Below are 72,089 nucleotides of genomic sequence, written 5' to 3'. Positions count from 1 at the left end.
CTTTCCCAGTCCGAGGAGCCATGGGTGCGTGGCTACCTCAATCGCTGGCAGAATCCGTCAGTGGGCATTTCCGGAATTTACGCCAACATAAGAGTTCCTTGACGGAAACTCTCCTTCTGGATTCTCTGTGTGACAGTTTTCTCCGCGGAGTGGGCGTCCCCAGCAGAGGTCCTGAGCCCTCCCCGCTGTTCTCACTGGAAACATCTTGGAGCCATTCCTCCGATTGAGTTTCTGCAGGAACTCTCCCTCTCCCCCTACTGGTTCCTTCCTCCGCATCCGAAGCTCTCCTAGCCTCCTTGAGCCCTTCCACCACCTGACACTAGCCTGCCTAACAGGTTTGTTGTGAGGGGAAAAACGGGTCAAAGGCAAGCCATAAATGCCACCTTGAACTGCTTGGATGAAAAGTGGGCTATGAATGTAATTAAAAGCATCCCCAAATAATGATCATGGAAGGTACCCTGGGGATCATCTAGTCCAACCCCCTGCAATGCAGGAATATGCAGCTGTACCTTATGGGAATCGGGCCTGCAACCTTGGTGCTATCTGCAGCTCCCTCTAACCAGCTGAGCTGCAATGAGATTTGAGGGAGAATGGGAAGGCGGGGAAAGGGAGGGGGTGGGAAGAGAAGTTAAGCTGTTCAGGAAGGGGTTAAATTCCATGAGGATGCTGGCCGTGTGGGGGACCCCGAGCCCTCGCCCCGGAAGATTAAAAAAAAGAAGCAGAAGAAATCCTACTTACAGATTCACTACGCTGGCCATCTCTTCAGGTGAAATCCCCTCCTGTTTAAACTCAACTGCTTTAAAATGCTCACACAACACTGACTCTGAACCTTGCCTCTAACCCTATTGCTACTCCTCTCTGTCTAAAATATACAGGAAAATATGTGCACAAAATATACAGATGAAAATGAAATGATAAAGTGAAAGCATTTGTTGAAATACAGTAGAAAACTCATGCCTCCCGAGGTGAGGGGGGCCTTGCTTTGCATGCAGGAGATCCCAGGTGACCTGGCATTTTTAATGAAGTGACCTGGCATTTTTAATGAAGTGCAATATAGGCTTGCCTTACATCTTTAACAACAACAACAACAACACAGTAAATTGCACAGAAGAATTCCATGTTGCCTGTGGGAGCGGCTGGGTAGACCTCTTTGCAGCTGCATGATCCATGCATTTGATCTATAAGCAACTGGTCAATCTTCATAATTGGCTCTGGCTTCGTGTAGGAGATTGAACGCATTCTTCTATTTCTCAGCCCTGTATTCCACCCCACCCCCCTCCTCCTATACTCGGACGGTGCCGACTACTCATCTCTACAGAGTGAAATGTTTATGAGTCCTGCAGATCTAGTCTCAGACGTCAAACCTCTACCCCACAGACGGGGGAGCCTGTGACCTTCTAGAGCATACATTTCTTTGGACTGCTATATGCTGAAGTGAACAAATGTTTTGTCTGAAACCCTTGAGAGCTTCTGTGGGCCGCCCTAGAGAACACTGGGCTAGAGGGATCATGGGGATGACTTGTTCCACAACAGTAGATGGCATGCAGAAATTTAAACTGTAGCAAAGGGAGGTAAACTGTCTAGCTAGCTAGCTAGCTAGCTATGTCTTCCTGAAAGTGCATGCACTCCTCTTAGCCAAAGCCCCAATAATTGCAAGTGTGGAGCCACACAAACACTCCTGATCTCGACACTGTCTTGGGGAAAACTCCTGATGCTGGAAAATTCATGTGCTCAATTTCTGCACATTGAGACAGGAGCCAAAGAAAGCACACACAGAGTAGGGGAGCTCATAAAAAAAGGTTTCTTTGTGAGGGGGTGGGTTGAGGTTTGCTCCGATGTGAAAGCTAAAGAGCAGGCTTTCACAGAGAAAGGAGCAGAGTAAGGCACAAACTACTGGGACCCGTGCTTTCCAGGCACGCTGACAGGAGGGATGAGTCCAGTATTGCATTGTTTTGGTCGTATTTCCAGTGACAACTATTTATGACAGAGGTTTACAGAAAATTGATCTAAAACCTCTGCTTGTAAGAGGCTATGGGCATTTGAAGAAGCCCATCATAATCTTTACATGAAATGTATCTTTAGAACACCGGTGGCGTCATGTCCCCATTTGTTGCCTTAGTTTCTCCATCAATGCACCACCCACAATTTGCCATCATATTGGCATCAGGTGTTTTCCAGGCCAGTGAATGTCAGCAACCCCTTCTTCTAAAGCTGCTTCCCCAGTTTCATCCAAAATAGAAAGAAATGCCATTTGGTAGCTGTCAGGGAACTGCCATCGGAACGAGAGGAGGAGGCGAGGCTCCACGACGATGCTGGAGAGGGGCCAAGTAGGGAGAGAGGCAGGTCTCCTGTTGGGGAAGAAAATCAGCGCAACACCAGGGATGGAGGGGGGCCAATGGGGGAAGCAGAGAGCAGGCTCAGAGACTCTTCACTGGACACCAGCGGGGAGAGCACAGGTCCTCCGCTATCCACGCCCTCCCTGCGCAGAAGACTTCCGCGCAGGGAGAGTAGGAGGAGACTGGGTGTCAAACAACTTTTATGTTGGAAAAGGTTTAAGAAACACCCACTGTTGGATTCTGCCAGCGACTGAACAGCCACGAAGTGAGGGGCTGTCCAGCCAGGAAAGGTTTAACCAGGCCACCTAGTCAGGAGTGGTGGCAACTTACGCACGAGCAACCCCATATAACCATTACAGTAGCCCATTGAGAAGCTTTGGGAAGTAATGAAATACATTTCTGAAAGTTATTTATGGATGCACAAGGTCACCACATCTTTGCTTAAGGTGAATGGAAAGGAACATTTCCCCAGGCGGCACACCACTGTCCCCGAATCTCGTCCGCTGCTTGGTCATTTCAACAGAGTGTGTGTCTTAGTAAGATTTTGTACATTTTAGAAAGCTTTCTCTTGCCTACAAATGAAGTGCATGATTCTTCAAAAAATTATTAATGCCCCGTGCTTTTACTTCTGGTGTGGTAAAAAATTGCAGAATCTGGCTATCATTTAAAGCAGTGTAAGATGCTGGTTTACGTTTCCCCTCACATTTGGTGACTAGGTAGGGATATGCAGTTTTGTGTTTTTTTATTTTTTTAAGAGTTCCTAAGGAGTCCTGCTGCTTCCGAGTTTTATTTTGGGGGTTGTTGTTGTTTTTGTTTACAAAAAGGTAATCCAGTTGTAACCTTTTTCTAGGTACAATTCTGTACATTCTGGTACTACCTGTTCACTCATGGTCCCTCCAAATCCCTTTGTTTCTTTTAGCAATGTATCCTTGTGTATCTTCTACCTTTGCTTACAGAATTTCTCCTGAGGGGCGCTTTGAACATGTCCCGTAATACATGTGGATAAAAGGAATCGCCTTTGTTAATTTCAAAAGCCATTTTATTTCTTCCATGATTTTCCTCTGTTGTTAATTTATTTTGTAAAAGCAAGTGGGGTTTAGTCACCAGAGAGGTGGATTCTGTGGTTTTGCTCAATAGGTCATGGTCATTTCAAGAGCCATAGGGCCTGAGAAGGTTCCAGCTCTAATTTATGTGTAAGATTAGGAGTCCAAGAATGTGGAATCACTACTGCAGAAGGTCAGTTCTGACATACTTCCCCCCTAAATAGTGGGTGAAGTCCTTTTGGAAAGGACTCAAAGGTTTCAAAGTGTCAAGTTTTGCTGTACTGAAGGACTGTCCATATCTAATCTATTAGAACATTGAACCCTCTTCCCCACTCCAGGAAATTTGCTATCCAAAGTGGTTTTGAATTTGGATAATAAAAGGACTTCCAGGTTGGTGCCTCCGGCAATGGCGGAGCTCCTCCGATCAGGAGGAACTTGCTCCATGGAAAGCAGGGTCTGACCGCCACGGCGAAGGCGGAGACCCACTGAAATCACTAGCGGGAGAAGCTTGTGAACCTGGGATTCGGCTGGCACCTTTTGAGCCTCCCCTACTCGCGGGGAAACCCTGTTTTGGGGATCCGGAGCAACGTGGGGTGAGTGGCGCGGTGCTTCGAATTGACTGCTTCTTTCACGGAGTGAAGCCGCATTGCTGTTGCCGGAGAGCGCTGACTTTTTCCTGTGGACAATTGGACTTTAAACAACTACCCGTGAGTAGAACGGAAAATTGGATCTTTAAATACCTTAATTTGGCACCGAAGCGGGAAGGTCTTAAACAGGAAGTCCGCCTTCCGCTTTTGTAAATAGATTGAAGCAAAGACGTTACAAGCTAAAGTCTTTGAAAGCTTTTGGCAAAGGATTAAATTTCCATCGGTTAAAATTACAAAAAAACCCGTGGAAGCAGGAGAAGAAGGGGGAAATTTTGGACCTAGCGAGCCTGCAGGAGAGAGTGAAAAATCAAATTACCACTGCTCTGAACCTGGAAACGGGCTGCCAGAAAAAGTTCATTAACTGCGAACAGAACATATTTGACAGCTAGCTAAATAAGAGAAAGATACTGTTTCCATTGCCCTCTTCTGCGTTTAAATAGGAGGAAAAGTAACTGAAAATTGAAACTATCTTTATGGTTTGAGTTGTGTTTTGGAAGGATTGATACAAGTGGAGACTGTTTCCCTCTAGAGGGAGCTTTTTTTTTTTTAAAAAAAAAATCATATTTATTGAAATTTCCAAAAAGTCCAAAACATAAAAGAAAAAAGAAAAAAAGAAAGAAGCGTTTACATTTAAGGCCTTACTTTCATTAACATCTTTCCAGGACTTCCCCACCCCTCCCCCTCTTGTATTCCATTTCCATTAGATTAGTTCCACAAGTTCTTACCCCAAATTTTAAACTTATTATAATTAGCCCATTATTCAATTTAATTCATCTTATATAACCACTTTCCCTTTATATTCCACCATCTTTCAACTTAAATCCCCCCCCCCCTAAGGTCGATCCCAATTCCCTTCCACAAATTCCCCCTTTTAGTACACACAGCAAAACGAAATAATAAAAAAAAAAACTTCAGAATATAATTTTACACCCTTTGGATTCCAAATCTCCCTCCCCCCTTTCCCGGTTTCGCTCCCCAGTGTTCATCAATCTATCTGCCATCAGCCTGGAGACTCCATGTCCAAGTCTCTCTCGACTCTACTTTGCCGTCTTTTTGGTAGTCTTTAGTTTCAAACACCCAATCTTGGAGAAGCTCTATCTCAAGAAAGTCCATTTTTCTTCCATCCAGACCTCTATATTTAAGAGTAAAAACTCGAATTCTGTTTCTTAATCCTTTTAAGTCTGAATGTCCCAAATGCTCCAACTTCCAACTTAGTCCAATTCTTGTTGTTCTCTTTCCTCATTTTCCTCAGGTTTCTTTTCCTGTTCCGCTGCAAAAACATTCTAATTCAAAAACTTCTAGTTCCTCTACAGAGGCTTTATTTATTCAGGAACAAAAACTTGCGTCAAGTCCCTTCCATTCTTCAATAGATATATCTATTGTCTCCTTTAGTGTAGAGACCTCTGTAGACAAAATAATGTTTCGTTTTTGCAGCTTTCCCAGGAGATAAAAAGTCCTGTTCAATTCCATGAGTATTTTTCCACTTACAACCATTCTTGCAATGTCCCAAAACCCCCTCTAGAGGGATTATGGTAACTTAGTTTCCTTCCAGATCACACCCAAAAGTCAAGCTAACTTGTTATCCCTTGTTTTCAGCAATTTATATCCAAATTGTAACAAATCTAACCAGCAAAGTCATCATAACAAAGTTCTCTTTTTATTCTCCAACTTTGACAGCTACTTTGACAGCTGTCAAAATCTCTATACCTCTTCACCAGGCTCTCTCACGAATCGCTCCCGGTTCCCGGGGGGTTGCACTTTAGCTCTCACAATCCACTCTTCTCCTCCAGCACAGTTACTTGTAATTTCCCATCGTGAAATTAATAACTTTTATCAATAAAAAAGAAGAAAAAACCGGACTCTTCTCTCGACCTTAGTTGTCAGATCCTTGCTTTAAATCATCTACAACAGGGGGGAGACGGATTTCCTTTTTGCACCTCCCCCGCTCGTTCCGAATCCAGAATTTTTTTTTCCCTTTTAGGTCCGATTTCCAAATTACTCACAGGTTATTCTTTTTAGTCCAAATTTTCAATAGAAGAAGTCAGCGCTCTCCGTCGAATGGCATGCGGCTTCGCTCGGCAGGGGAAGCAGAAGACTCATAGCACCACACCACCCCCCGTCCCCTGCTCCGTAGCCTTTAAAAAGGCTCCTTCGTGGGTCGGGGGGGCGCAAACGGTGCCCGCCGAGTCACCAGGTCCATGGGCATCCGCGCCCATGGTTTTTGAGGGTCCCCGCGTCGCTGGCGCGGCAGGACCCAACTCCTGCCGAGCAGACTCCCTCCGGAGCTCGGAGGGAGTCCGCCATTTGGCGATGGTGCCAACCCGGAAGTGTAGAGGGAGCTTTTGAAACTGTTACAGGAGTGTAACTGGGGAATCGCCAGCTGCAAGATAAGGAATTGTGAGAACCAGAGATTGACCTTGGACCATTTAAAAATGTTGACAGGAGAAGCCATAGTGACTGTACTATGTAAGATAAGCTATTTGCTGGAACAGCTTCATAAGAAGACGGATGACATGACTTTTAAAATTGATAACTTGGAACAGAAAGTGATTAATTTGAGACAAAAAGTGAGCACCAATACAGAAATAATTCAGGACTTGGTACAGGAATCTACTTTGGCAGGACAAATGGTGGAGGAGAAGGAGAAAGCTGTTGTTGTTGAACCTAAAGTAATACAAGCGGGATCCTTAGTCTTACAGAAGCAAATTGAGGACTACAAGTTGAGGCCTTTTATGATTGAATCTAGAAAAAGTCAGATTTTGAGGATTGGATCCTGGCTTGGACTGAAGAAGGAAAGCTGGAAAGATCCCTCTATGCAGGGATTAACTGACTTCTGGGACATGGACTTGGGTCTGGAGGAGATTGAAGTTCTGGGGGCCTTTGGATTTGGAGGAATCTTGAAACATGTCCTGAAACACTTTATGGATCTTAGCTTCAACTATGGAAATTTGGCTGACCTGTCCAGAAGGAATAAAAGTATTGTTAGGTTGGAGTTTCCCCGAGATTTGCTCTTTAGCATTAAAGCATATGAAGAAGACCTGCAGAAGGGACCTGGAAAAGAGTTAAGAGCCTCGGACATAAGATCTCCAGGTTGATTGACTATATGGAATTGACGGAAAGGACTGGCAGAATTCGAAACCAGGGAGAGGAGATGGTGGAAGAAGATTGGAAAATTTAAAGTTTATATATAGAAATATTGTAAAATTAATGGGTGATAGAAAAATGGTGGAATGATATTTTATGGCCTTAGCAGAAATGTTATAAGGAGCTAAGCATATATAAGTATTTTAGTTTTAATGGAAAATAAGGTTAAAAAATATGTTATTTATAATATGATAGAAAATAGAGAAAGATGGAAAGGATTTGCTGAAACAATTAATAGAAGTGGAATACAAAAAGGGAGGTGAGAGGAGGTCGAGGAAACAAGGGAATGAAAGATAGAGTATGGAAAAGGTGTGATGTATGTTTTTAAATTGTTTTTGTTTTGTTTTATTTAGGGTTAGGGTTAGGGATTGGGTTTAGTTTAGTTTAATGTGTTTAGTTTAATGGGTTTAGGTTGTGTTTTGTATTTTCTATATATTGTATTGTATTGTTTTTTTCTCTTTTGTTTTTTCTCTTTTGTCTTCTTTTCTTTTCTTTTCCTTTTTTTGTAATTTTTAAAAGTAAGAAATATTACTTTAAAAAAAAAGAATTTGGATAATAAAAGTTTCCAGTCGAGTAGATTTATATATTTTAGTGAAGGTAAGCAACTTAAAATGACCACAGACAGTAAAACTCATTACAAAGAGAAGAGAAACAACATTTAAAAGCAGATACAAATAATGAGGCATTATTCTTTTCTCAAGAAGCCAGCAAAATTTCATCTTTCCTGTTTTATTTTAAGCATGCTTTTTATTCAAGTTTTTAACAAACAACAAGGTGGTAAGCTGCTGACTATAGGCAGACCATCCTTTCTCAAGGGCCATTCCAGATGTGTACAATGGATGGCTCCAAAGTAAGCTGCACCCTGTGAGTCCAGAGGGCAACTGGTGCCATTGTCCCTGTTAGCATTTTGTAAGAAAGGACACCAAGATTTCATCAAGCTGTCTGCCTTGATGAGACTTGCAGTGAGGATCCCTTTGATAAGCCATCGGCAATGCATAAAGGAGGGCAGGTGGCTTGGTGAGCAGGGAAAGTCTTTCAAAGATTTGGACCAGCGATGTGCCTTTGCTTCGGGCAAAGGGTGATGGTGGATGGATCATAGCTACCTAACTCAGCACTGTCTGTACTGATTGGCAGTGGCTCTACAAGGTTCCAGGCAGGTGATGTTTTCAGTTTCACCTGGAGAGGCTGGAGACTGTTCTGGGACCTGCATCACCAGCGAGCTCTGGTCCTCCCTTAAGGAGTTAGGCGGCTCAATGATCTGACTCTGTGGAAGGCACCATGCTATTCCCCTTTAAATTAACCATGTATACAGAAAACACGAGAACTGGAATTTTGCTCTTGAATGGATTTTTGGATCGCCTGCATGCCAAGCACATACTTCTCCCACTGGGCCAGCACCCTTCCTCAGTGACTGAGCTCTCATTGCACACAGCCATCCAGCAAGCAAAAAAATGGTATTGTTAGAAGGGCAGAGTGGGGAGCAAGAAATTCAGGGGCCGGTTTTAGACCCACAGTGCTCTGGTTTATTCTGCTGCCTGCTTGACATTGTGCCTCCTTTCCTCCTACCTTTTATTCCTATGAAAGTTTCACAGTGTTGCTGCTTGGGATTCTGGATAATCTATGGTGTTTTTCTTTTCAGTTTTTTAAATTACTTTTCCAAAAAAAAATTAAAACAAACAAACAAACATCCTAATTGTAATTAAACCAATCTTGATAACATTGTTAAGTGACTTCCTCAAATCCCCCTGGTTGAATTTCATTGTATTTCATTTTAACAGTTTTCCAAAATCAATCTTCTCAAAAAAAATAAAAAATTAACTTGATCACTTCACATTTTTCATTCTTTCTAATCTAGCTTGAAACATCTTAATTCCTATCCTTACATATTTAAATCCTAAGCCTATCTCATATTTGCAAGCTTTTCCGATTAGGTTATCTTGACATATTTAGCTAAATAATCTTTGAATTTTGTCCATTCTTCCTGGTACTCCTCCTCCTTCTGGTCGCGGACTCTTCCCGTCAGGTGGGCTAGCCCCGGGATTCTGTTTTTTTTTAATTATAATATTTTTTATTAGTTTTATGAAATACAGAAAAAAGAATAAAGAGCATATTATAAAAGTAGAAAAGGAAAGTTACAAATTTTTCTTACTCTTTTTTCCAAATCTGTTGGACTTCCCCACGTCCTCCCAACCCTGCATTCTCTGTGATGCATAACGTCTGCAATTTGTTAACTTGTTTCAATACTTATTGTATCTTCCTTTTTATCATGTTACCCAATTTCAAATATATTATGGCTCAAATCATGTACGTTTTCATTTTAACACAATAAAGTTGTTTCATTATTCTATCTCTGACTCCTTGTACCTTAATTTCCATTTCTTTAATTTAACATTACTGAAGCTAGAATTTCCTAAAAGGTGCGTTTTTTAACATTCATACAACTTATAATGTTTTTCCAAATAGTCTTTAAATTTTCTCCAATCCTCCTCGAATGTTTCTTCTCCCAAGTCTCGGATTCTGCCAGTCATTTCGGCCAGTTCCATGTAGTCCATCAACTGCGTGTGCCATTCCTCCAGTGTGGGTAAATCTTGTGTCTTCCAATGTTTTGCAATCAGGATCCTTGCTGCTGTAGTAGCATACATAAAAAAGGTTCTGTCCTTCTTAAGCACTCTCTGGTCCACCATGCCCAGGAGGAAGGCCTCTGGTTTCTTAGGTAAGGTAAATCTAAGTACCTTTTTTAGTTCATTATGAATCATTTCCCAAAAGGCCTTCACTTTCGGGCAGGTCCACCAGAGGTGAAAAAATGTCCCTTCCGCCTCTTTACATTTCCAGCATTTATTATCAGACAGGTGATATATCTTAGCAAGCTTGACTGGGGTCATGTACCACCGGTATATCATTTTCATAATGTTTTCCTTCAAGGCACTACATGCCGTAAATTTCATTCCGGTGTTCCATAACCTTTCCCAATCTTCAAACATAATGTTATGCCCCAAATCCTGCGCCCACTTTATCATGGCGGATTTGACTGTCTCATCCTGAGTATTCCATTTAAGCAGCAGGTTATACATTCTCGAAAGTAGTTTACTTTTTGGTTCTAACAATTCTGTCTCTAGTTTCGATTTTTCCACCTGGAATCCAACCTTCTTGTCTACTTTAAAGACCTCTTGAATTTGTGCATAATGCAACCAATCTCGCACCTTGTTTTTTAGTTTTTCCAAGCTCTGCAGCCTCCAATTGTCTCCAATCTTTTCAATAATTTCCTCATATTTAGGCCAATTGGCTTCCATATTAGGTCTCTTACGTGCCTTGGCCTCCACCGGTGAGAGCCACCTCGGAGTCTTACTCTCCAATAAGTCTTTATATTTTGTCCAGACCATTAAAATTGCTCTCCTGACAATGTGGTTTTTAAACAGTTTGTGCGCTTTGACCTTGTCATACCACAAATATGCATGCCACCCAAAGGCGTTATCAAACCCTTCCAGATCTAGGACATCAGTGTTTTCCAGTAAGATCCAATCTTTCAACCAGCAGAAGGCTGCGGATTCGTAATATAACCTCAAGTCTGGCAGGGCAAATCCCCCTCTTTCTTTCGCATCAGTTAATATCTTAAACTTTATTCGGGGCTTAGCCCCGGGATTCTGGAGAATCTATGTGACTAGATGCTTGTAATGTATGCCAGGCAATCTGGCACAATTGGGTAGGGTTGCCATCCGCCGAGATTTGGCCGTTGGAAACAAGTGTCTATGCCGGAAACGCTTGAATGTCCAGGAAAATCCAAAGGTATAGCAATTCTACACGTGGGGAGTAGGGACGCAAGCGCAAATCAGAATAAAGCAAAGGCTGGGAAAGTTCAAACAGAAACACACACACACTATTCCTCAAGATTTGTGTTTAAGACGCAGGATCATAGAATTGTGGAGTTGGAAGAGACACCGAGGACCATCTAGTTCCGTTATTCCCAATCAGGGGTCCGTGGCCCCATCCCTTGCCTCCCTCCAACTAATTTTCTCTCATTTTGGCATGGCAATAGCATACATTTTATGGGCGGTCTTGTTGTTTTTAGTATACCTAAAATCCTTTGCTTATTACCCCGCATTTTGAACCCGCAGCCCTAAGATTAAGAGTGTCACGCTCTACCAACTGAGCCACCCCACTGTAATTATCCCACACCTCCCCTCTTGACAAAGCTGCCTGCAAAGCTGATCTGCGGAGGAAATGTCCTTCTGCAGGCATGGTTTCAATCCAAACAGCAAATACTAGTGGTCAACTCCAAAAGTGCGGTCAACAAGCCCTGCTTGCCAAAGAACAATTGAACACACCCATTCCTCAGGGAATGTGCAGGCGACCTTGGAACGGACAGCTCATGGAAGAACCCCGACCAGACCTAAGAGGAGGCGTGTAGTGGTGATAGGGGATTCCCTACTGAGGGGAACAGAAGCAGTGATCTGTGGGCCTGACAAGATGTCTCGGGAAGTGTGCTGTCTCCCCGGAGCTAAGATCCAAGATGTAGCTGAACGACTGCAAGGAATCATAAAACCCACTGACAAATATCCCTTCCTCTTGGTTCATGTGGGAACCAATGACACTGCAAGCAATAGCCTCCAGAAGATCAAAAGAGATTATGAGGCTCTGGGCAGGAAATTGAAGCAATTAAATGCACAAATTGTCATCTCATCTGTCCTCCCAGTTGAACGACGCGGCCCAGGGAGAGAGGGGAAAATAGTGGAAGTGAACAACTGGCTTCGCAAATGGTGTAAACAGGAACGGTTTGGATTCTTAGATCACGGACTGCAGTTTCTTGAAGATGGACTTGTGGCAAGCGATGGGCTGCACCTCACAACAGTTGGGAGGAATGTTTTTGCAAAAAATCTCAGAAACCTCATCAGGAGGGCTTTAAATGTGGGGGAGGGTGACAGTGCTCCTGAAGGTAGGAGTCTATCAATTGATGAAGATGATCATCTAAATGTCATAGACCGAATGGAGCAAACAGCACGCAGAACTAGTGGTGGGAGGAAAAAATCCTTAAATAAGAGACACGGGGGAATGATTAATGGACTTCAATGTCTGTACACTAATGCGCAAAGCATGGGAAATAAACAAGATGAGCTTGAGCTCTTGGTACAGCAAACTAAATATGACATAATAGGCATCACTGAAACCTGGTGGGATAAGTCCCACGATTGGAATGTAATAATGGAGGGATACAATCTATTTCAGAGAAACAGACCAGACAAGAAAGGAGGAGGAGTGGTGTTATATGTCAGGGATGTGTATACCTGTGAAGAGATCCAAGATTTAGAACCTCAAAGCCAAAGTGAGAGCATTTGGGTCAAAATTAAGGGAGAGAAGAATAACAGGGACCTCATTGTGGGAGTTTACTATAGATCCCCAAGCCAAACGGAGGACATAGATGATGCCTTCCTGGAACAGATGGCCAAGCATGCAAAAGGAAGGGAGATAGTAGTAATGGGGGACTTCAATTACCCGGATATTTGTTGGATGTCAAACTCAGCCAAGAGCATAAGGTCAAACAGATTCCTCACTGGCCTTCTGGACAACTTCATTGTCCAGAAAGTGGGAGAAGCAACAAGAGGAACAGCCATTTTAGATCTAGTCCTAACCAATGTTGATGACCTGGTTAGTGGGGTAGAAGTGGAAGGATCATTAGGCACGAGTGATCATGCTCTTCTGAAGTTTACTATACAGCGGAAAGGAGCAGCCAAGCATACTAGGACTCAATTTCTTGACTTTAAGAAAGCCGACTTCATAAAACTTAGGGAAGTGCCGGGTGAGATCCCATGGACAGTAATACTAAAAGGAAAGGGAGTTCATGATGGCTGGGAGTTTGTTAAGAGGGAGATAGTAAAAGCACAACTTCAGGCAATACCAATGAGACGGAAACATGGAAGGTGCCTAAAGAAGCCAGGGTGGCTATCTAAAGAACTTTTAACTGAGTTAAGATTAAAAAAGGATGTGTACAAAAAATGGAAAAAGGGGGAAACCACCAAAGAGGAATTCTAACAAATAGCCAGCACGTGTAGACACAAAGTCAGAAAAGCTAAAGCACAGAATGAACTCAGGCTTGCTAGAGAGGTTAAAAGCAACAAAAAAGGCTTTTATGGGTATGTTCGCAGCAAAAGGAAGAACAAAGAAACAGTGGGGTCACTCAGAGGAGAAGATGGTGAAATGCAAACAGGGGACACAGAAAGGGCTGAACTCCTCAATGCCTTCTTTGCCTCAGTCTTCTCCGATAAAGAAAACAATGCCCGACCTGAAGAATTTGGAGCAAATGATTCAGCAGAGGAAACACAGCCCAGAATAACTAAGGAGATAGTACAAGAATACTTGGCTAGTCTAGATGTATTCAAGTCTCCAGGGCCAGATGAACTGCATCCAAGAGTATTTAAAGAACTGGCAGATGTGATCTCAGAACCACTGGCAGTCATCTTTGAGAATTCCTGGAGAACAGGCAAAGTCCCGGCAGACTGGAGAAGTGCAAATGTTGTCCCTATTTTCAAAAAGGGGAAAAGAGAGGACCCAAATAATTACCGCCCAGTCAGTCTGACATCAATACCAGGGAAGATTCTGGAGCAGATCATTAAGCAAACAGTCTGTGAGCAACTAGAAAGGAATGCTGTGATCACCAATAGTCAGCATGGATTTCTGAAAAATAAGTCATGTCAGACTAACCTGATCTCGTTTTTTGACAAAATTACAAGCCTGGTAGATGAAGGGAACGCAGTGGATGCAGCCTACCTTGATTTCAGCAAGGCATTTGACAAGGTGCCCCATGATATTCTTGTAAAGAAGCTGGTAAAAAGCGGTATTGACTATGCTACCACTCAGTGGATTTGTAACTGGCTGACTGACCGAACCCAAAGGGTGCTCATCAATGGTTCCTCTTCATCCTGGAGAAGAGTGACTAGTGGGGTGCCACAGGGTTCTGTCTTGGGCCCGGTCTTATTCAACATCTTTATTAACGACTTGGATGATGGACTCAAGGGCATCCTGATCAAATTTGCAGATGACACCAAACTGGGAGGGGTGGCTAACACCCCAGAGGACAGGATCACACTTCAAAACGACCTTGACAGATTAGAGAACTGGGCAAAAACAAACAAGATGAATTTTAACAGGGAGAAATGTAAAGTATTGCACTTGGGCAAAAAAAATGAGAGGCACAAATACTGTTGGGATACTGCCAGGGAGACAAAGTCCATCACTGACTCCACGTCGACTCCGGACGTCCACCGATCTCCCGTAGATACAGTATCAGCAATTAGCGACATGAGCTCCAGAAAATAGCTTCCCACATTCCTGGGCTGATGCACGCTCTATCAGCAGAATTCACACAGCGAAAGATGCACAGCAGGAGAGCATATTTACAAGTTTACTCAGCGTTGGTCAGAACAAAGAAAAAGCATGACTGCCTGCTTCGGTCTGCTCAGGCACACAGAAACGAAAGCAACAGGAAACATAAACATCCTGTGAACAGGAAATACGCAGACTCTGTGACTCACAAAGCCTGTTCCCTTTTAAGGTGGAACGGAAATATCCTAACAAATACAAGACGGGTGACACCTGGCTTGAGAGCAGTACATGTGAAAAGGATCTAGGAGTCTTGGTTGACCACAAAATTGACATGAGCCAACAGTGTGACGCGGCAGCTAAAAAAGCCAATGCAATTCTGGGCTGCATCAATAGGAGTATAGCATCTAGATCAAGGGAAGTAATAGTGCCACTGTATTCTGCTCTGGTCAGACCTCACCTGGAGTACTGTGTCCAGTTCTGGGCACCACAGTTCAAGAAGGACACTGACAAACTGGAACATGTCCAGAGGAGGGCAACCAAAATGGTCAAAGGCCTGGAAACGATGCCTTATGAGGAACGGCTAAGGGAGCTGGGCATGTTTAGCCTGGAGAAGAGGAGGTTAAGGGGTGATATGATAGCCATGTTCAAATATATAAAAGGATGTCACATAGAGGAGGGAGAAAGGTTGTTTTCTGCTGCTCCAGAGAAGCGGACACGGAGCAATGGATCCAAACTACAAGAAAGAAGATTCCACCTAAACATTAGGAAGAACTTCCTGAGAGTAAGAGCTGTTCGACAGTGGAATTTGCTGCCAAGGAGTGTGGTGGAGTCTCCTTCTTTGGAGGTCTTAAAGCAGAGGCTTGACAACCATATGTCAGGAGTGCTCTGATGGTGTTTCCTGCTTGGCAGGGGGTTGGACTCGATGGCCCTTGTGGTCTCTTCCAACTCTGATTCTATGATTCTATGATTCTATAAGCTCCTTTGCAGCCATGTCTTTACCTTGACACCACGTATGATGCTAGATATGGGGCCTGCGGGCCTGTCAAGATTCCCCACCTCTGCTCTATCTAGCCAGGCTGATGTTTGGATGCATGACTGGACTTGACTCTGGGCATTTCATTGTGCTGTGTCCCAGAGCCTTAAGGATGGGGTGGCCTAGGAACCTAAGCCACCAGGTATATAAAAGTGAGGTCCACTCCAGCCAAGAGCGAAAGAAAACCACCCAGCAGCCCTGCTCCCCAACAATGTCCCCCAAAGAGGATACGGATCGTCTCGGGAATGCTGGTGTCCAGGCACTCAGTTATCTCCTGCAGCGCGTCCTGCGTTCCCGGGGTCTGGAAGAGGTCCTCCTGAAGCAGAGTATCACCCATGCGTTCGGAAGGGATGAGGTACATCCTGGATAGCATGAAGAACAATCCAGCCCTGGGGTGCATAATGTGAGGTCGAGGAATGCCACAATGGAGAGAAGCCCCTCACCAAGAGAGCTGGCACAAGGGCTGAGAATTGTATCCCGCCTGCTTTCCACAGTAGCATTCCTACTACCCTTCTCCTGATTTGGGGCAATAGGAGAGTGAAATCATTCCCCGCTTCTTCTAGTGGCGAGTCTCAGAGAGCCGCTTTGCTAGGGAGAGACAGACAATGGTTGTGAACATTTGGGTTCTTCTGAGCCGCTCTAAGGAAGACCGTATGCTGGATGTCCCACCCACTGCCGCTCCACCAAGGTGCCACTATACTCACAGCAGGAGTTTGTAAGAGCGAGTTGGTAGCTAAGATATAAATCAATTGGGACGTTTGGAACCTGCACACCCCAAAACTGGTACTGGATTCCAGCCAACACCCATCCTTTCAATGGTACCGTCCCCCTCAGCTCACCTGGTGGCAGGCATTCTTGAAGAGGTGGTCCACCAAAAGCCAGATCTCCTTGGCCGCTCAGTGGAGTCATCACCATCCTGGGGTACGATATCCAGAAACTGCTTCTCCTGGAGGTCCAATGACAAGGGGGACTGGCATGAGAGCCTGACAGAATGTGTGCCTGTATGCATTCTTTCCTTGCTCCAGCTGGGTGGACAAGTCTTGCCCTCTGAGGCCACAACTAGGGCTGGGCAATAGCTGGCTTTCAACACGGTGATATATCACTAGCTAAACATTGCAATACACCAATATATCACGATGTCTGAAATAAGATGGAGCTATGTAGAGGCATTGGCTGGCTTCACGGTTTCCCCTGCATTGTGATTTTTGCTGTCCCCTGCAGGAGGGCAGGGGAAAGCTGAACCGGCAGAGTCCACAGGGGCTGCAGGAATCTAAAGAAGCATTGTCTGGCTTCAGTTTTCCCCCACATGGTGTTTTTTGCATAGTACACACACACATCATGATTCGCAATATATTGCCAGGCCAGAAATTATGAAACCAGTTTCACTATCTAGACTTCAAGCTGATTTGAAAATATATCTATATTGACGTATCGCCCTGCCCTAGCCACAGCAAGCATCTCAAGGGGGAAAACAAAAAACAAATTGCACGCACCCCAAATCCAAGCTCCCCCTCCCCTATTAATATGCAGCTTGTAATCCTCCCACTCTGGACTTCCGGAGGCGGCGCGAAGGGTAATGGCTGCCCTTTCCTAACCGGGAAGGGAGCTCCGCTCGAAAACGGGTCGTCCGCTACGGCAAAGCGGAGACCCACAACGGAAAACCGCAGGCGGCAGAAGCCTGCGGTCCTGGGACCTGGCGGGCGCCAGGAGCGGCCCCCAAAACGCTGAAGGAACCCCGTAAGGGGCTCCGGATCGTGGAGGAGGCTGCGGCGCTGAGGGTCGTTCCGCAATCGGCGGAGTGAAGCCGCGTAGCTGTTGCCGGTGAGCGCTGACCTTTCTTCCCTGATTTGGCACTTTGGAAAGCAGCAACCCGTGAGTAATAAGGACTTTTAAACAATTTAAAGATTAAAAGCTGCAGAATTCGGCTGAAAGCGGAGGACGAAAAAAAAAGGAAGTCCGTCTTCCGCTGTCACTAAACTTCAAAGCAAAGAGCTGGAGGAGTGGAGGCAGTAAGTGAACTTTTAACAAATTGGATCTGAGCATTCACTGAACTTTCTTTTTAATGCAGAAAAGGACTGTAAGCATTGGATTTATGTTTTGATTTGGATTGTGGAATCTTCCTCTGTTGAATTTACAATTTAAAGAAGAAACCCAGGTGCTGGAACTGCCTGGCAACAGTAGCAGTCAGCTTGCAGACTTAAATACTTTAAAACATAAATTGGGAAAAAATCTGAGGGGTTTGGACTTTGTTACTTTGAAACACCATTTGAACTACCAGCAAGCACTGTTTGAGACATTGTGTTTTTGTAATACCAACTCTGCTGAAAACCTAACATTTGAAGGTTTTTGGACATTAACTTTATTTTCTCTGTGAATTGCACTAATTGATTCCTTCCTGAAAGACATTTTAAGTTCCCCCTAGAGGCTTTTGGACTTTACAGCAGTGACATTGTTTTACTTTCTATTTCCCGGCCTCCTGGCTGACTGTTACCATCTGGGCCGTCTTTTTCTCATGGGAACAACTCAGCTTGACCTTGACTTTTAGATAAACTTGGAATGAGTGGCGCAAAGAAAAAGGAGCCTAAAGAAAAAGAACAAAGACCAAGAACCAGACAAACAACCTTAGCCTCAACTTTACACCAACGCAGATCGTCTGTGCCTATTTTCCCTTCTGAGGAAGAAACTGCTTCACTGCCACGTGCAGGGGAAGGAGAAACAGAGGAATTACAACTGGAAGATATGGCTTCAGGAGCAGCTGCTTCTATCTTAGAAAAAATCTATGAAAAATTGGAATCTTTGGACAAGAAAGTGGAATCTTTGGACAGAAAGGCCGATGAACAAACATTTAAAATAGATCAAAACACAGAATGTTTAAAGAGACTAACTGGACAAGTGGCACAGAACGTTCAAACAATTGCAGAATTGAAGGAGGCTACAGGGGAGAACAAGAAATTGGCTGAAGACACTAGCCAAAGACTTGGAAAGCTAGAAAAAGAGGTGAGACCACTCAACAAACAAGTAGGTGAACATCAGACCTACCTCTCGATGATTGAATTGAAAAACAGGGAGACTAATTTAAGGATAAGGCTGGTACCGGAAGTGGAAGAAGATAACTTGGCTGAGTTTCTGACCAAAATATTCTCCAAGCATTGGAGCTTAGAGGAGAAAGACTTCAAGATTACATCAGCTTTCAGACTTGGAAGATTGACAAAAAAAGACAAACCCAGAGACTGCTTGATAACACTGAGATCAAAGGAGGAGAGGGACAAGATTTTGGGCCTACACTACGGGAAGTCACTGGACATTTTGGACAAAAGGATCGAAATTTACAAGGACATTCCTAAACAGCTTTTGGATTTGAGATCTGAATATTTGGAATTAGCAAGACTGCTGAGGAGTAACTCCATTATCTTTAGGTGGGACTTTCCGCAAGGACTATCTTTCACTTTTAGAGGGAGGAAGATTAAAATTAGAACATTGGAAGACAGAGATAAGTTTCTGAACCACCACGGAGAAGACCTTCATAAAGGACTTGGATTACCTTCGGGGCCTGGAGCACCAGAGGCACCTGCACCCTTGGATTCTGAAGATCCAGCGAATAAGGTACCACCCCCAGAAAAATAACCAGATTTATTCAGGATGTCTCTGCAACTTTTGAGCTGGAATATAAATGGCTGTAATATTCCGGAAAAAAGGAGGAAAATTTTTCATATATTAAAAAAGGAACAATTGGACATTATCTGTTTGCAAGAAACACATGTGACTAGGCTCCATAGAAAAGTGTTGATAAACAAAAGGCTTGGCCAGGAATTTATATCTTCAGACATAGTGAAGAAGAGAGGAGTGGTGATATATGCAAAAGAGAGCCTTTCACCTAAATTTCTATTCAAAGATGAACATGGCAGAATTTTGGCAATTGAAATACAACATCAAGGAGAAAAAATTTTGTTATTAGGAATTTATGCACCAAATGATGGGAAATCGGAATTTTATAAGAAGTTGCACGAGAGCATGCTGGAATATCTGGATTATGATAACATCATTATGATGGGAGATATGAATGGGATCGTATCAACTAACATGGATAAGTCACAAAGTCAAAAAGTCACTAAAGATGGCAGACTACCAAAGACTTTTTTCGAAATGACAGACAATATGGACTGGATTGACATATGGAGAACTAAGAACCCCTTGGGAAAAGAAGGAACATTCTTCTCTGAGGCCCAGCTGACTTGGACAAGAATCGACCAAATATGGATTACTAGAGGTCTGGCACCTAAGGTCAGGAAAGTGGAAATCTGCCCAAAGACATGCTCCAACCATAACGCTTTGAAAATGGATATGACACTACTACCAACCGGCTCCTTTAGATGGAAGATGAATGACAACCTGTTCAGAGATCAGGAGATCATCAAGAAGGCCCAAAAAGTTTTAAAGGACTATTTTGAGATAAATCTGAACACTTCGGTGGAAAAGAGAATAATTTGGGACGCAAGCAAAGCAGTGATGAGAGGGTTCTTGATACAACAGAATGTTATAAAGAAAAGAACACAAAATGAAAAGAAAGAAAAGATTTTGGAGAAAATTAAAGAATTAGAGAAGAAGTTAAGAACAAACCCGAAATCACAGCTGATTTTGAGAGAAATCAAACTTCATCAGGCACAATATTCTAAACTGATAAACCAGGAAATAGAATGGAAGATTAAATCAATGAAACAAAAAACGTTTGAATCGGCAAATAAATGCGGGAAACTGCTGGCCTGGCAGTTGAAGAAGAGACAAAAGTTGAATATAGTAACAAATTTGGAAATTGAAGGAAGAAATATTCAGAACCCTGTGGAGATTAGAAAGTGTTTCCAGAAATATTTTAAAAAACTATATACTCAAGGGCCGCAAAATGAGGCTGAGATTCTACAATTTTTGGGAAAAAATGGACTTAAAAAACTGTCGCAAGAAAACAGACTACTCCTGAACAGCAAAATAACACGACAAGAGATCGAACGTGCCATTCAGAACATGAAATTGGGCAAATCTCCAGGGCCAGATGGCTTGACCTCCAAGTACTATAAGATATTAAGTGACTATTTGATTCAACCATTGTTGGAGGTTAGCAATGAAATTATGGAGGGAAAGAAGGCGCCGGAATCGTGGAAGGAAGCTTTTATCACATTGATACCAAAATCAGAAATTGAAAAGACTCAACTCAAGAACTATCGTCCCATCTCCCTTTTAAATGTGGATTATAAAATATTTGCTGATGTTTTGGCAGGCAGACTTAAAAGAGTTCTAAATGAAGTAATACATAAAGATCAGGCTGGCTTTCTCCCAGGTAGACATATGTTTGCTAATACAAGGAACATTATCGACGTTTTGGAACTTTTGCAAACAGAGATAAATACTAAAGCAGTGTTAATTTTTATAGACGCGGAGAAGGCCTTTGACAACATCTCCTGGAAATTCATGAAGGGAAATTTAAAAGAAATGGGAGTGGGGCGGGGTTTTGAAAATGGGATTGATGCGATATATTCAGAACAAAAGGCAAAATTGATAGTTAACAATGTGGTAACAGAAGAGTTTAAAATTGAAAAAGGAACGCGACAAGGCTGCCCAATCTCTCCTTTGTTATTTATCTCAGTTTTGGAGGTGCTCTTGAACTTGATTAGAGGGGACCGGTTGGTGCAAGGGATTCAGGTCGGAGCGAAACAATATAAACTTAAAGCCTTTGCAGATGACCTAGTTTTGACACTGCAGGAGCCAGAATCTAGTACGAAAAGAGTACTACAATTGATTTATGAGTTTGGTCGGGTGGCGGGATTTAAGCTAAATAAACAGAAAACAAAGGTGTTGGGAAAAAATTTGACAGATACAGAGTCAGAACGGTTTCAGAGAGAAACAGAATTATCATTGGTCAAAAAGGTAAAGTACCTAGGGGTAAATATAACAGCAAAAAATCTGAGTCTATTCAAGGATAATTATGAAAAATGCTGGTCTGAAATCAAGAGAGACTTGGACAGTTGGACAAAATTGAAGCTTTCTTTGTTAGGCCGAATTGCTGCTATCAAGATGAATGTATTGCCAAAGATGTTATTTTTGTTTCAAACGTTGCAAATTGTGGACAAAACGGAGTGCTTCCGGAAGTGGCAGAGAGATATTTCCAAATTTGTCTGGCAGGGCAAAAAGCCCAGAATTAAGTTTAAGATATTAACCGATGCGAAAGAAAGAGGGGGCTTTGCCCTGCCAGACCTAAGGTTGTACTATGAAGCCGCAGTTTTCTGCTGGCTAAAAGATTGGCTACTTCTCGAAGACACTGACGTGCTGGACTTGGAAGGTTTTAACAACGCTTTTGGTTGGCATGCATACTTATGGTATGACAAAGTCAAGATCAATAAGGCCTTTAAGAACCATATTGTCAGGAAAGCAGTATTTAATGTCTGGACAAAATACAAAGACTTATTGGAAAATAAAACTCCAAGGTGGCTTTTACCTCTGGAAGCTAAGGCCCGAAAAAGACCCAATATGGAAGCCGATTGGCCAAAATATTGGGAAATATTAGAAAAAGATGGAAATAATTGGAAATTGCAGAGTTTGGAGAAAATGAAGGATAAAGTGCGAGACTGGTTACATTACGCTCAGATTAAAGAAGTGTTTAAAAATGATAAAAAGTTAGGGTTCCAGGTGGAGAAATCGAAGTTGGAAACAGAGCTGTTAGAACCTAAGGCTAAGGTACTTTCAAGAATGTATAACTTGCTGCTGAAATGGAATACACAAGACGAAATGGTTAAATCGGCTATGATAAAATGGGCACAGGACATTGGGCATAACATTATGTTTGAGGACTGGGAAAGGTTGTGGACCACTGGGCTGAACTTTACTGCATGTAATGCTTTGAAGGAAAATGTAATGAAAATGATATACAGATGGTACATGACCCCAGTTAAACTTGCCAAAATATACCATTTGTCTGATAATAAATGTTGGAAATGTAAAGAAAATGAAGGAACATTCTTTCACCTCTGGTGGACCTGCCCTAAAGTGAAGGTCTTCTGGGAAATGATATATAATGAGCTGAAAAAGGTATTTAAGTATACTTTTACTAAGAAACCAGAGGCCTTCCTTCTGGGTATTGTCGGCCAGAAGGTGTTAAAGAAGGATAGAACATTCTTTATGTATGCAACAACGGCGGCAAGGATACTTATCGCTAAGAACTGGAAAACTCAAGATCTACCCACACTGGAAGAATGGCAGATGCAGCTGATGGACTATATGCAACTGGCGGAGATGACTGGCAGAATTCGAGACTTGGGAGAAGAAAGGATTGAAGAAGATTGGAAGAAATTTAAGATATATCTACAAAAATATTGTGATTTAGTGGAATGTTAATGAGGATGCTTGGTTATAAATAATTGGCCACCGCTAAATTGGACTGAAAATTGACGACAAATAAGATTAAGAGAAACAAAATTTGTTAGATACTATATCGAATTGAGTGGTTATAAATTTGCAAATAAGATGAGAATTTGCTTGAAAAAAACTTATTAAAGATGTAAGTGGGAGCGGGAGACGTGAGGAAGTCCAAAGAAGTTATGAAATTTTGTCAAAACAAAGTAATGTTGTTTATTATCTTTGTATTTCTTTTATAAAAAACCCTAATAAATATCTTATAAAAAAAAATGTAATCCTCCCACTCTGGATGTGCAGTTCACCCAAAAGCTTACTGAATATGCAGCTGTGGACATGAGGTTTGGCTAACATTTTATTTAAATTGCTGGAACCTGCCCTGGGACCTTAGGGTGAAGGGCAGGAAATAAGTAACAAAAACAGCAACAGAACATGGATGGGCCTTCATAGGTTGATGGGCTGCAGCCCCAGCCAGCATGATGAGATGATGGGGTCACATGTTCACCACCCCTTGTCTAGAGCACGTTGCAGAGGCAGTGGTAGAAACTGAACAACAGCTGGAGCCCCAGCCCACGACTTTGTCTGGGCAATGCAGCACACAGCAGCTGGTGAACCATGCCTCCTGCTTCCTTCCCATCTTCCTCTCCAGAAATGTTCAGGGTGGTTAGTTCTATCTCAAGCTACCACATTCAAGAGAAAGAGAAAGAGAGGAGGGGGGAGCAAGAGAGCTTTAGGAGCACAGCAATGGCAAGCAGCCCATCACTAAAAGGAGTTGGCAAGGATGGAGAATTTGATTCCAACTCCACTTCCTCTCATCCCCAGGGAAGCTGTTGATTAGGACCCAGTTCATCCCCCCTCCTCCCCCCCCCACCGCCAATACTCCCCACCCCTGGAGAGAGAGAGAGAGAGAGAGAGAGAGAGAGAGAGAGAGAGAGAGAGAGAGAGAGAAAATTTGATCCCCTCATCCCCAGGGCAGCTGTTGATTACGACCCAGTTCATCCCCCCTCCTCCCGCCCCCCCCCCGGCCGCCAATACTCCCCGCCCCTGGAGAGAGAGAGAGAGAGAGAGAGAGAGAGAGAGAGAGAGAGAGTATTGGTGTGGGGAATGACACATGCTGTATCAGAGTCTTAGTGCAAGAGTAGCTGGTGCATGCTAAAGAACACAGGAGCCTTGCTGGGTTAGATCAGCATTCTGTTCCCACAATGGCCAACCACATGCCCTTGGGAGTCCATAGGGACACAGCGACAAGAGCACTCTGTCCATCATGTTCCCCAGAAACTGGTAATCAAAAGCATGTGGTTTGTGATAATAGTGGCAAGAAATAGCCCTGACCGGTAGCCACTGATCAACATATCCTCCATGATTCTAAATGTCTACAGCTGTCCAAATTGACAGTCACCACGGTCTCCTTGTGGCTAGGATAATACACCCAAGTCGATCTGATTTTGAGAGGAGTGACATTTCCCTGAGCCACCCCAAAGCAGCCACTACTGCTTCCCAAATGCCAGTGCTCAGGTGGTAAGAGTAAGCCAGAGTGGCATAGCCTGTGCAGCAGTTGCTGAGCACAGAGACAAGGAGAAAACTGGCTCTTGGGGCCAGAGGGGGCTGGCGCCTGCATCATGAGGCTGGGCTTTCTGCCTCCCGTGCTGCCAATCGCAAGCGGACCCAGAGTCAAGCAGCGCAAAATCAGTGACAAGCAGTGATGGCAAATTCTGGTTTCGTCTCCGTTCTCCTCTGCCGAGTTCTACAAGGGCCACGTTGAGACTAGGGAAGAGAAAAACGCAGAGAGCTCGAGCCACCACCTGGACTGGATTTGAGTCAGAAGGCAGGCAGGTGTGGGTTGCCTGAGAGGAAAGTCAGGTTGATGGGGTAGTGCCTGGTTTGCCCTAAGGGACCAGCTGCCACTGCATGGAGCAGCTGCTGATTGTTGACAAGGGCAACTCCATTTACGTGCCTTCGAGGCACATGCACACTGCTGCAAAGCTGGAAGGGGCACTTGAAGGGGCAAAAATGCCCCCCCCCCCAAGAGGGATACCCACATGACCTGAAAGTGTTGCTGTGCAATGCCAGGTCAATGATTCATAAGACCACTGCCATCCATGACTTGATCATGGATGGAGGACTTGACTTGGCATGTGTAACAGAGACTTGGTTGGATGAAGCACATGGGCCTGTCCTTGCCGCTGCTTGTCCACCAGGTTTCTCTTACGCACAGCAACCCAGGTCATGTGGGCGGGGAGGGGGGGTTGCAGTGATTTTTAGGAAGTCATTAGTTTGCACTAGGCGTCCTATTGGGAAGACACGGTTTTCCGAGTGCATGTTCTGGAAGTTGGGCAATAGGGGCAGTACAGGATTCCTTTTGGTGTACCGACCTCCCCGCTGCACCAAGGATTCCCTGCCCGAGCTGCTTCAGGTCGTGGCGGATGTTCTCCTGGAGACACCTAGCTTGGTTGTCCTAGGGGATTTTAACATCCATGCCGACACGACCTTACAGGGGGCCGCTCGGGACTTCGTGGAAAGCATGGCCTCCATGGGGCTGTCCCTGAATAAGTCTGGCCCAACCCATAGCCGCGGACATGCCTTGGACCTGGTGTTTACCTCTATGGATGTTGGTGATCTGACACTAAGTAAAAGCGAAATGAAAGAAGTGCCATGGTCAGATCACTTCCTGGTGCAACTGGACTTCTCTGCGACCCATCCCCTCTGCAGGGAGGTGGGACCGATTCGGATGGTCCGCCCCCACCACTTAATGGATCCAAATGGTTTCCAGAGAGTGGTAGGGGATGCTTTATCCCATGTTGATGGCCTTTCAGCCAATTCCCTGGTGGCCCGCTGGAATGTGGAGTTAACCAGGGCTATTGACTGTTTGGCTCCGAAGCGCCCTCTCCGATTGCATGGAGCCCGGAGAGCCCCGTGGTTTTCCACGGATCTGAGGGCAATGAAACAATCGTTGAGACGGCTAGAGCGCCGGTGGCGGATAACTCATTCCGAATCTGACAGGACACAGGTTAGAGCTCAACGTCGAGCCTACCAAGTGGCGATAGCGACGGTGAAGAAGACTTTCTTCACCGCCTCTATTGCATCTGCAGAAAACAGCAGCAGGAGACTTTTTCAGGTGGTTCACAATTTAGCGGAACCACCTGCAACATCAGGGCCCAGTACGGGCCACATGTTCTCCTGCAATGATTTTGCAAAGTTTTTTGCAGATAAAATCGCTCACATTCGGGAAGAAGTAGACTCCACCGTGGGAGCAGGGCCGGGGTGGGAGAGTGCTAGAGTTTTGTCTAGTCAAGTTGTGTGGGATCAATTCCAATCTGTTACCTCCGAGGATGTGGACAGGCTGCTTGGACGAGTGAAGCCAACCACCTGTCTCCTGGATCCTTGCCCATCCTGGCTTATAAAAGCTAGCCGGGAAGGACTGGGCGATGGGCTTCGTGGGGTGGTGAATGCTTCCCTCCGTGAGGGAGCCTTCCCAGACCCACTGAAAGAGGCGGTTATTAAACCGCTTCTTAAAAAACCATCTTTAGATGCGGTCACGATGGCCAATTATCGCCCAGTCTCAAACCTTCCATTCTTGGGCAAGGTGATTGAGCGAGTGGTTGTTGAACAACTCCAGGCACGCCTGGAAGAAGCGGACCATTTGGATCCCTTCCAGTCGGGATTCAGGCCTCATCATGGGACTGAAACTGCCTTGGTCGCACTGGTTTATGATCTCCGGCGGGCTAGGGACAAAGGTGAGAGCTGTTTCCTAGTTCTGCTGGATCTCTCAGCGGCGCTTGATACCATCGACCATAACATCCTTCTGGACCGTCTTGAGGGGCTGGGAGCTGGGGGCACTGTCATACAGTGGTTCCGCTCCTTCCTCCTGGGCCGTGTTCAGAAAGTGGTGGTGGGGGATGAGTGTTCAGACCCCTGGGCTCTCCTGGCTGCAAAGGAGGCGGGCAGGTGTGGAGGATTCCCTGGTCCTGAATGGGGTAACTGTGCCCCTGAAGGACCAGGTGCGCAGCCTGGGAGTCATTTTGGACTCACAGCTGTCCATGGAGGCACAGGTCAGATCTGTATCCAGGGCAGCTGTGTACCAGCTCCATCTGGTACGTAGGCTGAGACCCTATCTGCCTGCAGACTGTCTCGCCAGAGTGGTACATGCTCTGGTTATCTCCCGCTTGGACTACTGCAATGCGCTCTACGTGGGGCTACCTTTGAAGGTGACCCGGAAACTACAACTAATCCTCCCCCATCGTTCTGCCCGGACACTGAGGTCCAGGTCCGAGGGCCTTCTGGCGGTTCCCTCACTGCGAGAGGCCAAGTTACAGGGAACCAGGCAGAGGGCCTTCTCGGTAGTGGCACCCGCCCTGTGGAACGCCCTCCCATCAGATGTCAAAGCGATAAACATCTACCTGACATTCAGAAGACATCTGAAGGCAGCCCTGTTCAGGGAAGTTTTTAATATGTGACATTTCAGTGTATCTTTTATCTTTGTTTGAAGCCGCCCAGAGTGGCTGGGGAAACCCAGCCAGATGGGCGGGGTACAAATAATAAATTATTATTATTATTATTATTATTATATGAGCACAAAAGCGGCAAAGTGGCATGGAAACAGCATCTCGACTCCCTCCCAGGAGCTTTGGCACCGACCTTTCAGGCCTGTGGAGAGTTGGAGCAAGGAGTTTTGCAGGGAGGCTGCTGGTTTTCAAAAGGCCTTTCAAAAGGGCTTCCGGAAGTTTAGAGGGTGTTTGCAGGCTTTTCCAATGCTGTCCCCAATATACGCAATTTCATTTAAATGCACGGTACCTCGGAACGCAACCCCCGTGTAAACCTGATTTGAGCCCGCTACAAGAACATCTAGAGGATAGCAAACCAACTGTTACCTTTTCTAGGAAGCTGTCTTCTCCCTGAGATCAGAGGAGGAAGGCAAGAGCAAAAGACAACCAAGGGTGTTAATGGCACAGGCCCTGAGAAGAGAAAGAAACAGCCCGTTGGCTGAACAGTATCAGTGGCTCTGCGAAAGGGCAGTTGGGAGGACCAGAACCTGGGATGACTCAGTCAAGGCAAACAAAGGGCATGAACAGCACACAGGAAGCGGATGCACAGCTACAGAAGCTGAATGCAGCGGAGGACCCCCAGCCCCCACATTGCTGAGTGGAAGAGCAGCTGTTTTTCAAGCAGGCAAGCAGAGTGGGAAGGGTAGACATCCAGCACATGAACCTGCCAGGTAAATCAACCCCTTTCCCTACCAGGTCAATAAGTCTGGTGACGGGAACTTCGCCAAGCGGCTGCCTCATCCAGCACAAGGCTTCCAAGGAGGTCCCGAAGCAGCTTGGTAGGTAGCTCCCACTGATGGTGAGGAAATAGTCCTTGCCAGGGTCAAGGTGAAGGACAAAGATAGCCTCAATCTTCTCTTCCTTGCTGACGTACACATCCAGGGAAATGTCCACCGTCTCACCTAAAACGGGAGGAGGTCAGGTAGATACACTCTTTGGCACAGCCAAGTTGGCTTATCTGTAAATTAAAAGTGAAGACAGTGAAGAATTGAACAGAAGGACGCAATGCAAGCCTGCTGGATCAGGCCAATGGCCCATCTAGTACAGCATCCTGTTCTCACAGGTGTATGGGGGAAACCTTAACTTCAAGAATTAGGAGAAGAAGTGACTCAGTTCCCACCCCACTTTCCTCTCTAGTCCTCCAAAGCAGCAGCTGCACAGAAGATGGTGACAGGATACTGGGGGGTGAGAGAAAGTGATCCTAACAAAAGAATATCAAAAGGGAAAGGATTTTTGCGCCCCCAATGTAACTTTCTTTTTTAGTTTACATTTCATTGAGTTTTTAAAAGTTTGGCTAGTTCTATATGTTCCCCAAGATATTTTTGTGCCTCCACAACATAAAAATACGCATTGTTTTAAAAAAGTAATTTTTGGACGGACTGCTCTCACTGGTTCCCTGCGATGCCAAAAAGTGTTTGGGGACCCTCCAGCATTGCTTGGCTTCAATTCATTTGTGTGTGTGTGTTTGTTTAAAGCTGGTCACACACACTTTTACAATGCAGCCCACAAATGTTAAGCCTCCCCTGCTCTACCAAACTCCCAAGGTTTGAGGGAGGAGGGTTGGGAAGAGGAGGAGAAAAGGAAGGCCTTCCCTAGATGAGCCTTGGGGTCCCTTTCCAACTCTACAGTTCTCTGATTCCAGAGAGAGACGCGCTGGGCTCCAAGTATCCCTCGCAGGGCTCAGCGTGAAGCCATGGCTTCCAATACTGGCTGTCACTGAGCTTGGGGATAAAGGAGAAGTGGAGGGTGACCTGCCCGTTGTTTGTGATCTGGAACTTCTCCTTCTGCAGCTGCCGGAACTTCACATTCTCAAACGGAAACTGCAGAGCAAAAGGGGGGGGGGGGAGGAAAGAGAGTGCTTCCTTCAGCAGAGGCAAGGAAACGTGCTCCAGGGGGAAGTTTGTCCTTGGCCCCTGCCTCTCATTTAGGGGACTGCACATGCAACAGGTCCATGTGGGGCTCTCCAGATATTGCTGCACTTGCCACTGGCCATGTTGGCTGGGGATGATGGGAGTTGTAGTCCAGCATCTGGAGGGCACCACGCTGGCTACCCCTGGAGTCTTTGCCTGCGAGGAAGAGGAAGAGGCTGCCGCTCAGTGGAAGGGCATCTGCCTTGCATACAAAGGTCCCAGGTTCTATCCCCAGCATCTTCAGGTAGGGCTGGGAGAGATCCCCCGGAAATCCCGGGGAACCGCTCAAGACTAAGCTAGATGGGACAAGGGCTTCTTTCCCCCCTGGTCTTTTTGCAGCAAACCCTCTTTAAGGGGTTGGAGAGGATCCTATTCGTCTTTACCTCCCTCCAGGGAGGGAAGGAATTCGTTCTCCATCCTGTCCATCAACTGAACAATATCCTCAAACACTTTCCGGTACCGTCGGTCATCCACAACCTTCACCTATGGGGGGGGGACAGAGCACATTTGTTGGAGCTATGGACTGAAAGGGGGGGTATGAGTTAAGGGCAGAAAGGCCTGATGCACCCCCCTGTTCCCAGCCCTGAAAGAGGCAAGTACTGTAACTCTGAGAGCTTCCCCAGGATGGCAGTGGCTGTGACTTCCAGAGCCAATGGGCTGAAGCCAAATGCTCCAAGCCAAGTACCACAGAAGCTCCATTGGATGAATAGAGCCAACGGTTAAGGTATATAGTTCAGCCCTGTTGGAATTCTGCCTCGGTCAGAGGGATGTGCCAGTCTTCCAGGCACCGGCAGATATTCCTTGGCGACCTCCCCGCTGCTCCACTCTGCTGATAAGCAGCCGAGGTCTCGGCGATTCTTCTCAGATGTGTGAGAGGAACACACCGTTCATCCTCTCTCCCCTTTGGTGTCCCCCAGGGAGGGGAAAGAAGCAGACAGAAATCTATTTACATCTTTTATTTCTGTCCTTTACATCAGTACAGAGAAACATGTCTGCACTCCACAGCAGTAAGAATAAACTCCACCCATGTACTTCCAGTACGGGTCATATGACACACACACTGAGCTAACATCCGGTGCTCAGTACAGAATGGACTGCCCCTTTGTTCCCATGGCAACAGTCCTGTTTGGCTTTCCAGCCACAAACAGCTGACTGAGCTGCTAGAGCCTTTGCTTGCTGCTGCATTGCTGCTTTAGAATAACATACTCCCCCTAAAGTATCAATGCGTGCTGCAAGCAAAGCGTCATCCAGAGAAGAAAACAAACAGTTGTTATACTTATAACATTCCCCTGTTGTTTCAGTTCCACCCTTGGAACTACCCGCCATTGGATTCACCAATGTACCTCTCTGGTTGTGTGACTTCCAAGGAATGAGTGCTTCTGCATTACCTTGGTTAACAACTCTCTGTTGTGTCTTTGTCTCTGACTCAGACACAGCTTCAATCTGACCTTGGTCGTTTACAACAGCAACAGCTAAGTTAGCAAACTCTTGTGAATACCTCTTGGGTGGTACACCCTTCGTTGCTCTCTCAGACCTACGTAAGAGTTGCTGCTCTCCTTTGCTTTCTGGTTCAGCCTCTGAACTCTCTGGAGAACCAGTACCAAGCTTAATCAGTGGTTCATCCTCCTCTTCTGAGGGTCTAGTCATTATGTGAGATTTCCTCTCAATGACTGTTACAACTGAGCTGTCTGAGCTATCACTGTCATCATCAGTACTACTGAACTCAATAAGATCAAACTCATCATCATCATCAGAATCATCTGCAGTGGGAAATGTGTGAACAATCACTCTCTCCTGTTCAGGAGCACTCTCTAGAAATTTTGTGAGAATCACCTGAACAGATTCAGACAAAATTACTCTGTAGAGACCCTTTTCATAACCCACAAAAATGCCTCTAGCATTCTTTACCCCACCTGGAGCTTCTGTTCTCACATGAGACCCAAAAACCTTGAAATGGGCAACAGAAGGTTTTCTGTGGAACAGTTTCTCAAAAGGAGAACTTCCCACCTCTTTTGAAAACTTTCTCAACCACGTGTAACAGTATGACATCAGCGACTCAGCCCAGTATTCATTTGGCAGGTGTGAACTAAGCAATTGCGCATGCATTCCCTTTTGCAATTCTTTGTTCACCCTAACACAGACACATCTCTTCCAAGCTTCTTCGGAACTAGCAATTTTGTGTCTTATCCCTTTCTTCTTCAGGAACCTCTGGAAATCCTGTAAAAGAAAAATTGGCTTCTCATCTGTGCAAAGACAATCTATGTCAGCATCATGCATATTTTTAACTTTGTCACAAAACTCTTTAAACCTTTCTAAGGCTTCTTTTGGTCTCTCCAAAAGATAAATCCAGACAAAACCTGTGAAAGAATCAACACATATAAGGTAATATTTTGCATTGCCTCTAGAAGGTGCTAGAGGACCAATCACATCAGCATACACCCGCTGAAATGCTCTGTCGACCCTCGAGGTCACCTTCTTGGTGTTCTCCTTGGTCAGACCTGCAAAAGAAATCATGTTAGAATCACAAGAATTACATTCCATGTAATCACTTTGATCAAAAGTCAACAAATACAGTCCATCTTTCTCTTTGGCAGAAAGATACAACTCTCCATCTTTGTAGATCTCGCAGTTCTCATCATCATAGGACAGTTTTAGTCCCTTCTTGGCGATCTGCGAAACGCTGAGCAGATTGTACTTCAACTCTGGAACCAAATAAACATTGTTTATAGTCAAGCTCAGACTTTCAAGATACACAGTCCCAATTCCAGTGGCTTCCAGCTCTTGACCGTTGGCTTGTTGTACAGCGAAGCTTTGCTTCTTAAACGTAGAAAATAGTCCTCTGTGTCGACACATATGCTGCGTACACCCGGTGTCTAGGGCAAAGAAATTCCCTGCTTCTGGTGTGGCTTTTAGCGACATCAAAGCCTTTGCAGTCTTTGCCTTTGCGATGGTATGACTTTTGCCTGACGCCTCAGACTTTGTGGAGCTTCCCTTGGCTCCTTTGTTCTGACGTGGCTTCTTGCAGTTCCGCTGAAGATGCCCAGTCTGGCCACAATTGTAACAACGGACAACGTTTAACGCTACAGCATTTTCTCCAGTAGCAACAGCAGTGGGGGTGTCAGAACTCCGTTCTTGTCTCCCCCTGTCCTTGATCTCCAGGGCGGCAAGTCTGTCATGTTCACAAAGAACCACGGCAAAGACCCTCTCCGAAGTCAAATCGTTCGCTGGGAGAGACCCCAGCTGACTGGCAACGGTTTTGTAAGTCCGATTCAGGCTGTTTATCACCATGAAGCAAAACACTTCCTCCTGGAGACGGAAATTACGTTCCACCATCTGTTGACGCAGATATTTCATTTCCGTCAGGTGCGCTTGAACATCTCCATCAGGCGCAAGCCTCAGGTTGGTCAGCTTCTCAAAATACAGCAAAGCTGAAGAACCTGCATCTCTCTGATGTGTCCTTCTCAGCGTGTCCCAAACATCTTTCGCGTGCTCTAAATGCTGTATATGAATAAGCTGCGAGTCTGACACACACAGAATTATAGCCGTTCTGGCCTTCACATCCTGTTACTCCCAAGCACGCATTGGTGCTGCAGGGATGGGGTTCTCAATCACCCCAAACAGTCTCTGATTCTGCAGCAGGGCCTTCATCTTTATAGACCAAGATGCATAGTTGTCATTGGTCAAGAGGGATGGAGAAGGCAAACTTCCCTTCTTTGCATCCATTTTGAGTCCTTTGCCTTTAACTCTCAAACACAAGCCTCTAAAATCCAATAGCTGGCTTGTTTACACTCGTGTGCACCTGGCAGCTCTTAACGCTAGCTGTGTTGGAAAGTTCCAAGAGCTCTTCAGACTCTGTAGCCAAAACATTCCATTGTAACTTTCACTTCTCCTCTCTGAGGCTCAGTTTGACTGTTCAGCTATCTCGAGTAACTGGCCGGCGTCGCTTAGCAACAGTGCATTCCTTCCCTTGGACAGGAAACCACAAGAATGTCTGGAATGTAGGCCTCTTCTAACTGGAGCTGTTTTCCCAAACGCTCCCCGTGAAGCAGAGAATAACTCAATCTGCATTCACTCTTTTTTTAAGCCCGAAATTTCTCATACCTTGGGCTCCGTTGCTTTGGCTGTCAGCTTCTTCTGGTCAGCGTCTGGCCGCAGAAGATCAGCTTGCTCACTTCAGGCCTCCATGGAGCAATGAATACAGTAGCTCTGCTACTCTTTGATGTAGACTCCCATGGATCGAAGAAAACAGCAACCGGCATCTGCTACCACTGTTGGAATTCTGCCTCGGTCAGAGGGATGTGCCAGTCTTCCAGGCACTGGCAGATATTCCTTGGCGACCTCCCCGCTGCTCCACTCTGCTGATAAGCAGCTGAGGTCCCGGCGATTCTTCTCAGATGTGTGAGAGGAACACACCGTTCATCCTCTCTCCCCTTTGGTGTCCCCCAGGGAGGGGAAAGAAGCAGACAGAAATCTATTTACATCTTTTATTTCTGTCCTTTACATCAGTACAGAGAAACATGTCTGCACTCCACAGCAGTAAGAATAAACTCCACCCATGTACTTCCAGTACGGGTCATATGACACACACACTGAGCTAACATCCGGTGCTCAGTACAGAATGGACTGCCCCTTTGTTCCCATGGCAACAGTCCTGTTTGGCTTTCCAGCCACAAGCAGCTGACTGAGCTGCTAGAGCCTTTGCTTGCTGCTGCATTGCTGCTTTAGAATAACAAGCCCATGTGGTCTGCCATGCCTGCAGGAGCAGCGTGTACTCAGAAGAGTGGAGAATGGAAGCCTAGGGATTTAACAGAGCCAAAACCTGCCCACTCCTTGCACCGGAAGTCATTGGCCAAGGAGGAGCTCTGTGGAAAGGGGCCTGGTTGTTGGTCAGGGCCTGCCCAGATTCGAGGAGGTGCCACATAGCAGGCAACTAAAAACCCTGAATAGACGACAGCCCTGGCCAGGGCAGATGTTACCCCTGTGAGGAAGAGGGAGCTGACGGGCTTGTGGTCGCTCCTTTTCAATTCCATGTGGCTTCGGTAGCTGAGCTGATTCACGCTGCCTCCTCTCCAGAGGATTGGCTCACACCATGCTGGCACACGGCACTTCCCACTGCAAGGAGACAGTTGGACTGGCTGAGGCAACACACAAGGCTCACACAGTCAAACTTTGGCTCCACACACGGCCTGTGATCTTGACCACGGTCAAGAGCTGGAGATGATGGGGGCTTGGGAGTCCAACTTCTGAAGGGGTGGACCTTGCAGATGTGCAGGCATTTTGCCTCATGGAGAGAGTTGTCAGGAAATCAAAAGCTGCCTTCTACCAGGTCAGAATGAATTTCTGACCTCCCCCAGTTTGGATTCCTACATTGCAGGGGGTTGGACTAGATGACCCTCGTGATCCCTTCCAACCCCACAATTCATTAATTAAGTCTCCTCTGGCTGGCAGCAGCTCTCTGTGGCCCAATCCTTTTTCAGGTGGAGATGCCTTTCAACTTGAGACTCTGCATACAAAGCATATGGCACACCACCAAATGATGATCCTTCCCCAAAGCAAGGGGCCCCGTTATTCTTGTTCAGACACCTGAAATACTGCCCAAAGGGGCCTGCCGTTTTCCGGCTTCGTCACTACCTGTTCCGCCTGTCCTTTTGATTTCCCCATTACCACAGCAAGAGCAATGAAACTAGCAGGCCTAGGTGGCTTCTGACAGTTGTCAAGAACCACATGAATATGCCAAATCATGGATGGTGAGGCTTAATGGCTACTAGCCATAATGGCCTCAGAACATACTCCACCAAGAGAAGCAGTATGGCTTGGAGGAGGGGAGCGTGCTGTTGCACCCAGGTCCTGTTTGTGGGCGCCCCGAGAGGCATCTCATTGGCCAATGTGAGAACAGGATGCTGGGCCAGATGGACCAATGGCCTGATCCAGCAGGGCTGCTCTCATGCTCTTATGCCCTGGCAGACTCATCTTGAGAGAGCACCAAGTCTCGTTCCCAGACTTCCTTGACACAAAGAGGATTCTCATTCAGCTTGCTGCACCTTTCAAGGAACTGCAACACCGCTTATACACGCCATGAAACAGAGGATGCTGGTTATCAGGACAAATGTGGGGGAAAGGAGCCAAAACATTTCCAGAGGTGGGATGGCTTGAGGAAGGCAACATATCACAGCCTTGCATTTCACAACTCGCCTAGCAGCCTTTGGCAACCCGGAATTCCATGCAAGCAAAGTGAGCAGGTGAAGGAGAGCTGGATCTCTCTCTTCCTCCGTGGCTTGGTGTCCATTCTGGCTGCAGAGGAAAGGAAGTCCGTCCAGCCCTCAACTCTAGCCCTCCTCCACCAGCTTGCTTAGCAGAAAACCATGTTTAAAATATATTTTTTACTAGCCTGCTCAGGAGGATGGAAAGGCAGGACACTAGTAGCATCTCAGCAGACTAGGAAAAACAAACAAGCCTTGCAGAAGAATGATTGAGAGGACTTACTTACAAAGGCTCAACTATCAAGCAGGATCTGTTTTAGAGTCGGGATGAACTTGATCTCTCCCTCTGTGAAATCAGCAAAAACTGTCTTTTGGGTACGCTGAATGTTTAGCTAAAGCCAAAAAGAAATCGCTTATCAGCAGAGAAGCAGAAGACCCCCTGTTGCCTGACAATGGAGTCTATTAACAGCCACTGTTGTGCTGGAAGACCAAGGTGAAGTACTAGTAGGTTAAAGGTAAAGGTAAAGGGACCCCTGACCATTAGGTCCAGTCGTGGCCGACTCTGGGGTTGCGGCGCTCATCTCGCTTTATTGGCCAAGGGAGCCGGCGTACAGCTTCTGGGTCATGTGGCCAGCATGACTAAGCCGCTTCTGGTGAACCAGAGCAGCACACAGAAACGGTGTTTACCTTCCTGCCGGAGCGGTACCTATTTATCTACTTGCACTTAGACGTGCTTTCGAACTGCTAGGTTGGCAGGAGCAGGGACCGAGCAAGGGAAGCTCACCCCGTTGCGGGGATTCGAACCGCCGACCTTCTGATCGTCAAGCCCTAGGCTCTGTGGTTTAACCCACAGCGCCACCCGCGTCCCTACTAGTAGGTTAGCCAAGTGCAAAAAAAGGGGTATACCTGCTGAAATCCTATCTTATACCCAATTATTAAAGGTACAGGATGCTTGTGCATTTTTTCCCCATGTCATCTTAAATTACTTTGCTGCATCACACGACAGGAAAATCCTCTAACTCAGGAGTAGCAGACATGTGGCCCTCACAATGCTGCAGAACTACAATTCCCATCATCCCTGATTACTGGCCATGATGGCTGGAGCCAACAGGAACTGCAGCTCAGTAACGTCTGGCAGACCACAGGTTAGCCATACCTACAATATGCAATGTTATATGTACCAATAATCCATACAAACTGTTAACAACCACCAGAATACACCCCGACACTATGAGCAACTGCAAAACCATCCTTTTGCATCCTACGTTGGCTCCTAGTACGTTTCTGAGCACAATTCTGAGTGTTGGGGCCAACCTTTAAAGCCCTAAATGGCCTCAGCCCTGAAAGAGTGTCTCCATCCCCATTGTTCAGCTCAGGCATCAGGGTCCACCACCGAGGCCTTCTGGAGGTTTCCTCACTGTGAGAAGCGAAGTTACAGGGAACCAGGCAGAGGGCCTTCTGAGTAGTGGCACCTGCCCTGTGGAACACCCTCCCGTCAGCCTTTAGGGAAGTTTTTAATGTTTTATGATGGTTTTGCATATGTTGGAAGTCTGAGGATGCCCCCCCTTGCCTTCCTTGCAGCATCCTTCTCAAAGGGCTAAGGCATGACTACGCTCACAGAGTTTAAATCCACTGTAAGGTGCAGCAATCAGGCCTCTGTTTCAACACAAAATACCAATGATCCTTATGCCAAGTGGGAGAAAGGTCGTCAACATGATGAACACACAAACCTTGGAGAGAAAAATGTAAAACAAAAAGCATCAGCAATTTAATTGGACTTAATGGAAGTCTCTGCTGATAAGAACATGTGAGCAACGCAGATTTTCCAGACAGATGCAAAACCTAGAGCAGGAAACCTTAGACCTTTAGATATTGCTGGACAGCAGCTATGTTGGGGCTGATGGGAGTCCAACAACATCTGGAGCGTGTGCTGAGCTAGGAAAGCCCTCTAACTGGGAAACTGCAGAGCACTCCTACTTATTCCAAGGCAACCCTCCAACTTAATTGGGACTTGCTTCTAATTCAGGTTGCACAAACCTGCAACCTTAAAAAGCATTTGTAGAAGTCGCAGTCATCCTATGTTATAGCTACACTTTGCTCCTAACTGCCTGAAAGTGGTTTCTCTAGCCTAGGCTGGGGTATCCCAGACAAAGGAAATAAACAGGGCAATATCCTAAACCACCACATATAACACAAAGATGTCTCTCACCTGGTCGTAGGTCAGAAGTCTCTGAAGCTCATTTTTAGTGATCAGATGACAATGCTGGAAAAAAGCAAAGCAACCACAGCTACAGGCTAGCTCACGGGGTCAGGGGGCGGGGGGCAGCCTGCTGCCACTTCCTGCAATATGTAGTAAGACTGATAACTAGGATTGGGCAGTATGATCATATTAGGCTAGCGCTCTGTGAACTAGACTGGCTCTTGAACTGCTTCCAGGCCCAATTCAGAGCATCCCATTTGGCCTTTCAAGTGTTTCAAGGTTTGGGAAAAGGGTACCAGAAGAAGGCCCACTCATGTTTGCACTGCCTCTCCACTGACTAGAATCCCTTTCCCAGGGAACTCCTGCTCTTTCAAGCATGGCAGGGCCTTTTCAGTCATGGCACCCGACCTTTCAGAATAATCTCCCAAAGAGGTTCACCTGGCCCCTGCTTTGATGTCCTTTCAGCAAAGACTTTTAGAATTTCCCCTGGTTCTTGAATTCATGGGCAGGGCGCTTGTGGCCCTCCAAACCCTGCTGTAGTACACAGGAACATAGGAAGCGACCTTATATTGAGGCAGACCATTGACCCATCAAGCTCAGGACGGACTACATGGACTGGCAGCAGCTTTCAGGCAGAGATCATGCCCAGCCCTAGCTGCACACACTGGTGACTGAGCCGGGAACCTTCTCCATGCAAAATGGCCGCTCTGCTTTCGCGTTACTGCCCTTAACAAACTGCAACTCCCACCCCGATCACTGGAGAAGTTGCCCACATTTGCTATACAGTGGTACCTCGCAAGACGAATGCCTCGCAAGACGAAAAACGCGCAAGACGAAAGGGTTTTTTGTTTTTTGAGTTGCTTCGCAAGACAATTTTCCCTATGGGCTTGCTTCGCAAGATGAAACATCTTGCGAGTTCGTTTCCGTTTTCTTAAAACCGTTAATACCAGGGTGCATCCGTGCTTCACAAGACGAAAAATCCGCAAGACGAAGAAACTCGCAGAACGAATTAATTTCGTCTTGCGAGGCACCACTCTAATACATCTCTGCCACTCGGTTTATGTTGCTCTCTACTGGCTGCTCTAGTAGAAACCTTTGTGGTGCAGCTGCAGCAGCAGGGATCGCCGACACTGCACCCTCCTGGTGTTGCTGAAGTGGAACTCTCATGAGCCCCAGTCAGCAAGGCCAATTCTTAGCAATTATGGGAATTTTGGTCTATCAACATTTGGAGAGCACTATGCTGTCTGCCATAAAGAAGGCTGATCACCGAAGAATTTATGCTTTTGAATTCTGGTGCCGGAGGAGACTCTTGAGAGTCCCTGTGGAAATGTTATGGGGTGCAGGAGAGGATATATTGACTAATTATATCCTTATCCAACTTGTGCTAACAAGTTCCCAAAATATCAGCAGAGTTTATAGACATTCCCCTTTAAGTTCGCAACAGTAACGCTTGCACAGGTTCGCTAGAACCTCTATAATAATTACTTTGGTAATTTCCCCTTTTGTTCCCTCTTAAAATACAAGACACGACACAGTCTTCATAAAAGTATAAAAGAGTTTACTCACGTTCTGTTCACAATGTGATCCCAGAAGGCAGACAGCTTTAAAAAGGTTACATACATTCAGAATCTATCTTGTAGCAAGATAGTCCTTATCTCCAATCTTGGCTGGGAGCCAAGAGAGCATCCTTAGATGTTTCCTCATCGAAGGAAGATGGCAGAGAGAGAGATATGGCTGCCTGCCCTGTGCTTTTATCATTTACCTGCACTGGTGAGGCCACACCCACCTCCGGTCACATGCGGAGGAAGTCCGTCCCAGGAAGTTTACCTGCTTGCTGGACTGACATCCCTCCCCATGTTCTAACATGTACATTCTAGGAATGTTGTCATTGACTGCTCCTGTGTTTACATCCCACAGTCCCAAGGACTGCAAGAAGATCAAACCTCTCCATTCTGAAGGAAACCACCCCTTAGTGCTCACTGGAAGGACAGATCGTGAAGCTGAGGCTCCAATACTTTGGCCACCTCATGAGAAGAGAAGACTCCCTGGAAAAGACCCTGATGTTGGGAAAGATGGAGGGCACAAGGAGAAGGGGACGACAGAGGACAAAGCTACCAGCATGAGTTTGACCAAACTGCGGGAGGCAGTGGAAGACAGAAGTGCCTGGCGTGCTCTGGTCTATGGGGTCACGAAGAGGCGGACACGACTAAACAACTAAACAACAACAAATGCTGCCTACCTTGAGCTACACACAGGCAGGAAAGTTACAGAAACATGACTCAATTTGCTTCTCCAGATAGCGGAGACCAACAAGTGACACCAGCCAAGTCTCTCTCCCTCCAAGCCCTCGAAACGCACTCGTGTTTCATGATTGTCAGCTGCGGCAGACCCTGGTCAGGGGGCAGGAAGCTCATCTGGGCACAGATATCCTTGTAATCCTGGTTTCGGCGCACAAAGTCTTCCACGTGGGCAGCAAGGTGGGAATTGACAACGCAGAAGCTGGTATTGTTGCAGACAAGCCTCACGGCCACACACCCCTTGTTACCCTGCAGGGGCGGAGCAAAGATGGCTGTTAGTGAGCAAGCAGGAAAGAGGGGGGAACTGGTTGGCAGAGATTAGAAAAACAGATAGACAGACAGAAAGATAGACGTAGGGAATTCCGCTGTCAGGGTCTACTCCCCATCTTCCCCATGATGCCTGTGCCCACTGTCTCCCTCATCACTTCCTTGATGCGGCTGAGCTGGTCCTTCCTGACAAAGATGAGCACCAGCTGCACCTAGAAGATGCAAGGTACTGGGATGTCTACCAGCTCTGTTCATTGCTTGCTGTCCTGGGCCGGCTGGATGCAGATAGGAGTGGCAGGTGGCACCAACTGGGGATCCCCAAGGGAAGAAGGCTCAGAGCCAGGGAACTGGTGGGGGGTTGTCAGAGGGAGAAGAGGGAGCAGACTGTGAGCAAGAGGAGGTGTTGGAAACTGAAGAGGCAGGAAGGCAGGAAGATTCTGTGGCAAACAGCAGCCCAGAATCCGAGGCAGAAGTGGAGGCTGGAGGCGGGGGTCAAGAGGCAGAGATCAGGCAGGCTGCTGAAGAAGCCAGGGGGTCTCCCCATCCTGCTGCAATCAGCTCCCCTCCCTGCTGGTCTCCCAGAACACAGAGAAATTAAGAGGAGGGAGCAAAGACAGGCAAGGTGTCAGAGTCTCAGGTTGCTTGGGAAGGACCAGGGGAGGAGGAAACTTCAGAGAGTGGTGGGAGGGTAGCAACCTTCAGCCTTCACAACTACCTCACTGGGGCAAGACCTGTTGGGAAAGGTTTCTGTGATCACGAGGCCTGCACGGTTTGGGTTTCTTTGAATAAAGAATGTTGGCTTCTTTTGAATAAAACACCACTGACACCAGGTGTTTTTTCTTGCTGACCTCCTCCTCCTCCTCCTCACTTCAGCTCCTGACAGCTGTCTGGCTGCTGAATAAATGGGTGGGGTTGGACTTAATTTCTTGTACTTGGATTTGGAACGCAAAGCCTTTTCCACAGCTGTCAGCCACTCTTGCTCCTTTGTCGAGTCCAAGTAGAAGAAAGCCTCTGTGCTCAGGTCCAGCTCCTGGAACCGAATGCCCAAGTGCCAAAGAGAAGGATGTGGAACTGCAGGAATAGGACTCCAATCGGAACAGACGTGCTGGTTAAATATGCAAAGACAACAGGAGTGTGCAAGGGCAGGCAAGATCAGGACCAAGAAAAAACAAGTAATACCAGCCACTTCTTCCTCAGCTTAGCTATTCGGGGCCCCAAAGGAGCTTTGCTAATGAAAGAAAAAAAGCTTTTTCCTTGTATTTTTTAAGATGTGTCAGCCAGCCTGATATCTAAGCACTATCCCAGTAGCCACAGGCAACCAGAAATTCTTTGAAGGCAAGTGAGTTGGTTGATCTCTCCATTCTTCCTTCACCTGGCAACCTGGTTTCCAGGCTGGCTTTTCGGGAGCAGAAAACCACCTCTCAGATCTGCTGTGCCAAGCTTGTTTGCTAGAAGATTACCCCGTAACACCCTTGTCCTCCTTGCAAACCTCCTAAATGGCTAGCCTTCTGTGTTTCCATGCTGGCCATGAAGGAATGGGCATTCCCGACTCTGAAAACAGCACAGAAATACAGCCTGTCTAGTAAAGGGGTAAAAAGAGCCAGCTAAACAGCCTCTGTAAAACAGTAGCATCTGAAGCTGCTAACCACATACTGATAAACATATCATAAAAGGAGACATGAAAAACAAATGGCCACTGGGTACTACTAACAGTGGGACACGGGTGGCGCTGTGGGTTAAACCACAGAGCCTAGGACTTTCAGATCAGAAGGTCAGCGGTTCGAAGCCCCGTGACGGGGTGAGCTCCCGTTGCTCGGTCCCTGCTCCTGCCAACCTAGCAGTTCGAAAGCACGTCAAAGTGCAAGTAAATCAATAGGTACTGCTCTGTTGGGAAGGTAAACGGTGTTTCCGTGTGCTGCTCTGGTTCGCCAGAAGCGGCTTAGTCCTGCTGGCCACATGACCCGAAAGCTGCACGCCGGCTCCCTCAGCCAATAAAGCGATATGAGCGCCGCAACCCCAGAGTCGGTCACGACTGTACCTAATGGTCAGGGGTCCCTTTACCTTTACCTTACTACTAAAAGTACGAGGAAATAACCAAAGCAAAAACTCAAAAACTTTGTTTGAAGTAGTAAGCTTAGCATTATAAGGATGACCCACACCAAGTGTTGGGGGGTGGGTCACACCTCCCTGTCCTCCAGCACAGCTTTTAGGAGGAGTTCCAAAGGTTTTGCTTCAGTTTTGGATTAACTGCATCTTGTCACAATGTCTGAAGCTGCACAAACCGCTTAATTTGAACCATGGCTCATTGAAACAAGCCAACTTCCAACCATGGGTTTACAAAGCTGGTAAAATGAACCACCATAGGATCTGGACACACCAAACTGTGGTTAATTTAAAATCCAAGTGGAAGCTTCCCAATAGGCTTGGGGTGGGGGAGAAGTGTGCAAACCTGGAGGAGAGGCTGCCGTCCTGCTCATAATATGAAGCCACGGTTCAGTATGTGGCACCAAGGGAAATTGCCCACCACAACTAATACTTTCAATTAGCCACCCATGTGGCCTGAGTGAACAGGACAGACTTTGCCTGGCACCCAACAATAAAGCTGTCATGTAGATGTCGCTTTCTCCAGCCCCAACTCTGATACATGTTCCACTGGTCTTTGCACTTTTGCTTGATCTGACCTGAAATTCTGGGTGTTGACATATTCCTTCTCTCTCTTGGTGAGGACGTGCTGGATGAGTCCCTCTCTCTGTCCGGACTGCGGATGTGTGGAAGGCACAAAGAGCTGGCGCATAGTGTGAGTCATTGGGGTTGCTTCTTGCTCATGCTCTCCTTGTCACGGATACGCCTCAGGGAGATGAGAACAGAACTCAAGTAGTCCTTCAAAGCAAGGAGGCGGGAGGGCACAGTACACCTCTAAGGCAACTTACAGCCTGCTTGGTGGCAGCGGTGGGGGTGGAGGCTCCCCATTTGCTGATTCTGCAGGTTTCTTTCCTTCTCCATGAAGTTATCCTCGAATCCCAGAATTCCCGAGAGAGGAAAAGACTTCTGAGGTTAGAGAGGCTTCAGAACCGTTTGGGGAAGTTTTGGGAAAGGAACTTAGAAAATACTTAACTGCAGGAAAATGTTTCTGCCTCCCCACAGCACCACATTTGCCGGACAATTGCCTCTCAGCTTATGCATGTTTAGGAAGGATTGTGGAGGCAAGAGGTCCTCCCCTCAAGGCCTTTTCCTCTAAAGGAGGTAGACTGGTCTTCTCCAATCCTCTGGCCACTGCTGAGTTTTCCAAACTTGCTGGCATATTGCGTGTAGCACCTTAACAGCATCATCTTTAACAAAATTTAATAGTTCAGCTGGAATATCATCACTTCCACTGGCCTTATTAGCAGTGCTTTCTATTTTTTTTTTTCATGCGTAATTTTTATTAGTTTACATAAATCAAAATACAAGACAGACTATAATATTCCACTTAATATCACACATATTTTAAAAATGACTTCCTTCAACCTTTCCACAAATCATCCGTATTAATAAAGGCAAATAATTCCGCATTTCTTATTTTGTAGTGCCGTTAATCATTCTAGTTCATCTGTTTTTCTTTAGACATTACCCTTTGCTTCTTACAGAGCTCCCTTAAAACCCACTAGTGTTATCTGTCCATCGCTTAAGTTTTCCAGATATTTCATAAAACTTTCCCAATCTTTTACAAACCTCTGGTCTTTTATATATCTGATTTTCCCTGTCATCTTATCCATCTCCACATAATCTAGTAATTTTGATCTCCAATCCTCAATTGTCGGCAAACCCTCTAATTTCCAATTTTTAGCTAACAGGACCCTTGCTGCCGTTGTTGCGTACTGAAACAGCTTGTAGTCTTTCCTTTTTATCTCCCTTCCTACCAATCCCAGCAGGAATGCCTCGGGTTTTTTAACAAAAGTATAGCTTAAAATTTTCTTCATTTCATTATACACACTCTCCCAGAACCCTTTAACCTTTTGGCATTCCCACCACATATGGTAGAAGGTCCCCTCTCTTTCCTTGCACTTCCAGCATTTATTACAGGATCCGTACATTCTGGCTAATTTAACGGGAGTCATATACCAACGGTAGAACATTTTCATTAGATTCTCCTTAAGTGTCACACAAGCCGTAAACTTAAGATGTTGTTTCCATAGTTTTTCCCATTCTTCGAAGTAGATGTTACGGCCAAAGTCTTTGGCCCAGTGTGTCATTACCGACTTGACTTCCTCATCAATTAGATTCCAGTCCAGTAACTGATTGTACATTTTAGACAAAGTTTTTATATTATTTTCCAGGATCTCAATTTGGAATCTAGAGTTTTTATCAGCATATCCTTTATCTTTGATATCTTTCCTAAACATGTCATTTATCTGGAAGTAATGTAGCCAATCATAAACTTGGTTCTTGACCTGCTCGTACGGCCTCATTTTCCACTTTCCTTCCTCTTTCATGAACAGTTGTTCATATGTGGCCCAATTGGCCCTCATATTGGTCTTTTTAACGGACATAACCTCTAATGGTGACAGCCAGTGGGGTGTTTTAGGTTCTAGCACGTCTTTATACCTTTCCCATACCTCAATCAGTGGGCCCCTAAATATGTGATTTCCAAATTCCTTATGCGTTCTCCTCCGCCCATGCCACAAGTAGGCGTGCCACCCAAATCGATTGTCGTGGCCCTCTAAGTCCAACACTTCTCTGTCCTCCAGATTGATCCATGTCTTTACCCAGCATAGGCATGATGCCTCGTAATATAATTTCAGATCTGGCAGGGCGAAGCCTCCCCTTTCCTTCACATCCGTCAACAATTTAAATTTTATTCTGGGCTTCTTCCCCTGCCAGATAAATTTTGAGATCTCCCTATGCCAGACTTTAAATATCCTTGTACCTTTGATCACTGGGATATTTTGGAAGAGAAATAATATTCTTGGAAGTACGGACATTTTAATTGTGGCTATTCTACCCCAAAATGACAATCTGAGCCTGCCCCACGTTTCTATATCTTTCTTAATTCCTTTCCATACTATTTCATAATTATTTTTAAATAAATCTATATTTTTTGGCGTTACCCATACTCCTAGATATTTCACCCTCTTGGTCACCTCTAATTCCGTTTCTCTTTGTAGTTCTTCAACTTTGTCCTTGTACATATTCTTAACTATCATTTTTGTTTTCCTTTTATTAAGTTTGAAGCCCGATACTTTTCCAAATTGATCAAATTCTTCAAGTACCTCTTTTGTTGAGTCTATTGGGTCTTCCATTGTTACAACCAGATCGTCAGCGAAAGCTTTAATTTTATATTCGTTCTGACCGACCCTTACTCCTTTTATTTTTTTGTTGTCTCTTATGGAATTAAGTAAGACCTCTAATACCATTACAAACAGTAATGGGGACAGTGGGCATCCCTGTCTTGTTCCTTTTGTTACTATTATTTCTGCAGTCTCTACATTGTTTATTATGAGTCTTGCCCTTTGTTCTGTGTAGATTGCTTTTATCCCGTTGTAAAATTCAGTGCCCACTTCCATATGTTCCAATTGTTTCAGCAGGAAATCCCAGATTACATTATCAAACGCTTTCTCGGCGTCCACGAATAACAACAAACCTTGTTTATCGCACCTGTCTGTTAAGTATTCTATGATGTTTATTATGTTTCTTATGTTGTCTTTCATTTGCCTACCCGGCAAAAAGCCGGCTTGGTCTTTGTGTATACTTTCTACCAGAATGTCTTTTAATCTCTTTGCTAGGATTCCCGCAAAAATCTTGTAGTCTATATTTAACAGGGAAATCGGTCTATAGTTTTGGATCTGCTGTAAATCTGAGTCTTGTTTAGGAATTAATGTGATCAATGCCTCCTTCCACGTCTCTGGTAGTTCTCTTTCTTTGAGGATGTTATTCATTACTTCTTGCAATGGGGTCAGCAGAACTGGTTCCATCTCCTTATAGTATCTGCCGGTAAACCCATCCGGGCCTGGGGCTTTCCCATTTTTTAAGTTCTTAATTGTTGCTTTGATTTCTTCTATCTCAATTAGAGCGTTCAGCTTCTCTTTTTCTACTGTGGAAATCTTATTGATGTTCTTAGCTTTTAAATATCTCTCTATTTTCCTCATGTTATTCCTTTCTGTGTTTTTGAAGAGTCCTCTGTAAAAGTCCAAAAAGGCCTTCCTTATTTCATTGGGCTTATTTATCTCTTCTCCTTCTACCTCAATTTTGTTTATTGTATTCTGATCCTTCCTTTTTTTTAATTGCCAAGCCAATAGCTTCCCTGATTTATTAGCATATTCGAAGTTCCTTTGTCTTAATTTTTTAACTTTCCATTCTATCTCTCTATTTATCAACATCGCGTACTGGGATTGTAGAACTTTAATGTTCTCTTTTATTTTCTTATTTTTGGGATTTTTAGTTAATTTCTGTTCATTCTCCAATATTTGTTGTAAAATTTCTTTTTTCCCCTTTTCTCTCTTTTTATTCTTAATTGCATTATGTTGGATAAAGAAGCCCCGCATCACCGCCTTGCCTGCATCCCACACCACCTTTGGTTTTGTACCATTACCTAAATTATCTTCAAAATATTCTTTTAACCTGTTTTGAGCTTTCTCTATTATCTCTTGGTCGTCCAGTAAATAATCTTTCATTTTCCATCTATTTAATCTTCTTTCCAGCCCCTTCAGTTCCATTTTTACTGGGTTATGGTCGGAAATTGTTTTGGCCTGTATCCCCACCCTTGCGGCTCTTGGGATTAATTCTGCCGAGATCCATATCTGGTCTAATCTTGAAAATGAGTCATTGGGTTCTGAGTGATAAGTGTGTTGTTTTTCCAAGGGGTATTTAAATCTCCAAATATCCACTAGATTGCAGTTCTGGACCAAAGAGAAAAAGGTTCTGGGTAGCTTTCCTTCTATACTTTTCGTGTCCCTTTGCCTGTCCAACTCTAACGACACCACGCCGTTCATGTCTCCCAAAAGTATAATTTTCTGATCAGCGTAATCAGATAACTTTCCTTCTAACCTCCTAAAGAACTCTGACTTATTAACATTCGGCGCATATATCCCCACTACTATTACCTTTTCTCCTTGCCAATTAATTTGTACTGCTGCTATCCTTCCTTCTTCATCTTTAAATAATTGTTTCGCTTCGATTTGTTTATTAATATAGATGACCACCCCCCTTTTTTTACTCCGATCTGACGATACAAATTCATTCCGCAGTCTTTGGTTAGTCAAGACTCTTTTATGCTTCCTCGCTATGTGCGTCTCCTGCAGGCAAATAATATCTAGGCCTTCTTTCTTTAGGATATGCTCAATTTTATTCCTCCTGCCCCTATTGTTCATCCCATTAACATTCCAGCTGTAAATTTTTAACGCCATATTGATTTCCTAAAGAGAAAGATAGAAAACGGCTACTATTTCCCTTTAGACTCCTCCCTCTGTCCCCCCCTCCTCTCCCCCTCCTCCTCCCCCGACCCTCCCTCCTCCTCCTCTGGGTTTTCCCCTCCTTCTGCCTCCTCTCCTTTGTCTTCTTCTTTTTGTGGTTTTAGTTCTTTATATTTTCTTAAAAATTTGCTTGTTTCTTCTGGATTTGTCAATTTTTGCCTCTTGCTCCTATATGTGAAGGAAATTCCTTCAGGGAACTCCCACTTGAATTCAATATTATTTCTTTTCAGTATCTGTACCAGTTCTTTGTAGGGGTCCCTACGTTTTAGGAGCCTAACTGGAATGTCTTTGAAAATAATTATGTAATTTCCCCCAATGTTTAACCTTTTCTCTCTATTTTTTTGGAGGATCCTGTTCCTCATTTCCCTTTCTTTAAATGTAACTAGACAGTCTCCAACAAATTTTTTATTCCTTACTGATTTGACTTTCAATCTGAAAGCCGATTGGACTGTCTTCTCAACCTCTTCTATTGGGGTCTCTAACCATAGGGCTAGTTCTGTTATTAATTTCTCTTTTATGTTTTCGCCTTGAACTTCGGGTATGGCTCTCAACCTAAGATTGGCCTCCCTCTGTCTTAATTCATTCAAAGCAATCCAGTCTTTCATGTCCTCTTGGCTTTTGTTCAGTTCCAGTATCTCAGCTTTTATCTTATCTTCCTCACGTTTTACATCTCTCACTTCCGTTCTTGTCTTTTTCAGACCTTCCTCCACTGCCTGCGTCCTCCTAAAAACCTCTTTCAATTGACTCTTCAATTCATTTACTGTTACATCTATCTTCTTGTCCACTTCCCCAATTCTGTGTTCTACTTGTTCTAACTTGTGCTCTACATTTTTCTCACTCTGTTTTATCTCCGCAAACATTCTAAGGATCTCTGCTCTAAAGTCCCCCTCTTGTTTAGATCCCTTCTAACCTCCTAGCAGTGCTTTCTAAGGCCCATTTGACTTTGCTCTCCAGGATGTCAGGCTCAAGGTCAGCAACCACACTACCTGGGGTGTATGAGACACCCATATCTTTCTGGTATAATTCCTTTGTGTATACTTGCCCCCTCTTCTTGACGTCTTCTGCTTCTGTTAGGTCCTTTCCACCTTTGTCCTTTATTATGGTACTCTTTGTATGAAATGTTCCTTTCATAGCTCCAGTTTTCTTGAACAGATCTCTGGTTCTTCCCATTCTGTTGTTTTCCTCTATTTCTTTGCATTGCTCGTTTAAGAAGGCCCTCTTGTCTCTCCTTGCTATTTTTTGGAAATCTGCATTCAATTTCCTGTATCTTTCACTATCTCCCTCGCATTTTGCTTGCCTTCTCCAAGTCCACCTTTCCTTTTGAAGCAAAATGTCATTGAAATGGGGGAGAAATGCCCTGCATGAAGTCTTGGGTTTGCAATTTGGGGAGAGGGAAGACTGTTTGCGGCGCCGGGGAGCAGGCAGGCTGGCGAGGCCCCCTAGATCTAGAGGCCCTAGGCTTCTGCCTACTTAGCCTATACATAAATCCGGCCCTGCCTATGTCACAGTGACCACAGGCCCATTGATCACGTGCAATGCATTCTGCGTGTTGGGAAGGAGCCTCCTGTTCTGGGCCAGGGGGAAGAGTGACTCTGCCAGATGGTTGAAAGGGGAGGAATGCCCATCCTCATCTGCTGCAGCAGAAGACTGGGTGGTGGGGTCGAAGCTGATCCCGTGGAGCACGTGAGGAGTCAAGGCTTCCCGCATGAAGGCCTCGCTTCCCCTAGAAGTCCCTGCCTCCTGGTCTGTGTTCGCTTTCTTCTTCAGGTACAGTGCCAGCATGTTCTGGATGGTGCACCTGCTTTCGGGGGAGAGCTTGTCGAACTGGTCCACACTAGAAGAATAGCCATGAGACCGGTGAGACTCCTGCAAGGCGTCCCCAAAGTCAGGGGAACATAAGCGCATTTGAAGAGCCTTGCTGGGTCAGGCCAAGGCCCATTCAGTCCGACATCCTGTTGGCATGTAGTTGGTCCACCACAATTGCAAGATTATTGCATCCTTCAGGAATGGTGTGTCAAGCTCCATCTGAGTCTGTGGAGCTGCATGGATGAGAGATAATAATAATAATAATAATAATAATAATAATAATAATAATAATAATTTATTTGTACCCCGCCCATCTGGCTGGGTCTCCCCAGCCACTCTGGGCGGCTTCCAACAAAGATGAAAGATACACTAAGATGTCACATATTAAAAACTTCCCTGAACAGGGCTGCCTTCAGATGTCTTCTGAGTGTCAGGTAGATGTTTATCGCTTTGACATCTGATGGGAGGGCGTTCCACAGGGCGGGCGCCACTATCCAGAAGGCCCTCTGCCTGGTTCCCTGTAACTTGGCCTTTCGCAGTGAGGGAACCGCCAGAAGGCCCTTGGAGCTGGACCTCAGTGTCCAGGCAGAACGATGGGGGAGGAGACGCTCCTTCAGATATACTGGACCAAGTCCGTTTAGGGCTTTAAAGGTCAGCACCAACACTTTGAATTGTGCTCGGAAACGTACTGGGAGCCAATGTAGGTCTTTCAAGACCGGTGTTATATGGTCTCGACGGCCGCTCCCAGTCACCAGTCTAGCTGCCGCATTCTGGATTAGTTGTAGTTTCCGGGTCACCTTTAAAGGTAGCCCCACGTAGAGCGCATTGCAGTAGTCCAAGCGGGAGATAACCAGAGCATGTACCACTCTGGTGAGACAGTCTGCAGGCAGATAGGGTCTCAGCCTACGTACCAGATGGAGCTGGTAAACAGCTGCCCTGGATACAGATTTGACCTGTGCCTCCATGGACAGCTGTGAGTCCAAAATGACTCCCAGGCTGCACACCTGGTCCTTCAGGGGCACAGTTACCCCATTCAGGACCAGGGAATCCTCCACACCTGCCCGCCTCCTGTCCCCCAAAAACAGTACTTCTGTCTTGTCAGGATTCAACCTCAATCTGTTAGCCGCCATCCATCCTCCAACCGCTTCCAGACACTCACACAGGACCTTCACCGCCTCCACTGGTTCTGATTTAAAAGAGAGGTAGAGCTGGGTATCATCTGCATACTGATGAACACCCAGCCCAAACCTCCTGATGATCTCTCCCAGTGGCTGCATGTAAATGTTGAAAAGCATGGGGGAGAGGACAGAACCCTGAGGCACCCCACAAGTGAGAGCCCAGGGGTCTGAACACTCATCCCCCACCACCACTTTCTGAACACGGCCCAGGAGGAAGGAGCGGAACCACTGTATGACAGTGCCCCCAGCTCCCAGCCCCTCAAGACGGTCCAGAAGGATGTTATGGTCGATGGTATCAAACGCCGCTGAGAGATCCAGCAGAACTAGGAAACAGCTCTCACCTTTGTCCCTAGCCCGCCAGAGATCATCAACCAGTGCAACCAAGGCAGTTTCAGTCCCATGATGAGGCCTGAATCCCGACTGGAAGGGATCCAAATGGTCCACTTCTTCCAGGCGTGCCTGGAATTGTTCAGCAACCACTCGCTCAATCACCTTGCCCAAGAATGGAAGGTTTGAGACTAGGCGATAATTGGCCATCGTGGCCGCATCTAAAGATGGTTTTTTAAGAAGCGGTTTAATAACCGCCTCTTTCAGCGGGTCTGGGAAGGTTCCCTCACAGAGGGAAGCATTCACCACCCCACGAAGCCCATCGCCCAGTCCTTCCCGGCTAGCTTTTATAAGCCAGGATGGGCAAGGATCCAGGAGACAGGTGGTTGGCTTCACTCGTCCAAGCAGCCTGTCCACATCCTCGGAGGTAACAGATTGGAATTGATCCCACACAACTTGACTAGACAGGACTCTAGCACTCTCCCGCCCCGGCCCTGCTCCCACGGTGGAGTCTACTTCTTCCCGAATCTGAGCGATTTTATCTGCAAAAAACTTTGCAAAATCATTGCAGGAGAACATGTGGCCCGCTAAATTGTGAACCACCTGAAAAAGTCTCCTGCTGCTGTTTTCTGCAGATGCAATAGAGGCGGTGAAGAAATTCTTCTTCGCCGTCGCTATCGCCACTTGGTAGGCTCAACGTTGAGCTCTAACCTGTGTCCAGTCAGATTCGGAATGAGTTATCCGCCACCGGCGCTCTAGCCGTCTCAACGATTGTTTCATTGTCCTCAGATCCGTGGAAAACCACGGGGCTCTCCGGGCTCCATGCAATCGGAGAGGGCGCTTCGGAGCCAAACAGTCAATATCCCTGGTTAAGCTAGTCTTCTTATGTTAAGCCATAACAATTACATCAGAACAACTTTATTCTGGAAAACGTAAAAGAGACTTGTAAAAAATTCAATTTAGGCCAGGAGTGCTCAACCTCTGAGGTAGTTTATGTGCAGCATTAATCTCAGCCCCTGCATGTATTTGGCTCCTTCTCACATACATGGTGTTGGTGCAAGAGCATCTACTCTTGGGTTTTCATTTCTTTCTGCAGCAGAGTTCCTTTTACAGAAAAGTTTTCCTGCATCTTTTACTTCTTTACAACAACAGCAGCAACAGCATTCCAGCTATCTCAGTGAAATTCCCACTACAGGAATAAACAGCATTTGGTTCTGTTTCTCAGAGTCTCTGTTATTTACAAAAGATCACCAGTGTTGAAGCAATAATTCTTTAACATCAACTTCATTGGACTGGTCATGTTGTGTGGATGCCTGATGATCGTCTTCCAAAGCAATTATTCTATTCCGAACTTAAAAATGGAAAGCATAATGCTGGTGGTCAACAAAAGAGGTTTAAAGACTTTAAAAATGTAGTATATGTGAGGAGAACCTGAGCTTACAGGGTTAAACAGCTCAGAGTATGCGTCCTGCCCTACTGTGGGGCGGAGAGAGCCTGCTTCATTTCCGAGGGTCTCCGTTCTTTGTTCAGTCTGGTTTCACTTTTGTCCGGTACAGACATGCTTTGTGCGTTGCTGGATAATGGTTGATCTACGCTGTAAATTAACTGCGTTTAGTTTATTAAAGCTGTGTGAGAGCCTGATTTATGCACACCGATGCACAGAAGACAGAAAGCCAAGATCCTGAATGCTGTGTGTTTACTCTGCTTTGCTTGGAGATCTGGAATGCGTGCTGCGCGCAGGGAAGCCTGCTGGACTTTATCTCTCTGAGCAATAAATCTTTGCACTGTTTTAGTGTTGTTAACCGCTCTGAGCCCGGCTTTGGCTGGGGAGGGCGGGATATAAATAAAATTATTATTATTATTATTATTATTATTATTATTATTATTATTATTATTTCTCAGAGGTTATGGCTGAAGCTTTTATGCTGTCAGGCAAGCCTGCTTTCATGTCGGTGCTGTGCTGTGTGCTGAAGAGCTGCTACAGAGAAGCCCAGCTCTGAGATCTTGCTGGATGCAAGCTGTGTGCTGCAAGCAGAGAGATGCTGGAGGCCTCTCCTCGGAAGACAGCTGGTACGTGTGAGTACTTCTGCCTACGGGGGAGGAGATGGCAGAACTCCAGGAAACTTTTAATGTCCCGTTTGAGAAGTTTACCAGCCAGAACTTGGAAATCTGGTCAAGAAGAGCAAGGGAGTGGTTTTTGGCCACAGGGCTCTGGAGCTGCGTTCAGATGAAGCTGGCCCCACCCTTCCAGGCTGCTGCTGGAGCTGTTGCTGTTGCAGCAGACATGGAGGCTGCTCTGCAGAGAGAGCAGAGAGAGCTGTATATGCTCAGAGCAAGTGTGGATGCTTTGCTGTTACCCCATCTGGAGGGTCTCAAGACGGCTCAAGCTGCCTGGCAGGTGCTGGAGAGGCTTTGTGAAACCTCAGCAGGAGCCAAGGGCTGAGAGGGAGTCGAGGGCCCGGTGGGGGCTGGAGGCCACGTTCCTGAAGCTATAGCTGGAAGTTGCTGCTTTGTCTCCAGGAGGCCATGTGATGCAGAGGCCCAAAGCCAGAGAGCTGGGGAGCATGCAGGCCCAGGCTGTGCACCCAAAGGTGGGGGTGCAGGGAACGCAGGAAGGGCTGAAGGGGAGACTGTGAGAGCATTTGCTTCAAGATGCTGCTACAGATGTGGCTCCCCTTCCCATCTCGTGAGAGACTGCCCGGTAGAGGCACAGGAAGTTCCCAAGGTCATCTCCCGTAGCAACCAGATTAGAGGTGCTTCCACAGCTGCGAGACGTGGGAAACTGAAGCCAAAAGCAACTGGCAGGGATGGCCCTGAACATAAACACTTGACAGTTTCCATGGCAACAGTCAAGAGCTGTGAACAGGACGCTGTGCTGACCGTGATTGACTCTGGAGCATCCCATCATCTCGTGCCCTCTGGTGTTTTTTTTGCAGAACTGCACCTCTGTAGTCTCTGGGAAATCTGCTTGTCTTGCAGATGGGACTAAACGTGCTCTGACACTGTCTGGCTCACTGTTTTGCTCTTTCTTACAGGACTCGATACAGGTGTTTGTCGTTCCTGGACTGTCCTGCGGTCTGCTATCCGTCGCCACTCTTGTTGCTGATAATGATAGAGTCTGTTTTGAGAATAACATGCGTTCTATTTCCAGGGATGAGCAACAACTAGTCAGTGTGGAATGTAAAGATAGGCTGTTTGTGCTAGAAGCTTCTTTTGCAGGTCCAGGTACCACGGAGGCAGCTCAAGCGCAATGTGCCAATGTTCCAGTCCATGATACATGTGCACATCTTTGGCACAGACGAATGGCTCACGTGTCATGGGGTTATGTGAAGAAGATCCCAGAGTGCACTGAGGGGTGCGAAATGAAGTCGTGCTAAATTTCTTGAGTGCAGAGCGTGTAAGCACGCAAAGGTGAAAACGTGCACCTACCCAAGGTCTGAAAGGATGACCACTAGACCTTTTCAGCTGATGCATGCAGATTTGTGTGGCTCTATGTCAGTAGCCAGTCTGGGCGGGGCCAAATATGCGCTCATGCTGATAGATGATTTCTCGAGAAATGGGTGGGTCTTCTCACTTAAATACAAGAGTGAGGCTGTGCCGCTGATCAGAGACTGGATTGCGGCAGTGGAACTGCAGTTTTCCATACGGGTGCAGAATTTTCAGAGTGACCAGGGTGGGGAATTAACCAGGTCTACTCTGCAGAGTTTCTTCCACCAGAAGGGAATACAGCACAGGTTGACAGTTTCACACAGTCCCCAACAGAATGGAGTTGCAGAAGGCCGAAACAGAATGCTGCAGGAAATGTCTGCAGCGTTGCTGTTTGATGCCGGACTTCCCCAGCGCTTTTGGGGGGAATCTTGGAAGACGGCCAACTTCACTTTGAACAGGTCGTTTAACTCTGTTGTAGGGGACACATCCTATTTTCTGCTTCACAGCAACAAGCCCAAAGTGCATTTCTTCTGTGTATTTGGCTGCGAGGCTTGGGTCCTTATATCAAAGGCCAAACGCAGAAAGGGTGGCCCTAGGTCCCAAAAGATGATTTTCTGTGGGTATGAGCCAGGGACCAAGGGGTGGAGATTTGCTTATCCAACAGGCGATCAGTCCAGGATTCTGTTCAGCAACAGTGCTGAATTCTGTGAACAGAGTGGGTGGACACGCATACATGGGAACCCTGATGTTCTTTCAGACAGTCTGCTTGACTCTGCTGATGAAGAAGAGGAAGAGGTTGAACCTGCTGCTGAGGCACAGAGTCCTGACCCAGAGAAGGTAGAGGGAAGTACTTCTTCTAAAGCTGTGAAGCTTGAACAGAGGAGTGCTCCTTCCTCTCCCACAGGTTCAGCTGAGAAGTCTAGATGGCGCAGGAAGTCAGAGGGGGAGCTCTCTGATGCCAAGGACGTTCTAGCTGGCCCTAGTGAGTCAGAGGGGGTACCTGAAGTTGGGTTGAGATGTTCAACTCGGACAACAAAAGGTAAACCTCCTGACAGGTTTACAGTCACAAGTGTGTGGGTTGGTATGGCACAGTGTGAACCCGAGAGTTTTGAGGATGTTCAGAAACTGCCTCAGGAAGAAGCCAGGAAATGGCATGAGGCAATGCAGAAGAAGATGAGCTCAATGGAGTCTCTAGGTGTGTTCTCCCTTACGAAGTTGCCAGTTGGCAAACAGGCCGTGAGTAGCCGTTGGGTTTATCGTCTTAAACCCACAGCAACTGGAGAACTGCAGTACAAGGCTACCAGAGGGTTCACGCAGCGGAAGGGGCTGCATTATACTGAAGTATATGCTCCTACTTCCAGGGTTTGAGGGCAATGAGCAAGGTACTGTATGGAGGTTGCACAAGTCGATTTATGGTTTAAAACAATCAGCCAGAAATTGGAACTTGTGCCTGAATGAAGCCTTAGAGAAGCTAGGTTTCAGGAAGAGTCTTGCTGACAGCTGCCTGTACCTTATTTTATTTTTTTAAATATTTTTATTAATTTTAAGAAATACAGAAAAAAGAATAAAGGATAGTTATAAGAAAATAGAATAGAAGAATAACAAATTTCCATGTTCTTTTTCCATCCAATCTAAAGGACTTCCCCACATCCTCCAAACCCTGCGTTCTCTGTCATATAAAACATCAGCAATTTGTTAACTTATTTCAAAACTTATTGTATCTTCCATTTTATCATGTTCCCTGATTTCAATTTTACTATAACCCAATTCTTGTATGCTTTGTATTAAACACAATAAAGTTATTTCATTATTTTACCTCTAAATTCTTGTGTCTTAATTTTCATTTCATTAACTTACATTTGCTGAAGCTAGAGTTTCCTGAAAGGTGCATTTTTTTAACATTCATACAGCTTATAGTGTTTTTTCAAATAGTCCTTAAACTTTTTCCAGTCCTCCTCAATTGTTTCTTCTCCCAAGTCTCGGATTCTGCCAGTCATTTCAGCCAATTCCATATAGTCCATCAACTGTGATTGCCATTCCTCCAGCGTGGGTAAATCTTGTGTCTTCCAATATTTTGCAATCAGGATCCTTGCTGCTGTGGTAGCGTACATGAAAAAGGTTCTGTCCTTCTTAAGCACTCTCTGGTCTACCATGCCCAGAAGGAAGGCCTCTGGTTTCTTAGGTAAGGTAAATCTCAGTACCTTTTTTAGTTCATTATGGATCATTTCCCAGAAGGCCTTCACTTTCGGGCAGGTCCACCAGAGATGAAAGAATGTCCCTTCCGCCTCTCCACATTTCCAACATTTATTGTCAGACAGATGGTATATCTTAGCTAACTTGACTGGGGTCATGTACCACCGGTATACCATTTTCATAATATTTTCCTTCAAGGCAGTGCATGCCGTAAATTTCAAACCGGTGTTCCATAACCTTTCCCAGTCTACAAACATAATGTTGTGCCCCACGTCCTGCGCCCATTTTATCATGGCGGATTTGACTGTCTCATCCTGTGTATTCCACTTAAGCAGCAAGTTATACATTCTCGAAAGTAGTTTACTTTTTGGCTCTAACAATTCAGTCTCTAGTTTCGATTTTTCCACCTGGAATCCAACCTTTTTATCTATTTTAAAGACCTCCTGAATTTGCGCATAGTGCAGCCAGTCTCGCACCTTAGTTTTCAGTTTTTCCAAGCTCAGCAACCTCCAATTGTCTCCAATTTTTTCAATTATTTCCCAGTATTTAGGCCAATGGGCCTCCATGTTAAGTCTCTTACGTGCCTTGGCCTCCACCGGTGAGAGCCACCTCGGAGTCTTACTCTCCAATAAGTCTTTATATTTTGTCCAGACCATCAAAATTGCTCTTCTGACAATATGATTTTTAAACAATTTGTGCACTTTAACCTTGTCATACCACAAATATGCATGCCACCCAAACGCATTGTCAAACCCTTCCAGATCTAGGACGTCAGTGTTCTCCAATAAAATCCAATCTTTCAACCAGCAGAAGGCTGCAGATTCATAATATAACCTCAAGTCTGGCAGGGCAAATCCCCCTCTTTCTTTCGCATCAGTTAATATTTTAAACTTTATTCGGGGCTTTTTGCCCTGCCAAACAAACTTAGAAATATCCTTCTGCCACTTTCCAAAACATTCCACCTTGTCCACGATCTGTAGGGCCTGAAACAAAAATAACATTTTCGGCAATACATTCATCTTTACAGCAGCTATTCGGCCTAACAAGGAAAGTTTCAATCTTGACCATGTTTCCAAATCTCTTTTGATTTCTGACCAACATTTCTCATAGTTATCTTTAAACAAATTCAAATTTTTGGAGGTCAGGTACACCCCTAGGTATTTTACTTTTTTAACCACATTCAACTCCGTTTCTTTAGAGAACTCATCTGTTTCTGTAACTGTCAAATTTTTTGCTAAAACCTTGGTTTTTTGCTTATTTAACTTAAACCCCGCCACCCGACCAAAGTCAGAAATTAATTCTAACACTCTTTTAGTACTGGAGACTGGTTCCTGTAATGTTAATACCAAGTCATCTGCAAATGCTTTCAATTTATATTGTTTCACTCCGACCTCAATTCCTTGAACCAACCGGTCCTTTCTAATCATGTTTAGCAACACCTCCAGAACTGAGATGAACAATAGGGGGGATAGGGGGCACCCCTGACGTGTCCCTTTTTCAATTTTAAACTCCTCTGTCACCACATTGTTTACTATCAATTTAGCTTTTTGTTCTGTATAGATTGCTTCTATACCATTTTCAAACCCCCGCCCCACTCCCATCCCTTCCAAATTTTTCTTCATGAACATCCAATAAATATTATCAAAGGCCTTCTCTGCATCAATAAAAATTAAGGCCGCTCTAGTATTAAGATTTGTTTGTAGAAGTTCCAAAATGTCAATAATGTTTCTTGTGTTATCAAACAAATGCCTACCAGGGAGAAAGCCAGCCTGGTCCTTATGGATCACTTCATTTAATACTTTTTTAAGTCTACTTGCCAAAATATCTGCAAAAATTTTGTAATCCACATTTAGGAGTGAGATGGGGCGGTAATTCTTAAGTTGAGTCTTTTCAGTTTCTAGTTTAGGTATCAATGTGATGAAAGCTTCTTTCCACGTTTCCGGTGCCTTCCTTCCCTCCATAATCTGGTTACAAACCTCCATCAAGGGTTGTATCAAATAGTCCTTTAAAACTTTATAATATTTGGAGGTTAGACCATCAGGGCCTGGAGACTTGCCCAATTGAAGATTCTGAATGGCACTTTCAATTTCTTGCTGTGTGATGTTACAATTCAGGTTTGTTCTCATTTCCAGGGGTATTTTTTGTAATCCATTAGTTTTAAGAAATTGATCCACCTCGGAAGCTTTTTGCGGCCCTTGTGAGTAGAGTTCTTTGAAGTACCTCTGGAAACACTTTCTAATTTCCTCGGGTTTCTGAACCATTCTCCCTTCAATCTCCAGATTTGTAACTGTGTTAAGCTTTTGTCTCTTTTTCAACTGCCAGGCTAGCAGTTTCCCACACTTATTCGCCGATTCGAAGGATCTTTGTTTCATTTGTTTAATTTTCCATTCCACCTCTTGATTTATCAATTTTGAATATTGCGCCTGGAAAAATTTCACTTCTCTTAGCACATCCTTCGACTTAGGCCTAGATCTTAATTTTTTCTCTCCTTCTCTTATTTTCTCCAATATCTTCTCCTTCTTTTCATTCCAGAGCCTTTTCTTAATCGTGTTTTGTTGTATTAGAAACCCTCTCATAACTGCCTTACTTGCGTCCCAGATTATTCTTTTTTCCACGGTGGTATTCAAATTTATCTCAAAATAGTCCTTTAAAGTTTTTTGGGCCTTCTTAACAATCTCCTGATCTCTTAATATAGTGTCATTCATTTTCCATCTGAAGGATCCGGTTGTATTTAGTCTCAATTCCACTTTCAAAGCATTATGGTCGGAGCAGGTTTTTGGGCAGATTTCCACTTTTCTAGTCTTAGGTGCCAGTCCTCTAGTTATCCATATTTGGTCGATTCGTGTCCATGTCAGATGAGCTTCAGAAAAGAAAGTCCCTTCTTTCCCTAGAGGGTTCTTAACCCTCCATATGTCGACTAAGTCCATATTGTCAGTCATTTCAAAAAAGGTTTTAGGTAGTCTGCCATCTTTCGATATGTTGGCACTTTGTGACTTATCCATGTTTACAGACACAACCCCATTCATATCACCCAACATAATGATGTTATTATAGTCCAAGTAATCCAGCATAGTCTCATGCAGCTTCCTGAAAAATTCCGATTTTCCCTCATTTGGAGCATATATTCCTAATATCAAAAATTTTTCTCCTTGTGTCTGTATTTCAATCGCCAAAATTCGGCCATGTTCATCTTTAAATAAGAATTTCGGTGACAGGCTCTCCTTTGCATATATCACCACTCCTCTTTTCTTAACTTTGTCCGAAGAAATAAATTCTTGGCCTAGTCTTTTATTAATTAGCACTTTTCTGTGGAGCCTTGTCACATGTGTTTCTTGTAGGCAGATAACGTCCAATTGTTCCTTTTTCAAAATGTGAAAAACTTTCCTTCTTTTTTCCGGGGAATTTCCGCCATTTATGTTCCAACTGAGAAGCTGCAGAGACATCCTGAATCAATTGACGGGTTCTACAATGGGGTGTCTAAGCTTCCCTCCGATCCCGGAGGAGGTAGTGCTGGTCCAGATCCAGGTGGTATGACTCTTGAAGGTGGTCCCGGTGGTGGTGGAGGCCAAGAAGCTGCAGCTCCTTTTTGCAGGTCCTCCTCGTGGTCGTGTAGGAACTTCTGCTGGTCTTCAGGTGATTTAATTTTTATTTTCCTTCCTTTGTAAGTAAATGAAAGTCCTTGTGGAAACTCCCACCTATAAGGAATTCCGTTATGTCTCAACAATTTAGTCAGGTCTATATAGGTAGTCCTAAGTTCCAAGAGATATTTGGGTATATCTCTGTAAATTTCGGCCCTTTTGCCTTCTATCTCCAAAGATTTCTTGAAATGTAGGCCTAATATCTTATCCCTCTCTTCTCTTGATCTCAGAACAACTAAGCAGTCTCTGGACTTGTCTTTCTTTACAGATTTTCCCAGTCTAAAGGCTGTCACAATTTTAAAGTCCTTTTCTTCCTCAATTCCCCAGAATTTGGAGAACAAAAGTGTCAGAAATCCCTCTAAATTGTCTTTCTCCAGTTCCGGGATAGCCCTTATCCTGAGATTGTTTTCTTTACTTTTCAGTTCAACCAATGACAGGTAGGCTTGTTGTTCCCCTACCTGTCTTTTCAGAGGCCTTACTTCCCCTTTAACTTCATCAACCTTTATATTCGCCTGTTCTGCTTTTTGGTTGGCTTCCACAGCTAATTTGTAGTTTTCTGCCGTAGCTCCTTGCAGTTTCTCAATTGCCTGGGTGTGCTGCGAAACCTGTTCAGTTAATTTGCCAATAGAGGATGTAGCTTGGTCAATTTTTGATGTTTGATTGTCCACTTTTTGATTTAAAACTGCCAGTTGTTCCAAAATTTGTTTCAAAACTGTTTCAGATCCTCCAGTTGCCATATGTTCTGCAGCAGGCTGTACAAATTCCACCTCCTGTGCTGTCAGCACAGTTGGGACGGATGTTCTGCGGTGATGAGTTAAAGTTGTTTGCATGAGTTGCCCAGATTTTTTCTCTTTTTCTTTATCTTTGGCTTTAGCTGCTCTTGTTCTCCCTGAGCCGCTCATTCCACACCTGCCTCTGTTCAAGGTCAAATGATCTTTTGTCCCATGGGAAAGACAAGTCCAAAGTATAAACAAATTAAACCACAAAGAATTTCAATAAAGTTCAATTCCCAGGCCACTATACTTCCACAGTCCTATAGGGGGAGTATTTCAAAGTTTCAAAGAAGAAAGGAACTATTTTCCGCCATTGAAGTTCCTATATTCCCCATGTTAAATTTTTGTAGTTCCCAAACACAAAAGGAAGGTTTCCAAAGCTTCCAGTCTCTTAGAATCCAGCCACAAGGTGTCAAGAGAGGTCCAAGCAACAATGTTAAACATTAATGTCTCAGTCTATGCAACAGTTTAAATTTCTGCAACAATGTCGTCAATTTGACAGCAGTTTGACAGTTCTCTTCTATACACTGGCAGCCCGATGACGGGGTTATCCCTTTCAACTCCGTTTAGCTCAAAGATAGGGGGACAGTTCCAGAAAGCAAAAGTCCATAAGTTTCACAATTCTTTCCCTTTTATCCTCAAAATGCAAAGTCTATCAATGCACTCTTTCTTCCAGTTTTACAATCCCTTTTAAACACTTCAGCTCGCTTCAGAGCCCTTGCTTTGATCTAATTAGCAGAGTCGGGAGGCGGACTTCCTGTTACTCGCCTCCCGTTTTCAGCCGAATTTCTTCAATTTAGATTAAGAATTTAAACCCCTTACTCACGGGTGTGTTGCTCCAATTCCGATATTTTCAAGAAGAAAGGTCAGCGCTCAGCAGCAGCAGCAGTGCGGCTTTGCTTCCACGAAAAGAGCGATGAACTCACAGCGCCGCTCCCCCTTTCACGTTCCGGAGCCTCTTACGAGGCTCCTTCTCCGCTTCTGGGGGGGCTCAAGGCGCCCGCCGAGTCCCACGGCCGCAGGCTCGCTCTGCCTGCGGTTTTTCTTGATGGGTCTCCGCTTTGCCGCAGAGGACGACCCTTTTTCGCGGAGCCCCTCTTCACAGCGCGAAGAGGACAGCCATTGCTGTTTCGCGCCGCCTCCGGAAGTCCCCTGACAGCTGCCTGTACCTTAAAGGGTCAGGAGAGTCACAGGAAATGGTTTTAGTTTTTGTTGATGACATCATATATGCCTCAAAGGCAGACAAACATGTGCAGAAGTTTGTCAAAGAGCTTGGAAAACGTTTTCAGCTCAAGAACCTGGGTGCAGTAAAGATCTACCTGGGTGTGCAGATAGTTAGGACTGAGGATGGAAGCTTCTTGCTCAGTCAGAAAGGCAAGAATGAGCAGTTGCTTGAGAAGTTCAGAATGTCTGATTTTGCAGGAGTTAGGACACCCATGGAGACGAGCTACATGAAAGACAGTCAGCTAGCAGAACACGCCGAGTTCAAGAACGCTGAGCTCTTTCAGTCAGCTCTGGGTAGTCTGTTGTATCTGTCCCAATGGAGCAGACCAGACATTGCGTTTGCTACCAATCTGCTCAGTAGGGAAGCTACAAAGCCCAGTGTAAGTGCCTGGCATGGTGTCAAGCGGGTACTGCGTTACCTGCAGGATACCAAGGACTTCAGTCTCAAACTGTCAGCTGTAGGTGAGACGAAGCTCACGTTCTGAGCAGACAGCGACTGGGCGAATCTAGATGACAGGAAGTCCGTATCTGGGATGGTAATAAAGTTTGAGGAATCTCTTATTGGGTGAAAGTCCTGGAAGCAAAGTCTCATTGCGCTGTCCTCTACTGAGGCTGAGTTCAGCGCACTGTCGGATTTGTTTATATATATATATATATATATATGCTTTCGTAGATTTTCACGGGTACAGGAATGCAGGTTTTGGTGTCCTCGGGTGTCTTCCCGTGTAAAAGTTGGGGTGTCTAGGCGACGTTTCGACGAGGTCTCACTCGTCATCTTCAGGCTGGTGCTTTCGGCTTCTTGTTACTGGAACAGAGCGGGATCTCAATGTTTGAGTTCCTATAAATACTGTAGAGGGGGTGTGGTGTCTAGCCTCCAATGTTCTGGGCAGAGAGGAAGTTCCCAGGCTAGTGTGCCTTTTCTTCTTTTGTTCCTTAATTACTTGAGAGATACCTTGAGTGATTTCTTGAGTGATATCCTGAGTACCACTTAGGTGGGTCATTAGGTGTGGATTAGTTGCTAAAGTCTTTGTGTCTTGACCTCTTGAACTTTGTGAAGAGTTTTCCTGAGAAGATGGCTGTATTGCACTTAGTTGTGCTTTGGCTTGGCTTCGTGTATAGGGGCGAGCTGTGGTTTTGTGGCTTGTGTCAGCCAGATCTGTGTAGGGATTGCAGGGGGGTGCAGCATCCGGAGGTGCCACCATGGATTGGCTACTGGATGGTGTCAGTAATTCATCTGTGGAGAGGGTCTGGGTTTGGGTCTGGTGTGGTTGATTGGTGTTGGCGTTCTGTGTGCCTCTGGATCTGGTGTCAGTTTTTGTGGGGAGGGACACATCCCGCTTGCCAGACATATGGAAATTAGCCCTCCCCACAAAAACTGACACCAGATCCAGAGGCACACAGAACGCCAACACCAATCAACCACACCAGACCCAAACCCAGACCCTCTCCACAGATGAATTACTGACACCATCCAGTAGCCAATCCATGGTGGCACCTCCGGATGCTGCACCCCCCTGCAATCCCTACACAGATCTGGCTGACACAAGCCACAAAACCACAGCTCGCCCCTATACACGAAGCCAAGCCAAAGCACAACTAAGTGCAATACAGCCATCTTCTCAGGAAAACTCTTCACAAAGTTCAAGAGGTCAAGACACAAAGACTTTAGCAACTAATCCACACCTAATGACCCACCTAAGTGGTACTCAGGATATCACTCAAGAAATCACTCAAGGTATCTCTCAAGTAATTAAGGAACAAAAGAAGAAAAGGCACACTAGCCTGGGAACTTCCTCTCTGCCCAGAACATTGGAGGCTAGACACCACACCCCCTCTACAGTATTTATAGGAACTCAAACATTGAGATCCCGCTCTGTTCCAGTAACAAGAAGCCGAAAGCACCAGCCTGAAGATGACGAGTGAGACCTCGTCGAAACGTCGCCTAGACACCCCAACTTTTACACGGGAAGACACCCGAGGACACCAAAACCTGCATATATATATATATATATAGTTTTCAAATACAAAACAAAATTATACACTCCATACATCTTGATTGCATCTTATTTCTCTTTTTTCGACTTCCCTCAACTTGTCTGTAAATCCTTCATATTTTAACTTTAAACACATTTCTATTTTGTTGTTTATATTATTACTGTAAAACTTCATCCCCTTTTAATGCATATTTCCCATCACAATGCTTCATTGAAACTTACAAACGTAATCTGATTATCACTTAATTTTTGCAAATATTCAATAATTTTTTCCCAATCTTCTGTGAATCTTTGATCTTGTCGGTTTCGGGTCCTTCCTGTCATTCTGTCCAATTCTGCGTAATCAATCATTTTTGTTCTCCATTCTTCTAACGTAGGCAGCTCCTCTTGTTTCCATTTCTGGGCCATCAATATTCTTGCTGTTGTCACTGCATACAAAAATAACTTCTTTTCTTTCTTATTTATCTCATTACCTGTAATGCCTAATAAAAATGCTTCTGGTTTCTTAACAAATGTATATTTCAACATTTTCTTCAATTCATTATAAATCATTTCCCAAAAGCTTTTTACTTTCTTACATTCCCACCACATGTGATAGAAAGTACCTTCTTTTTCTTTACATTTCCAACATTTATTACTTATCTTATACATTTTTGCTAATTTTACCGGAGTTACATAACATCGATACATCATTTTCATCACATTTTCTTTTATAGTTGTACACGCAGTGAATCTTAAACCTTCCTTCCATAATTTTTCCCATTCTTCCATTTCTATATTGTGTCCTAAATCTTTGGCCCAATCAATCATAACTGATTTTACCTCTTCATCCTTTGTACACCATTCTGACAATATCTTATACATTTTTGCTAAAAATTTAAAATCATTGTTCAGTATTGTAGGAATGAAAATCACGGGAGACGAGTAGTAGGTGTCATGTGAGAGGCGTCTGCCGGGGAAGCCCCGGGAACTCTCTTTTATTGAATATTACAAACATTGCCACAGGTGTGGTTGTGGCTGATTGGTTGATACAAACACAAAGAAACTCATTGCCTATTGGTTAATGCAAATGCAAGGCGGGAATTACACGTGAGGGGTGGGAATTACATGTGAACATTAATCACTGGTAGATTAAAGGCTGGGAAACGAGGTTGGGACTAGACAAGCATGAAACCTCCTAACTAAAGATTAATATGGCATGAAACAATTACTAATGATTGATCATAACATGAAAGAATACAATAATCAAGTTCTATAGATGTGGTCAGCTATGCATGGAGTACAAGTCACCATGAACTTTAGGTGAACGGAGCGATGAGGGAATGTCTTGGTGTTTGGAGCAAGTTCGTACAGTGTGTGCAGAAACAGAGAGAAGATTATAAGGGAGACTTCCCAGAATGCAAGAGAAAAGAAGCAATACTTCCCATAGCAAGACTTCCCATAAGGCCACAGTTATGTGTAGAAAGAGATGCAATGCTTCCCTATAATGCAACAGTTATGTGCAGAGGGAAAACATATGTGCAGAAGGAAAACTTCCCTTTATCTCCCCCTTTCTTTTCTTTTTTGCGAGGCGTACTGGGTAAATAAGGCAAAAATATTTCGGGATTAGTGGTGTGCCAGCGAATGCCCAAAATAAGTTCGCCAGGGAGGATGGGACAAAAAATACTACGAGATACGTGGTTTGCCAACGCATGCTCGAAATAAATCTGCCCATATCTCCCCTTTGGTTTACTGTTGGTGTTGCCATTTCGCAAAATAAGCAGCGAGGATTTTATTGGGTGGTTGAGGGGGAGAGAGAAACCGAGAGAAAAGACTTATGAGGCCAGGAATGCATTGGAGGAAGCAGCATAGTAAGATCAACATGCAAATTATGACAATAGCATATTGAAAGAGATTACGAAGCCAAGTAAGGTTTGGCAACCAAGCAGTAAGCCACTGGGTGAAAGAATCCCAGAAAGCAGGAAAACCAACATCCTGTTTGATGTGATGTGTGAGATTTTGCAAATGAGAGATTTGTTTTTGGATGGCCTTAGAATTGTCAGTGATATTAAAGCAGCACATGTTTTCCACTTGTTCGCATCCGTAGTGATGGAGCATCAATAGGTAATCGACAGCAGCGCGATTCTGCAGGAGGCCATGCCGGAGTTCACTCTGCTCTTTATTCAAAAGATGAAGGGCTTGTGATGTAAAATTCAAAGCTTTTGCTGCGGAGCAAGCTAAAGAATTAATATTTCTGCTATTCCGGACAGCCAATCCAGGGACTCCTAAAAGAGAGACAGCTAAAGAAATATATTCGGATCTGCTAGGGAGAGAGACAGAATCATCGCAATCGTTATTCAATTCTATAGCGCATCGATATCGAGAACGGGATAAATGATGCTTTTTGGGTAAAATGATGGACAAACGACTTAAGCAACAGGGTGTGCCATGGCTAATGTTTGCAGGAATATAATTAAACGTGAAGCCTGGACATGACCAGAACCAGCCGTCAGGCAGCTCTGTGTATTTATATATATATGAAATATTTACATAATCAGAGCAATTGAAATTAGCATCGCCCATTTGCACACAGTTGGCTTCTGTACAGTTCACCATACGGGCACAAGTAATATTATAAGATGCCACGTATGGGGTTGATAAATCAATGGCCAAAGATGGGCGTCGGCGCACTTGGTTACCCCAGAGTTGGTAACTGTCAGAGCCACCCGAGGTCCCAGCTCACAAGAGACCAAAATCCAGTCCAAGTTATATACAAAAGGTTTTATTGAAGAACATTGTTGTCGTTACATCCAAGCTCCGTGGCTCAGCATCTGTTACTCTTAGATGTTAGAAGTCCCCTCTGAGTCAGTCCCGCCCCTGCACCAGCTTAAGAGGCTTGTACTGCTCCACCTTTTCCTCTCCTTCCTTTTCCGCAGGGTCTTCCTGCCCCCCTGTGCTCCCTCCCTCCGGGACTCCCCCGAGGCTGAGTCTTCTGACGCCTGCTCCCCCCTCCTTCGTGCTTTGGGACCAGGCTCCTCCTCAGGGCTCTCCTCATTTCCGCGCGCCTCCACATTTGAACTTGGCGCGCGTACGTTGCCTCTGACCTTCCTTTCGACCGTTACGCTACTCTCGGTACTACACTCCTCCCCTTCCGGCAGGACGTTCTGCTCCGAACTCCTTCCCCTCTCTGCTTCCTGTTCTGCTCTTTCTGACACACTGGCAACTCCACCCCCTTCACTCCGTTCCGACGGAGAGGCCGGTCCCGATCTCCAACCCCCACTGGGGATTCCCTCTTCGTTCCCCTGCTTCTGACTGCTTCCCTCTCTACTGCCCCTTGGCCTGACCAGGGGGGCTCCCTTTTGGGAATCCTCGGATTCACTTGACGGACTCACTGACAACCTCGGGTCGTCGTCGTCCTCTTCCTCGTCGCCCTGGGACCCCTCCCCCTCGCTCTCTGTCCCTGAAACCCTGACAGTAACCATTATAACCAAGGGTGCGGAGAGAATCATTTTGGGGTAGGGATGAGAACCACCAGGTGTCATTTTGTATATCGAAGGGATCATGACAAACAGGGATAAGGCAAGAACCAAGGATTTCACCGATGGATACCTGCTGGGTGAGGCAGAAAGAAGAAACATTAAGGGTTTTTGCAAAAGATTCCCACACATTTATTGGTGTGGAATCGCCGCTGTTAAGAGCGGAGGCAGAAAGGGGCAGAAACAAAACACTGAAAATGAGCACTATCATAGAATTCATGTTAAGACATGATATGAGACACAAGAGCAAATTAGCAGGGTTTGCTTCCAACTGCTGTTCCCTTCGGAACTGTTCAGCTTGAAGTGAGAGTGATTTTATGTGGCCCCACGTCACTGGTCCATTACGATTTCCCCGCTTGCGAATCCTGGGGGGACCGGGCGTCACATCCTGGGTGATCTGCAGCTGACCGTCGAACTGCGGTATTGGATTCTGTAGAGCCTGTTGCCAAGCCATGATGGAGGCGGACGCAGCGTGCGGGAACCCAGCGAGCACCCTGTGGGGTAGAAACTGCAGCATAACCCTTTCCCCACGTAATCAATTTCACTGGTTCACTCCATTCATTGGAGGGTAATATTTTATAGCGGACCAGTGGGGCTGGGAGTATCTCTGTCTGCTGAAAATGCTTCTGGAGGCGAGTGTAAGATTGATGATCCTGTATAGAAAGATTCAAATGGTTGAGAGTAAAAAGAACGCTGGCCAACCAGGCTTCTTTTTCGGAAAGCGAGGCTGGGACTCCGGCCTTCTTTTCCTGCCGGATTAAAGCAGTTTTTAAAGTGCGGTTAGCACGTTCAACAATGGCTTGGCCTTGAGAATTATAAGGGATGCCAAAGAAATGGTGAATATTCCAAGTCTCACAAAATTGAGCAAAGCTTTTTGCACAATACGCTGGGGCATTGTCAGTTTTTAAAGAATGGGGCTTGCCCATGACTGACATAGTACGAACAAGATGATTGCAAACATGCTTAACTTGCTCACCCCTTTGAGGGGTGGCCCAAATATAGCCTGAGAATGTGTCAATACAGACATGTAAAAACTTCCAAGGTGAAAAGGGGGCAAAGTGAGTTACATCCATTTGCCACAGCTGGTTGGCCTCCAGCCCACGGGGATTGACACCAGGGCTGGGGTGGCCAATCTGATTAGAATATTGAGGACATTGTTGGATAATTGCACGAGCTGCTTCCAACGGGATTTGGAATTGGCGGCTTAAAGCTTTCGCATTTTGATGATGGAAAGCATGACTTTCAATAGGGGAGACAGGCAAAACCCTGAGCAAAGAGTCTGCTTTTGCATTACCATCAGTAAGGAAACCTGGGAAAGGTTGGTGAGAGCGAATATGTACCACAAAAAGTGGATGGGATCGATTGGAAAGAAGCAATTGTAAAGACAAAAAAAGGCTCAATAAGTTGTCATCCAGTAAAGGACTTACATAACTACCTTGTAGGCGGGTTATGACATTCGCGACATAAAGACTGTCCACAATCAAATTAAATGGTTGTTTGGAGAAGTGGTGCAAGGCTTTGACAGCAGCTGCTAACTCAGAACGCTGGGCAGACTTTTGTGGAAGAGTGTAAATGCTGTGCCATTCCCCATTCTGTTGCCACGCAACTACCCCCCTGGAGGGGGCTCCGTCAGTGAAGACAGTAGGGGCATCCAAAGGGACAGGAGATAAGATGGAAGAAAAAGACAGGGAGATTTGTTTGCTCATTTGCAGGCGAGGGTCGGCTGGGATATGGCAACCCACTTGGCCGACAAATTCAGCTAAAGCACACTGCAAATCCATACTATTGGAGAGAGCAGTTTCCCATTGTTCCAGGGGCTTGGGCACAATTATTTGGTTGCAATCAACGCCAAAGAGGCTTTTGCAGCGACGGCGTCCCTTGCTGATGAGCTGAGCAAGGAGATCCACTAAAGGAGTTACCGTGTTCTTTGGCGTATGATGTAAATACAGCCATTCAATTATATGAACTTTTGATGGGCCTAACTGAATAATGGCTGCAAAGGGTTGGACAGAATCTGTCATTATGACTACATCGGGCAAAACATTAAGGATTGCTCGATCAACCCAGTGGAGACGCATAAGTTCCTTTAACTGGGCAACAGTCTGCTGTTGAGAAGAGGTCAAGGTAATTTTTGTACCAGGAGAGTGGTGGTCTTTTAAGGCTGAGAAAAGCGGCCGTAAAACTTCAAGAGGGATTTTAAAATAGGGTCTTATCCAATTGATGTTGCCCAGCAATTGCTGCAGCTGGACATATTTCATTGTCTTTGGGATGTGTAATTTGGGGACTATAGGAATGGAATAGCTAGCTATCATTTTGTGCCCCAAATAATGAAAGGGAGAAGATTCCTGGACTTTCTCTGGGGCAATATTCAAACCATAAAGTGACAAACAAGTGATCAAATCCTGTTTCCATTGAGGGGGGAGGCTTGGCCCGCTAATAAGCACGTCATCGGTATAATGATAAATCAGAAGGTATGGATACTGAAGGCGAAAGGGCTGGAGGGCTTGATTCACATAATATTGGCACATGGTAGGGGAGTTCAACATTCCTTGAGGCAGAACTTTCCATTGGAATCTCTCTGTTGGCTGGCTATTATTTAATACAGGAACAGTGAAGGCAAAAAATTTACGATCCTTCTCCTGTAGGGGAATGGAGAAGAAGCAATCTTGCAAATCTATTATAGCCAATTGATAAGAATGTGGAATTGCATTTGGATTAGGCAGACCACACTGCAAAGGCCCCATAGGTTCAAGGATCTGGTTTATTTTCCAGAGGTCTTGGAGAAATCTCCAATTTCCGCTTTTCTTTCGTATGACAAAGACAGGGGTATTAAAGGGGCTTACAGAAGGCTCTATGTGGTCAGCCAATAATTGCTGATTCACCAAATTTTTTAAAGCAATTAGTTTTTCGCCCGTAATGGGCCATTGTTCTACCCATACCGGACTGGTAGATTTCCAACTAAGGGGAAGCGCAAGCTTACTCATTAAATTGAATGGTAGCTTGTAATTGTTGCAACAAATCTCTTCCCCACAGATTGAGGTGGATTTTCAGCACACAAGGCTGAATATATGCAATGGTTTCAGAGCTATCAGGCAGAGAAACAGGCAGCCATTGTACGCTTTTGGAAGAATTTTGTGGGCCACCTACACCCCAGACAGCAGAGGCAGACTCAAGGGGCCACGTGGGGTCCCAACAATTACTGGAAATCACAGAAATGTCCGCGCCTGTGTCAATCAAGCCTTCCAGAACTCTGCCATTAATTTTATACTTACGAAGAATTTTCTGTTCACCGATCCTCTGGATCACAGCTAATAACTGTGGAGAAAGAGAAGAGAGCTGGTGCAAATTACTATCCATAATGGAAGCAGTAGGAGGGGTAGGAAGCACTACCAAATGTGCCCAGGAATCACCCTTTTTTAACTGCATGGGCATATGGCTCCAAAGTTGAAGCATTATTGTGCCCACATAGTCAGGGTCCAAGGCTGCAGGAATAACCATGATTCCTTCTTTGGCTGCAGAAAATGTTGGCAAAATCAAACCTGCGACCTTGGGAGGTAGTGGGCCTGCAAGTTGGGTGGGCATGAGCACGATTTCACCAGGTAAAACAGAGTCTTTGGATTCCTGATTAATTAAATCAACGGTGAAATCAGAAGGTGTCTCCTTAGGAAGAGCGTCAATGGTGGGAGCTGACGGCAATGGGCCCTCTAATTCTCTTGGCCCGAGGGCGGGGCCAACATGGAGTTTCCCGAACTCCTGCACTGATTAGCCCAATGATAGCCTTTACCGCATTTTGGGCATTTTTTGGAAGGTTTAGCCTTATTGGCATCACCATTCCTGTGCGCCCCACTGCCAGGTGCCCTGCATTCTTTTGCAAAATGACCAGGGCGCTTACAATTAAAACAGTTACCAGTTGGTTTATTGCCAGCCTGGATGGCACCGGCAAGCAAGGACATGGCATGGCTCTGGCTTCCAATGTCCGCACAAGATTGAATCATCTGAGCCAGATTGTATTTAGGACGGTTAATGATTGACTGCAAAGCCTTCTTACAGTCGGTGTTTGCATTTTCAAAAGCCAATTTTTTCATCAGTTCATTCTGGGCTGTAGTATTATCAACCTGCCTGGTGACTGCTTCTTTCAATCTATCTATAAATTGATGGTAGGGCTCTGAATGTTGTTGTTTAATATTAACAAAAGAGCTCAGCGGTTGCCCTGAGACAGGGACTTTCCGAAAGG

General features: G+C 45.3%; 1 pseudogene across 1 annotated transcript; it reads right to left on the bottom strand.

Moving 5' to 3' along the window:
• Nucleotides 1-15,647: 15,647 nt before the first annotated feature.
• On the bottom strand, nt 15,648-43,124 carry LOC310836050 (inositol polyphosphate 5-phosphatase OCRL-like; annotated as a pseudogene). Its single transcript has 13 exons — nt 42,975-43,124; nt 41,199-41,435; nt 40,443-40,542; nt 40,087-40,335; nt 37,776-37,861; nt 35,865-35,958; nt 34,343-34,497; nt 29,739-29,849; nt 29,111-29,276; nt 28,150-28,358; nt 27,784-27,807; nt 16,357-16,463; nt 15,648-15,833 (listed from the first exon to the last, which is right to left on the bottom strand). The product of its transcript is annotated as an inositol polyphosphate 5-phosphatase OCRL-like (transcript).
• Between the last annotated feature and the right edge of the window lie 28,965 nt (nt 43,125-72,089).

This window comes from Podarcis gaigeae (genome assembly GCF_964106915.1).
Source record: "Podarcis gaigeae genome assembly, chromosome: W".
NCBI lineage: Eukaryota > Metazoa > Chordata > Lepidosauria > Squamata > Lacertidae > Podarcis > Podarcis gaigeae.
This window is presented reverse-complemented; position numbering and strand designations above follow the sequence as displayed.